The sequence below is a fragment of the Ursus arctos genome, unplaced genomic scaffold, assembly GCF_023065955.2.
Source record: "Ursus arctos isolate Adak ecotype North America unplaced genomic scaffold, UrsArc2.0 scaffold_28, whole genome shotgun sequence".
Lineage (NCBI taxonomy): Eukaryota > Metazoa > Chordata > Mammalia > Carnivora > Ursidae > Ursus > Ursus arctos.
Window position 1 is genome coordinate 27,952,916 of NW_026622963.1, and position 71,854 is coordinate 28,024,769.

General features: G+C 45.8%; 1 pseudogene; it reads right to left on the reverse strand.

Moving 5' to 3' along the window:
• Positions 1-17,167: 17,167 nt before the first annotated feature.
• LOC113263564 (protoheme IX farnesyltransferase, mitochondrial-like) lies at positions 17,168-24,743 on the reverse strand (annotated as a pseudogene).
• Between the last annotated feature and the right edge of the window lie 47,111 nt (positions 24,744-71,854).

A 71,854-nucleotide genomic window follows, 5' to 3' on the forward strand; every position in this document is an offset into this window, starting at 1 on the left:
AAGTGGCTTTTTACTTCTTGTGTCTCAGTTTCCCCACCTGTAACTCTCAGGGTTGAGATGAGGGTTAACTGAGTTTGTGGACAGCACTCGATGCCTGGAACTGCCCAGTAAAGGTTAGCAAGTGCGCAGTACATAATGAAAATTTTAATGGGAGAGAAGTTTTTAAATTTTTTTAAATTAAAAAAAATTTAAAAATATTTTATTTGTTTATTTGACAAAGAGAGAGAACGAGAGAGAGAGCACAAGCAGGGGGAGCGGCAAACATACAGGTTGCTAGGATGAGAACATGGACATCTTTGGAGACCATTATTCTGTCTGTCATGATACCTAAAGCAGTTAACAGTACTTTCTTAATATCATTTGATAGCAGCTCCATATTAAATTTTCCTCCTTTGCCTGAAAAATACTTTTTTTTTTTTTCCAATGGGGACTGAAATAAGGCCCACATGTTGTATTTGGATGTTGTTACTTAAATCTTTTTATCTAGAATAGTCTCTCCTCTCCCTCCCTGCCCTGGATTTCCCATGCCATTGGTTTGTTGAAGAAACTGAGCCAGCTGTCCTGTAAAATGTTCCACATCTGCGTCTTTATGGTGTCATTTCATTTGTTCCCCTATCCCCCATACTTCCTGAATATCAGATGTTTGATCTATAACTTGGCTTGATTCAGGTTCAACTTCTTTACAAGAATATTTCATATTGCATCACATCAGGGAAGCTCATAATATCTGGCAAAGCCAAAATTGTGACTTCCCTATCTTTCCCTTTGTATAATTACCTATCTTTTTCTTTTCTTTTCTTCTTTTTTTTTTTTTAAAGATTTTATTTATTTATTTGAGAGAGAGAGGGAGCTCGAGCAGTGGGGAGGGGATGAGGGAGAGGGAGAAGCAGACTCTCTGCTGAGCAGGGAGCCTGCTGCAGGGCTCGATCCCAGAACCCTGGGATTATGACTTGAGCTGAAGGCAGATGCTTAACCATCTGAGCAACCCAGGTACCCCTCTTTTCCTTAATGATCTTAGTATTATTATGTCCAAAATCAGTTATTTTATTAGGACTTGCAAATGGTGATTTTTGAATTCTCTCATTCCTTTTATATTCATTAGTTGAAAATCTTCCATAAGGAGAGACTTTTTCTTATTAGTGAGGACTACTTGTTTACCTGATGTATAGTTTTATAAGGTAGACATGATAAATTTTCAGAGTAAGGAGTTACTGCTTAAGCTCCTTCCAATTGTGAACAGAGAAATTATTTATTTTAGTTTTCTTTTCTCTGTTTTTTGATATTGATGTGAACTTGAAAAATTAAAAAAAAAAATTTTTTTTTTTTTTTTTTTTTGGAAAGAGAGGGAGGAGGCAGAGGGAGAGAAGGAATTTTTTTTTTTAAATGATTTTTTATTGTATTATGTTAGTCACCATACAGTACATCCCCGGTTTCCGATGTAAGGCTCGATGATTCATTAGTTGTGTATAACACCCAGTGCACCATGCAATACGTGCCCTCCTTAATACCCATCACCAGTCTATCCCATTCCCCCACTCCCCTCCCCTCTGAGGCCCTCAGTTTGTTTCTCATAGTCCATAGTCTCTCATGCTTCATTCCCCCTTCTGATTACCCCCTTTTCTTTATCCCTTTCTTCCCCTACCGATCATCCTAGTTCTTATGTTCCATAGATGAGAGAAATCATATGATAGTTGTCTTTCTCTGCTTGACTTATTTCACTTAGCATTATCTCCTCCAGTGCCGTCCATGTTGTAGCAAATGTTGAGAACTCGTTCTTTCTGATAGCTGAGTAATATTCCATTGTATATATGGACCACAAGTTCTTTTTTTTTTTTTTTTAAAGATTTTATTTATTTATTTGACAGAGATAGAGACAGCCAGTGAGAGAGGGAACACAAGCAGGGAGAGTGGGAGAGGAAGAAGCAGGCTCATAGCGGAGGAGCCTGATGTGGGGCTCGATCCCAGAACGCCGGGATCACGCCCTGAGCCGAAGGCAGATGCTTAACCGCTGTGCCGCCCAGGCGCCCCTGGACCACAAGTTCTTAATCCAGTCATCTGTTGAAGGGCATCTCGGCTCCTTCCACGATTTAGCTATTGTGGACATTGCTGCTATGAACACTGGGGTGCATATGGCCCTGAGAGAAGGAATTTTAAACAGGCTCTACACCCAGTGGAGAGCCCAATGTGGTCATGACCCTGAGATGATGACCTGAGCTGAAATCAAGAGTCAAATGCTTAACTGACTGAGCCACCCAGGTGCCCCAGAACTCATGGATTTTTTTTATTTGTTCCATATGTTTTAATCAGTGCAGTATTTTTTTCTTTTTGATACTGACATTGTACCATTTACAGCCAATGAAGATCCTTTTAAATTGGCTTTTGTTTCCTTTTGAAGTGACCCTGTCAATTTTAGGTAGCTTCCTTGCTTTTCCCGCAGGGTCCCAGACATTTCCTTCCTCAGATCCAGTTCTAGCTATTTTTGCATGATGTCTGATTACTTTTGTGGGGAATGGTGTCTGGAAGCCACAGTCTAGTGTGATGAATACTCTGTGTTACTGTTCCGACTTTTCCATAGATTTTAGACTTCATCAGTGGCCCAAAGAAAAATAAATAATGCATCGCCACGGATACTTACAATTCAAATTTATCCTTCCAAGGCTTTTACATAACTTAGATTTTATCCTTGTATCTCTTTTCTTTAATAATGGAAAGTTTGGTTTCTAATCTCATTACCATAACTACTTATTTATTTCTCCTGCTAGTGTCAAAATGACAATTTAAATAGTAGTGAGAATTCTCAATGAAGTTTAAAGTTTCTTTGTATTCCTTTTTGTCCTTAGAATATATCTTACTAAGTTTGTACCGTCAAATCTGTGTTTTAAAATTGCCTCAGTAGTTTCTCTGTATGGTTTTACCCACAAGTTAATCTTCAGATAGGTTCATCTGGTTTGTTTTTAGGTTTGCTTTTCCCTTTTTTTCTCATCTCTACTCTATTTTGTTTAAATATTATTTTTTGAATAAGTACAATGAAGGACTCTAAAGTCAAAAGTATATAATCCAATGTATAAAAAAAATCTTGCATTTATCACTGCCTCTTCACCTTTTTTCTTTTACCCATAGGGTAATATTGGATTTTGGTTTATTTTTCCAGTGTTTTGTTTTGATTTACAGATATACCAAAATTTTTTTCTGTGTGTGTATTTATATTCCCTCTCTCTCTCTCTTTTTTTAAAGTTTTATTTTATTTTAAGATTTTATTTATTTGAGAGAGAGTGAGAGAGAGCACAAGCAGGGGGAGCAGCAGGCAGAGGGAGAGGGGGAAGCAGGCTCCCCACTGAGCAGGGAGCCTGATGTGGGGCTCAATCCCAGAACCCTGAGATCATGACCTGAGCTGAAGGCAGATGCTTAACTGACTGAGCCACCCAGGAGCCCCTATATTCCCTCTCTTTTATACATCAAAGGCAGCCTTTATCAGTTAATGTATATACTGGAAAGTATTTTCACATTGGCACATAAAGATTTTTCTCACTTCTTAGCGAATCACTTCTCAGTGGATATTTGAATTGTCCTTAATTTTTTCTAGTTTTTTATTTTTACAAATAATGCGATGATAGAAACCTTGTCAGTTTATTATTTTGTGTTTTTACTAGTTTATCTTTTGCCCCACTTGATAGTTTAAAAATAAACTTTATTTTTTAGGATAACATTAGATTTACTAATTACAAAAATAATTCAGTTTCCATAAACCTCACATCCAGTTTCTCTTATTATTAACATCTTGCATTAGTATGTTGGTATTATTCATTACAATAAATGAACCAATATCGATACATTATTATTATTATTTTTAAACTTAAAAAAAAGATTTTATTTATTTGAGAGAGCAAGAGAGAGAGAGTGAGAGACAGCATGAGCTGGGGGAGGGGCAGAGGGAGAGGGAGAAACAGACTCCCCACTGAGTGGGAGCCCGGTGCGGGACTTGATCCCAGGATCCTGGGATCATGACCTGACCCGAAGGCAGACGCTTAACAGACTGAGCCACCCAGGTGCCCCTCAACTTGACTTTTGATAGTTGGTGAATGTCATCATTTTTAGTTCTGCTACATGTGAGCCTTCTAACTTCAAGGCATGTACTTAAACACTTATCTCATATTCTATTGCTACTTGGCAGTGTTCTTGCTCCTTACCTTGTACCAAGATGGTACCAGTACCTCTATTCTTCCCTTCGCTCATCTGTTTTCCCTTCTGCCATCTAAATTTTTCAGTTGTAAATTCATTTTTAAATACTAGGATTAATGTTTAAATTATTTTCAGTAGCCAAAGTTAAGTCTTTGTGCTATGTCGGTGGATCGATCATAAAAGAGTGAAATCAAAGAACAGCATTTACTAACTACCTAAATATTAATCATCGAAGAATCTGGTGTGTGTAGGATTGTTTCTTTCCATATGGTTAGAAGGACTTAGCAGATTTAATTGGAAGATTTGGAGCTAGGTTGGCCCTGCATAATCGCCAAATTGAGGCTGAAGACAACCACTTCACGCAAAACATATATGCTTATTCGTCAAGCTCCCTTTGTCGTGCATCCTAAGTGTCTTGCGACACATCGGAACTGGGTTTGTCTGGACATCTTGGCACGTAGGTCCATGTTTTAAGTCTAGTAGCAAAGATCAACTATTCAGTTACAGGGAATGTAGATATCATTTAATGACAAAGTGAAAATCCTTTTAAGACTTTTTCATTGTGTGGCTCTCTTTAATAGATGATGAGGCCCAGATAATCTAGACTATTCTCAAAGCAGACTGCCGCAGAGCTAAACATTGCATTACACCGAAGCAGCCAAGACTCCAGATCCACAGGTCTGAGTTAGGTTGCCCAGAACTCCCACCTCATTCCCACTGAAGTTATCCTGACATCTTTCTCATGAGGCTAATTTGAAGATTAAATGAACTAATTCTTAGAAAATGCTGTATGCTGCCTAGCACATAAGCATGTGATAAATGTTAACTATTATTATTATGGCTAATATTTACATCCTTAGATTATTTTTTCTTTGCAGTTTGTACATAATGGAAGCATATTGCGTGCACTTATTTATTTTATTTTATTATTATTTTTTTAAATGTATGTTTTTTTAAGATTTTATGTATTTATGTGACAGAGAGACAGCCAGCGAGAGAGGGAACACAGCAGGGGAGTGGGAGAGGAAGAAGCAGGCTCCCAGCGGAGGAGCCCGATGTGGGACTCCATCCCAGAACGCCGGGATCACACCCTGAGCCCAAGGCAGACACTTAACGACTGTGCTACCCAGGCGCCCCCTGCATGCACGTACTTTAAAGCAAAGTTAACATGGGGTGATAAGGTCTTAGATGAAAGACAATACAGGCATGCAGGGTGCCATGAACTTCGCCCATATAGGATGACAAACTTAATTGTTAAATGTTGTGTGTGTTCTGACTGCTCCACTGATTGGCTGTTCCCTTGTCTCTCTCCCTCTCTTTGAGCCTCCTTATTATTCCCTGAGACACAATAATATCGAAATAAGGCCATTTAATAACCCTATGATGGCCTCTAAGTGTTGACATGAAAGAAAGATTTACATGCCTCTCACTTAAAATCAAAAGCTAGAAATGATTAAGTTTAGTGAGGAAGACATGTCAAAAGCTGAGATAGACCAAAAGATTGGCCTCCTGCCCCAAACGGTTAGCCAAGTTGTGAATGCAAAGGAAAGTTTCTTGAAGGAAATTACAAAGTGCTACTCCAGTGAACACATGAATGGTAAGAAAGTGAAACAGCCTTATTGGCTGAAATGGAGAAAGTCTGAGTGGTCTGGATAGAAGATCAAATAGCCACAACCTTCCCTTTAGCCAAAGCCTAATCCGGAGCAAGGCCCTCACTCTCTTCAATTCTGTGAAGGCGGAGGGAGGGGATGTGAAGCTAGCAGAGGCTGGTTCAGGAGGTTTAAGGAAGGCAGCCAGCCCCACAACATCACACTGCAAGGTGAAGCAGCAAGGGCTGATGCAGAAGCTGCCGTGAGCTCTCCAGAAGATCGAGCTGAGATCATTCACGAAGGTGGCTCCACTGAACCACAGGTTTTCAGTGTAGATGAAACAGCCGTATAGCGGAAGATGCCATCTAGGACCTTCATAGCTGGCGAGGAGAAGTCAGTGCCTGGCTTCAAAGGCTCAGAGGACGGGCTAATGCAGCTGCTGACTTTCAGTTGAAGCCAGTGCTCATTTACCATTCCGAAAATCCTGGAGCCTTTAAGAACTAGGATGAATCTACTCTGCCTGCGCTCTGTCAGTGGAACAACAAAGCCTGGACGATAGTTCATCTCTTTACAATTTGGTTTCCTAAATGTTGTAAGCCCATTCTTGAGACCTACTGCTCAGAAACAGATTCCTTTCAAAACAGTACTGCTCACTGACAATGCACCTGGTCACCCTAGAACTCTGACCGAGATTGACGAGGAGATCCATGTTGTTTCCATGCCTGCTAACACAGCATCCATTCTGCAGCCCATGGATCAAGGAGTCATCTTGACTTTCAAGTCTTATTATTGAAGAAATACACTTTGTAAGGCTACAGCTGCCACATCTCTCTGATGGATCTGGGCAAGTAAATTGAAAACCTTCCGGAAAGGATTCACAATTCTGGATGCCAATTGCGAGCATTTGTGATTCATAGGATGAGGTCAAAATATCTACATTAACCAGAGTTTGGAAAAAGTTGATTCCAACCCTTGTGGATGACTTCAAGGGGTTCAAGACTCTGGGGAGGGAGGTCACTGCGGATGTGGTGGAAACAGCAAGAGAACTAGAATTAGAAATGGGGCCTGAACATGGGGCTGAACTGCTGTGATCTCTTGATCAAACTTTGGTGCAAGAGGAGTTCTTTATTATAGATGAGCAAAGAAAGTGGTTTCTTGAGATGGCATCTACTCCTGGTGAGGATGCTGTGCGGATAGTTGAAACGATAACAAAGGATTTAGAACATGATCTACACTTAGTTGGTTAAGTGTCTGCCTTGGGTTCAGATCATGATCCTAGGGGGCAGCTGGGTGGCTCAGTCGTTAAGCGTCTGCCTTCGGCTCAGGTCATGATCCCAGGGTCGTGGGATCGAGCCCTGCCTTGGGCTCCCTGCTCAGTGGGGAATCTGCTTCTTTCTCTCCCTCTGCCTGCTGCTCCCTTTGCTTGTGCTCTCTCTTTCTCTGTGTCAAATAAATAAAAATAGCATCTTAAAAAAAAGATTATGACTCTTTTTAGCAATAAAATTTTTAAATTAAGGTACATACATTTTTCTTAAACATAATGCTGTTGCACATCGAATACACTACAGTGTAGTATAAACATAGCTGTTACCTAAACTGGGAAACAAAAAAATTTATTTGACTTGCTTTGTTGCAATATTCTTTTATTGCTGTGGTCCAGAGCCAAACCTGCAATATCTCTGAGGTGTGCCTGTAAACGGTGAGACTTGATGACAGGTAATTTCTACTACTGGTGGATAATTTCTCTTCCACAGTTAACAAAAACTAATAATTTAAGTCCTTAAAAATAGTATTTTCAGTTTTATTTCAAAATTTAAATTATGAAAATGGATAAACATATATGAAGATAAGGAGAATAATTCAATGAACCCCATATATCCTTCACCCAGATTTAATAATTGTCAAATTTCCCCACATAAGTATCTATTTCTTTTTTTTTGAAACTATTTTTAAAGTTTATTTATTTATTTTTTCAGTAATCTCTATGCCCAGTGTGAGGCTTGGACTCATGACTGTGAGATCAAGGGTCTTATGTTGTTCCAACTGAGCCAGCCAGGAACCCCTCTTTTGTCTCTTAAAAGCAAATTCCAGTAATCATATCATTGCCCCCCCACATACTTTGGCATGCATCTCTAATAATATGGGCCTTATTTACATAGCCACGGTACCATAATCATGTCTGACACAATTTGGTATCATCCAGATCACACTAAAATTTTCCTTATTATCTAAAAAATATCATATTTTAGAGGATTTGTTTAAATCAGGATATGAACAAGGCCCATGCATCATATTTGCTTGTTGTCCCTTAATTCTTTTATTTTTTAATTTTTTTAAAAAGATTTTATTTATTTATTTGGCAGAGAGAGACAGCCAGCGAGAGAGGGAACACAAGCAGGGGGAGTGGGAGAGGAAGAAGCAGGCTCCCAGCAGAGGAGCCTGATGTGGGGCTCGATCCCAGAACTCCAGGATCACGCCCTGAGCCTAAGGCAGACACTTAACCACTGCGCCACCCAGGCGCCCCTATTCAGTGATTCTTTGCACGGTTTCCCAATCCTGTAAAAAATCTAGCCATTGTTAGAAAGTGTTGGGGCAGGACAACATGGTTATTGTTTTAAGTTAATCAGACAGAGAATATTTTGTGCGTATTGTGGGGTGAAGAATGCAGCACTGAGGAAGGAGCAGATAAAGAATGGGAACAGTGAGTAAAGCATGAGGGGTCAAACCTTACCTTAAGCTCCACACGCAATCAGATCCGACATGATCTAATGGGATCAGTGAGTTTGGTGCCCAATAGTGGAAGAAAAGACCTTTTAGTCTGGTACCTTAGTAACTAGGATGGTTTCTTCAACCGTCTGTTTCAGTGGAGATTCTGAGCCTCCCATTCTCTCCTCTTGTGCTAGGAGTGGATTCTTGGTGGAATGCATACCATAATTTCTTTTAGTGCTTGTCAAGTATAAATGAAAAAAAAAAAAGAACATATCACTCTAATTTGCATACCCTCCATTGCCCAAATTGAAGCGTTACACAAAATCTTTTACTACAAATTCCCTGTTTTCGAGTTCTTAATATTTTCACTTTTCTTTCACTTTGCCTTAGTATGTCTTCAAATAATTTTTTAAAAAAGTTTTATTTATTCATTTGACAGAGAGACAGCCAGCGAGAGAGGGAACACAAGCAGGGGGAGTGGGAGAGGAAGAAGCAGGCTCCAAGCGGAGGAGCCTGATGCGGGGCTCGATCCCAGAACTCCAGGATCACGCCCTGAGCCGAAGGCAGACGCTTAACTGCTGTGCCACCCAGGCGCCCCGGGAAGCTTACAAATCTATCTCCTTCTGTTGTATCCGATCCACTCTTATGCTATGATTTTTGTTTTGTTTTTTTTTCAATTTCATATATTCTATTTTTCAGCTCTAGAGATTCTTTTTGGTCATTTTTTAGGTTTTTAATTTCTTTACTAATATTTTAGTCTGTTTATTCATTATGACTGTGTTGTCCTTTAAGTCCCTGAATATATTTAAAATAGATATTTTAAAGTTCTTGTCTGCTAATTCCAACTTCTGAGTCATCTTTTTTTTCTTATATGGGTCTCATTTTCCTTTGCTTTCTCATATCTAGTAATTTTTTATTACATACTGGATATTGTGGGAAATGTGCTTTAAAAGGATCTCAAATCTGTTTTCTATCTTTAGAGATATTGAATTTTGTTCTAGAATGTAGTTAAATTACTTTATATCACCTCAATCTTGTGAGTCTTGATTTTATGCATTGCTAAGGCAAGATATATTTTGGTTTTACTGTTGCTCTTAAGGTGAGTACATTAGTCCTGGGAGGTGGTCTTTACTCCTAAGTGTGGCCTTTATGGAGTTTTAATGGAAAGCCTGTGTTTTTTTTCCCCCCGAGCTCCTTTAACTAGGATTTGCTCTCCAAACTCCGTCTTCCCTGTGGTGGGCGTGTGCTAAAATCTAGTTTAGCTGTTTGTCCTTCCAGCTGTTTTTCCCCTGGGCTCTTTGTTGTCTTACCCTAGAGATGTGCACTTCAGGGGTCAGCCAGTGATGTGAGGGGATTTTCTGTGGAGATTTTGAGTTTACTTCCTCAGTGGCTTCCTCCATTTCCCATCAGTAACCAGCTGCTTTGACATGCTTCAATTCTTTTTTCTGACTCCAGAGAGCAGTAAGATTCCAGACTTTGCCTGACTCTCTCTGCCATGTCCCCCCCCCCTTTTTAAAAAGATTTTATTTATTTATTTGACAGAGAGAGAGAGACAGTGAAAGAGGGAACACAAGCAGGGGCAGAGGGAGAGGGAGAAGCAGGCTTCCCGCTGAGCAGGGAGCCTGATGTGGGGCTCGATCCCAGAACCCTGGGATCACGCCCTGAGCCGAAGGCAGACGCTTAGCAACTGAGCCACCCAGGCGCCCTATATTCCCCTTTTTTGAAAGTCAGCTCCTCTTCTGTTTCTGTCTGCTTTCGGTCACTCTGCAGTGTCTTCAGACAGCTGTCTTTTATAAAGCTCCAGAGTTTATAATTGTGATCATCAGGGAGAATAGTCTGATGTAAGTTATTAGGCTATAACCAAGCCATTATTGTTTTTGGACTTTATTTTTGTAATACGCTTATGTTCCCTTGCCCTGTACAGCCTAGTCTCATCTTAGTAGCCAGAGTAATCCTATTAGAACATTAAGTCTGAGGATGCTTTCTTTTCTTTATAAGCCACCACGGGGGGTCCATCTCCCTCAGAATGAAAACCCAGATCCTGGCAATCAGCAGTATCATCCTCCAGTTGAACCCCCCACCCTCCACTCTACCTTTTCTCCCTGACTTGATGTCCTGTTATTTTCCATTTTAATCACTCTGTTCTTGCCAAAGTTACTTTCTTCCTACTCCTTGTACTTGCCTCAGTGCCTTTCCCCTTTCCGTTCTCTTTTCTTGGAATTGGCATCTACCACCCTATTTAAAATGATAAATCCCGGGGCGCCTGGGTGGCACAGTGGTTAAGCATCTGCCTTCGGCTCAGGGCGTGATCCCGGCATTCTGGGATCGAGCCCCACATCAGGCTCCTCCGCTGTGAGCCTGCTTCTTCCTCTCCCACTCCCCCTGCTTGTGTTCCCTCTCTCGCTGGCTGTCTCTTTTTCTGTTGAATAAATAAATAAAATCTTAAAAAAAAATGATAAATCCCTACACCCCTACTCTTTCTTAGAGGCTTTTTCCTGCTTCCCTGGTTTACTTCATCTCCACAGTGCTCACAACCAGCTTGTTCATTGACTGCTTCTCCTTACAAGGATTTAAGTTCCGTGAAGGCAGGGATTTTTGTTTGTTTTGTTCATTTGTATCGTCTCCGACCCCAGAACAGAGAAATGCTGTATGAATCAGAGTCTTTTTCTCCGTGCGGACTCATGTTGGCTCGGTTCCTTAATTTTGAAAAATATATGTCCAGGGCAGCTCCCAGCCATATTGTGAAACTGACCTATTTTATCTTGGGCCCATTTCTCTTCAGTCCTGTGTAGTCTTTCCTCTGTCTCTCCTCCCTTGCAGTGCAGATCTTCTGGGCCACAACGCCGTCGTGTTTGATAAAATGTCAGTGGATTAGGTGCCTGTGGAGTTTGGTATTTTTATGAGAAATAACTTCAGGAAAACATGGTATCCTTTAAATTTGTTACAACCACATAAGATATACCAGGGTTCTAGTGTTGATAGAGTTAATAGGAGAGGGATAGGAAAAAGACGGGGATGTTGGTTTAATCATCATTTATTGAATACATTTTATGAGCCTACATAAATTATGCATCATTGACCTTTAAATGAATTTAGACTTAATGAGATCGTTTCATTATGTTTAAAGATGTAACATAATTACTTTATTATGTTTTTTATTATTTCCTGAGCTTATGTATGCTCCTCCTCCCTCATCAAGGCCCAAGTGTATTGCCTTCTTATCTAATATTTTTAGGCTCTTTTCTGGTTTGAAATTTGTAGACATCTGATCTCACTGAATTAGTGTTACTTAATTGTTTAATTTTCCAGGGCACTCTACAACAACTTTTGCTTTAACAGAGACCTATGTTTCCAAAAGAGTTGAACTTTGTGATCTGAAAATGGATTCTTTAAAAATGTGGTTTGCAACAGGGGTCTTTATCATCCCGGACACAAATAGAATAATGAATCTAGAGCTCAGCTTAGGCCCAGCGTTCTGCCCTCTAGTGTTGGATCTTGGAAATGCAGGTTAATTTTAAAACAACCTTGTGTCTGTCCTACGAAGTCCTAGGGTCCCTGCAGAATCCCAAGAAATCTGAAGGGAGGGAGGGGGAGGCCAAACAGGCTGGACTTCGGCCTTATTTCTTTCAGATGCAGAAGCTCCACTCTTAGATATTTTCCTCATTTGGGGGGACTACTTAGTTCTTACTTGTTAAAATAGCTGTTTTGGTGCTTCAAAAATAAAAATTTAAAAACTATAGTACTAGAGGAGTGCCTGGGTGGCTCATTTGGTTCAGCGTCAGACTCTTGATTTCAGCTCAGGGTCAGGAGATCGAGCCCTGCCTTGGTCTCCCCGCTCAGTGGGGAGTCTGCTGGAGATTGTCTCCCTCTCCCTCTGCCCCTCCCCCTGCCTTTGCACTCTCCCTGTCTCTCTAAAACAAACAAATCTTTAAAAAACACCCCAAAACTATAGTTCTAGAGTATAAGGTTATGAGACCTAAGAGTTGATTGTGGTTTACGTGTTCATTTATATCACTGAAGTTTAGAGTTTGGGCTATATTTCCTCATATAAAACATATAAATGCTTGAACTAGCCCCAAATAACTATTTAACGTATGGTGGAATTTAACATCTATATATTTAATTTAATTAATTATTTTATTATTACTATTTTTTAAAGATTTTATTTATTTATTTGACAGAGACACCCAGCGAGAGAGGAAACACAAGCAGGGGGAGTGGGAGAGGAAGAAGCAGGCTCCCAGCGGAGGAGCCTGACGTGGGGCTCGATCCCAGAACTCTGGGATCATGCCGTGAGCTGAAGGCAGCCGCTTAACGACTATATATATTTTTTATATATATTTTAAATATATATATATTTTACATATATTTTAAATATATATATTTATATTTTAAATATATTTTAAATATATATATATATTTATATTTTAAATATATTTTAAATAAAAAATACACAACAGAAAATAATGTTTATGTGCTCAGGTTTCATGAACTTATAGTCAGACAGCCAGGCTTGGGGACTCATTGCAGTCCTGTATTTATTGTTGATAATCAAGAGGTCTTTGATCTTACTGCAGGGAGGTCCTGTTGGCGGCATCCTGAAAGCAATCCTGATGTTTCTGTGCTGTGACTTGTAGTAAAATGTTCTCCTTAATATTTCACTGAAACAGTACTGTTTCTCTTTTCTGGGTGGGAGTCGAAGCACATGGGGGTGGGAAATGGATTTTACTGGGCTTTGAAAGGGCCCTGCAGTCCATCTGGAAGGGAAGGGGAGATGGGATTGAGGGGATCGAGCCTTTTCCAACCTTCCCAGGAAAGGATTCAGATATCCCTGGTCGTTTTCTCCTCAGGCTCTGCTTGTCCTCCTAATTTCTGGGACTCTAGTCTGATTCTCCTAGTTCAGAATTCGGGTTCGTGGTTGCTTGCTTCCCCCTTTGACTGTGTGGAGTTTTCATAACCTCCAAGGATTCTGAGCTTTTGTTTCCTGCTCCTAAGCCTACTTTAACAGGAAAGCAGAGACTTGGGGAGAGCAAGAAAAAGAAGGGATGGGGCAGTGGAGCAGCCTTTAAGGATGTGAGCATTTCCTGGGGTCCACTGTGGAGGAAGACTGTGTGTCCTGGGCCTTCTGGAGGAAGGTACATCTAGGAAATTGGTGTTGATTTTCTCAATCTTGTCATAGTGACCAGGAGTATGCTGGGGTACTTCCAAGCTACTTGGGAGTAGGTAGGCAGGAGTTTCTAGAGGTGTGGAGGGGCCCAAGAGGATAAAATATCTTCTCAGCCCAACAGTGTAAAAGGGAGTAATTCCTTAAGAATGTAATGGTTTTCTTCAATGAGCTGGAGAGACAGGAAAATGTGTCTGTGGAAGGCAGCCTCCAAGATGGCTTCCAGTGATTCTTCCGCTTCTTAGTATTGATGCTCGTGTGTGATCCCTTTGAGTGTGGGCTGGACCTAGTGACTCTAATAAATAGATTGCGGCAGAAATGAAGAGATGTCACTTCTGAGATTAGGTTCCAAAGAGACTGTGGGTTCCATTTTGCTTGCACTCGCTCACTCTGGCTCTTCTTGCTCACTCGCCCTGATGAAGCCAACCGCCATTTTTGTTAGCTGCTCCGTGGAGAGGCCCATGTAGCAAGGAACTCAGGGTGCCTCTAGCCAATAGCCAGTGAGTGGGTTTGAAAGCAGGTCCTTCCCAAGTCAAGTCTTCACATGAGATCCCAGCCTTGGCTGGCACCTTGATTACAGCCTTATGAGAGAGTCTGAGCTGGAGGACACAGGTAAGCCATGCCCAGGTTCCTTACCCACAGTAACCGAGAGAATACATATTTGTTGTTTTAAGCTGATACATTTTGGGGTAATTTGCTCTGCACCAATGGATAACAATACAGTGTCCTTGGAGAAGGAGTGTTGGAGGCCCTTGTTTTATGTAGGTGATTGTAATGAGTGGCTTCTTTTACCCTACCTTTTCTTGTGATTCCTGAGTCAAGGGAGTTGAGGAGTGTGTGGAAGAGTTGAGCCAGGGTCGGGGTCATGTCATTGAACTGTGCAGTACCCTTTCCCCCAACAAACAGCTCCTGCATCACTCCATAAGAGAGTCAGAGTTAGCCTTTGAAGACTTGTCTTGCAGACATCAGGAGAGCCTACTTAGGGCTGGTCAGAGAAGCTAATGTCAACCAATACAGGAACTGTGACCAAATCTAGTCAAGTAAGGAGACATTTGTCTTTTATCCCTTCTCTAAGTCCTCAACACTAAGTAGCCAGAGCTTAGAAGAAGGGATGGGTGAGGGTATGAAGGGGTAGGACTCTTTTTTTTCTTTTTCTTTTTTTTAAGATTTTATTTGAGAGAGAGGGCACGAGCGCACATGAGCTTGGGGATGGCAGAGGGAGAGGGAGAAGCAGACTCCCTGCTGAGCAGGGAGCCCAATGTGGGGCTCAATCCCAGGACCTGGGATCATGACTTGAGCGCAAGGCAGACACTTAGCCAGCTGAGCCACCCAGGCACCCCTGAAGGGGTAGAACTCTTGAGCACCTCAAAATGATAGGTTTTCTGTGTACTAGGGCACAGCCTGTCACCCTCCAAGAGTGACCTGGCAGTCAGCAGAGGCAGGGGAGACCTTGTGACATTCAGTAGGGGAAAGAAAGGTGGCCCCTAGAGTCATAAGTTAGCATACTTCAAGGGGGCTATGTATATAGAAGATGCTAAGAACAAGCATTTGAAAGCATTCTCTGTTTTTGTCTAGTAAAGCATTAAGGTTCTACCATTTTCTTGAAAATTTTACTTTCCTTCTCTAATCACAGGAAGCACTATCTTATTATGGAGGAATTGCTTTCTCCATCAGAGGGTCCGAGAGATATGAAAGAGTTGGATCCACAGGACCTAGGATCCCTGGAGATGTCAGGATCTTTACTGGGTGACTAAAGGGCCTATTTAGTGGAAGCGGAAGTGCATTCTTTTTTTTTTTTTTTTTTTTAAAGATTTTATTTATTTATTTGACAGAGAGAGACAGCCAGCGAGAGAGGGAACACAAGCAGGGGGAGTGGGAGAGGAAGAAGCAGGCTCCCAGCAGAGAAGCCCGATATGGGGCTCGATCCCAGAACTCCAGGATCACGCCCCGAGCCGAAGGCAGATGCTCAATGACTGCGCCACCCAGGCACCCCCGGAAGTGCATTCTTTGGTGAATTATTTACTGTTTCTTTTCTTTTCTTTAAAAAAGATTTTCTTTATTTGAGAGAAAGCACGGGTGGGGTAAAGAGCAGAGGGAGAAGCAGACTTGAGCAGGGTGAGGAACAGAGGGAGGAGGAGAAGCAGACTCTTCTGCTGAGCAGGGAGCCCAATGTGGGGCTCGATCCTGGGACTCCAGGATCGTGACCTGAGCTGAAGGCAGACGCTTAACTGACTGAGCCACCCAGGTGCCCCTATTTACTGTTTCTTTAGGAAAATCTTTTTGAATTGCTCTCAGTACTCTTAAAAAATATTCACCGTAGGAGAGTAGAAAGAAGAAAATAACCATGATCCCAGTGCTTAGCAGAATCATCAATGAACATCTCAGTGTATATTCTTCCAGTCTTTTCTAAGCTGTTCATGTTGTGTTTTACACAGTTGACTCATACTGCAGAAACACTTTTGCCAACATCTTTTGAAATTTACCATAATAATAACTTGAGCATTTTTTCATGTTTCCAAGTATATGACCATATTTTTTTTTTTAAGATTTTATTTATTTATTCGACAGAGATAGAGACAGCTAGCGAGAGAGGGAACACAAGCAGGGGGAGTGGGAGAGGAAGAAGCAGGCTCATAGCAGAGGAGCCTGATGTGGGGCTCGATCCCATAACGCCGGGATCACGCCCTGAGCTGAAGGCAGACGCTTAACTGCTGTGCCACCCAGGCGCCCCAATATATGACCATATTTTTAAAAAATATTTTATTGTTAAATAATCTCTACACCCAATGTGGGACTTGAACTCACAACCCTGAAACCAAGAGTCCCATCCTCCACCAACTGAGCCAGCCAGGCGCCCTGACCATAACATTATTTTTGAGGGTTCCATAGTACTCCATTTAAAAGATGCAACATAATTTAGGGTATTTAATGTCCTCTTGGTGGGCATTCAGAAAGGTTCTAGTTTTTGATATTGAGAGATGACTATTACTTCTCCTTACTTGGTGTAACCAAGTGAGATCAAGTTGAGAAAGGGGCATAGACTTGGTGCAGTGAGACCAGGGAGAGACATAGAACATCCAGGGCTCTGGAGAACTCTTGGCGACACTTCTCCATGCACTTTCGTGTCCATGTGAGAGTCAGACCATGTGCAGCCTGTGGTCATCCTGTCTGTAAGGTGAGGGGGTTGGTCCCATGATTTCTTTGGTCATTTCCATGTTTGTGAATTGTTGACCAGTTGACCGATCTTCAAGTTCTCATCTAGTGTGCCTTAACCTACCCCAGCGTGCTTCCTCCTCTGTGAAATGGGAATAGAAATGCCCTTCTCAGGGGACATTACCATTAAAAACAGTGGTCGGGTGATCATTGAACACCAGATTATTTTACAGGCTTGTACCAAACCCAGCAATCTCTCTTGTCGAGCTCCAGAGTTACCAAAATATTCTTGTCTAACAGCAAAGGGATGGCAAAAATTGTGCGCCTCCCTGTATGTTTTGTTTCTGTTTTTTTCCCACATGCCCATGTGATTTCAACTCTGAGGCTCTTCCCTGGCACCGTTCCCCTGGGGGCCACTTAGCGCCAGTGAGCAGGAGCAGCGGGACCAAGGCAGGTGCAAGAGGCTGCGGAAGAGCAGCTTCCGGAGCTCTTCCGGTCTGCATCCGTGTAGAACTGAAAGTCGAGGTAGGAAATACAGAGGTTGATGGGGAGGCAGATGACGGGGAAGGTCCATGTGCTGACATCCAGGACGGGCCACCATGGACAGTCCGATCCAGGCCAGGCTGTGGTGCAGGGCAGTGCACCTGCACAGGGCCGGGTGGGTGACCGACATCATGTGACAGCCTCCAGAGTAGTCTGTGTAGAGTCCTTAGCTCAGGGCGTTGAAATGGGGGAAACTGGCAAGAGAAGAGGACTTTTCCCGCCTCGAGGCTGCCGGTAGCTGCTGTCCCGCCCATGCCAGGTGGGATGGCCCCAACCATGGCTCTGAGCCACGTGCTGGCAACGCTGATCCTCTTCGACGGGGTATAGCATCAGGTATGCAGCAAAATGTGGGACACCCTCAGGGCTCCCAGGAGTGGGTTCACCCCCCCAGGTTGGAAGGGCAGCTCCTGGAACAGCACAGCAAGTGGCCAAGGACACTGCCGGCCACAGGCTGCTCTGTCCACGAACCAGAGGTCTGTTTTTTTGTCCTATTCATGTTTAAGTTCAGTGGCGCCTCAAAAGACTGATGGATGGAGTTGGTGGCACAGGAAGCAAGGCCTGTTCCGACAAAAGGAAGGAGGAAGCGGGGCCAGTCAAATCCGGCTGAGAGCTGTGAGTTCGGTTTTGGTCAGCGGAGCCAAAATTCCTGGCAAATCATCCAGCTGCAGCTTCAGGTCTCCCCACTGCTTTCTGGAAGCTGGTTCCAGTTCTAGCAGTTCTCTTCCCTTTAGTTTTCTTTCCTTTTTTTTTTGTTTTTAAAGATTTTATTTATTTATTTGACAGAGAGAGAGACAGCCAGCGAGAGAGGGAACACAAGCAGGGGGAGTGGCAGAGGAAGAAGCAGGCTCATAGAGGAGGAGCCTGATGTGGGGCTCGATCCCAGAACGCCGGGATCACGCCCTGAGCCGAAGGCAGACGCTTAACCGCTGTGCCACCCTTTAGTTTTCTGGACAGAGGCCGGCTGGGGGGCGGAAGAGGTCTCCTGTCCTAGATGTCTGCTGTGGCCTGACCCGAAGGGTGTTTTTTCCAGGAAGGGAAATGGTGCTGGTTCTGGCTTCCGTTTTACTTGCTGGTTGAGGCTTTTGTCCAGTTGTGTGACATGCAGGTGCTTGAAGAAGGTCAAGTGCTGAAGTGTCACCTGCGGCTTGTGGACGATCCTGAAAAGACACAGCGTGTGAGGGGATTCCTGCATTGCCCTTTTTTCTGGAAACCCAACACATCCTCTGACCCAGCCTGTTAGGAGGCGTGAGGAGAGAATGGGGGGGGGATACAGCCGTAGCACCCGAGTCTGGCTGCTCCCTGGGGTCCCCGTGCCCTCTCTCCTTGTGGCTGCCGGACACTGCCATCTTCCTTTTCCTGAACTTTCACTTCTATGGCTAATCTTCTGTGCCCGGCAAGGGCACACCACGTAGGGGAGACAGCATGAGCCACGGTCCAAAGGCAGGCAGCATCCCGGTCTCTTCGGCAACATTTTCACAAACCATCTCTAGGGCCTGATTTACTCACAGTCCCAGCCCCCTTCCTGGGGGTCTTTTCGCGTGCGCAGGTGGGGCTGACCCAGGTCCCTGCTCGTCCTCGCAGAAGCTGGCTTAGTGCTTCAAAGAGGACAGAGGTGGCGGCTAGTGCCACTGATGGTTCCTGGAGCACGGATCGAGGAGGGCCTCTGGGATCTGCATAGCCACCCAGCTTTCCCACGTCGACCAAGGACAAAGTCAAGGGACAAGATCACACAGGGGTCAGTGGGCTTTAGTGATTGAGCAGAGGGTATGTCATTAAAACATTTTTTTTCCTGATAATGAGTTATAAATTTTTATTGTGGAAAATTTTTTATTACGGGGAAAAAGATCAAATGGTAGAAGAACAAAAATAAAAAGGACGGTATAAAGAGATTCTGGGGGCTCCTGGGTCGCTCAGTCAGTTAAGCGTCTGCCTTCGACTCAGGTCATGATCCCGGGGTCCTGGGGTTGGAACCCTTCTCCCTCTTCTCCTCTGTGGCTCCCCCTGCTTGTGCTCTTTCACTCACTCTCTCCTCTCTCTCAAATAAATAGATACATACATAAATAAATAAATATTAAAAAAAAGAGAGAGATTCTGAAAGCTTTCCCCCCTAGAAGTAATAGGATCTGTTTGACTGTTTGACATGAAATTCCTTATTTAAAAGATTTTATTAATTTGAGAGAGCACAAGCAGAGGGTGGGAAGGGCAGAGGGAGAAGCAGACTCCCCACTGAGTTGGGAGCCTGACTGGGAATGACTTGACTGTTGAGGGTTGGAATCATCTGGAAGTGTCTTCATTCACACATCCAGTGGGTGATTCTAGATGATGGCTGGGACTTCTCCTTGGCTGTTAGCTGGAACTAATACAGGTAATCTCTCCATATAGACTAGCTTGGGCTTCCTCAAAACAGGGCCGCTGGATTCCAAGAGAGAGTATCCCAAGAGATAGGAAGTAGAAACTTGCCGGTGTCTTAGGAGACTGGACATGGTCATAGTGTCATTTTGCTGTATTCTGTTGGTCAAGGACTAATAGAACCCGGATTCAACATGGACCCTACATCTTGATTGGAACAATGGGAAAGAATCTGTAGCTCAGTGATTAAGAGGTGAGGGTCTGGGTTCATAGCTCCCTTCCATTGTCATTGGCTGTGTGATCTTAGCCAAGTTCATTGTGATAGAAACTACTGTTCAGCAGTATCTGCTTCTCTTCTTCTCTTTCTGGGAGCACGAATAGGCTATTCCCCAGCCCCTTGCATCTAGGTGGGCCTGAGAGACTAGTTTTGACTAGTGGACTGTGAGCAGAAGTGTCACCGGTCACACTGAGTTCAGGGGAGGAAGAGCCACGGGTTTTCTCGCTCTCTCCCTGTTGCTTGCTGTCTCACTGCAGGGGATCAAGTGGCGGCTCAGTGTAGGAGGTGGGGGAGTCACAATACAGAAGGAGCCTGGGTCCCTGAGTGATGGCCAGAGTAAGTCCTTTGTTTCATGCCCTCTGCCAGCAGGGATGTGGGGGAGACGTAGGCTTTGACTGTGTTAAGTCACTGAGGTTTTGGGTTTTTTTTTGTGATAGTGGTTAGCCTACCCTGACCAACACATTACCCAACCTCTCTGAGCCTGTTTCCTTGCCTGTAAAGTGTCGTATTAGCTGTAGCTATCTTTGGGTGCCCTGCAAATGAAGTGAAATAATTTATTGTACAGCACCCCGCCCATCGTAGGTGCCCAGTGGGTGTTAGCTCTGGTTATTGAGTGTGACTGCCAGGTTGAAGAGGGGCAGGTGTGTGTGTGGAGGGGTGGGGTCTAGCAGGAATGGGACAGTAGGACTGCTGTCATCGCCGTCATCATCATCATCGTTGTCATCACAGTCATCATCGTCAACATGGCGCCCACTGTTTACTGAACACCTGCTTGGGCCAGGCTCTATCCTAGGGATGCTTTACCTGTATTCATTTCAGTTCCCCGAGGCAGATATTCTTCATCTTGCTGTGGAGATGGGGACCCTGGGGCCCCAGGGCTGCCACGGAAGCTGTTTGAAGTCACCAGCAGGCTTTTAAACTCAGGGCTCCCCGACCTCAAAGCCTGACTTGTTTTACTGCAGGGATGACACCTCATGCATTTTTGGGAAATGTGACATGTATTTAAAGAAAAAAAATGAGGCCTCCACCCACCTGCCGTCTCATCGGGGAAGTGGCGTGTTTTCCCTTTGAGATTTTCTCTACTTCTAGCTGCAAGGGTTTGCTTTTGTCCATTAATCTTTTAGCAGATAGCTTGCCTGCAAATGTGGACGGCCCCTGCTTCTTTCCCTTCCCCAGGGTCCTCTTGCTTTTCTGTTTTGTTTGAACTCTGTAGGCTCTGTGTGGACTCGGTCAGTGGAGAAGGGGACTGGATCTCCAGAACAAAGCCCATGTCTGAGTCCTGAAAGTCTCTCTTCGGCTGGAGGCCTCCTGTGAGTGGAGCAGATGTTTTAAAGCCCTCTCAGTGACACTGATAACTCAGGGTGGGATTATAACACCAAAGTGGCTTTCTTTCTTTCTTTTTTCTCTGTGTCACTTGCCGAAAGCAACTTGCATTTCCACAAGAATAAGAGAGGCTTGGTGAAGCTTTGTGCTGGGTGCTTAAAATCCTCCTACTAGATTTATTCCACGAACCAGTGATTAATGCCTCTAAGCAACTACGTTTTCCCTCTTCCTTCTCTTTGAGATAGCAGTTTTGGCTTTAGCAACATACCCTGCTGCATAGACCAGTAGATCTGCAGGTGTGGATTCGGTCACTGGCATCGTGGGGGTGTCCCTGGACCCCGTTTGCGTTTTCATTAGGAAGACAGCTCTAATGGCCACCGTGAGGTTGCCCCCACTTGCAGTGTGCTGAGCCCAGACAGGCAAAGACAACGGTTTATGACATAGTTCACCTACGCTGCTCCTCTTCTGGCTCGGACAGAACTTTCAACACCAGCTGCTTCTTTCTTCATTTTTATCTCATGGGTAGTTTTTCTACTGAAAGCCATACAAAGGGCAAGGGGGATAAAACCGGCTTCTACCCTTCTGATTATCTTTGAAATATCTATGAATGTGTTGGGGGGAATTAAACCTTGATCACTTGGTGCTGGAACAGTGGGTAAAGTTGATTTTCTTCTACATTATTATTATTATTAATAATATTATATTGTTGTAGTTATTATAGGATATTGTAAGAATTCTGGGGCAATGAAACTTTGAGAACTATTCTGTTCTTTAACAATGCTTCTCAAGATGAAGACAAAAAGAAGTTGTGTGGCTGTTTAGGAAGTCACACAAGATGGCGCCAGAGAGCCAGAGAGGAGATGGGTTTGCTTCCAGGGACAGGAAAGGTGGGAGTGGAAGGGACAGCCAGTGGGTGACAGACACTGTTCCTGAGAGATGGCATCTTGGATGCGGTGAAGCAAGGGCGCTAACCGTCGCCTCTGCACATTCTCACAGCCCAGTCTGTCTTCACAAAGCCTTTTCACGAGCTTTTCAGCCCGGGTGCCATCTTCTAGCTGAAATATGTGGACGAGGCCGGTTGGCCCTGAGCTGTGGAGGGAGAGCCAGGGAAAAGGCAGCAGGAGCAGAGGCTCAGGAATGAGCACGTGCCCAGTAGTGCCTCTGCGGGGTGCACGGCCATCGCCAGAGACGGAGAGCAGGAACAGCCACAAGGGAGGGTGGAGAGGAGAAGGCCTCCTTCTCCTCCCCGGGCCCCCAATTTTTCAACTAGAGAATGGAGGACTTGATTTTTAAGAAATTGGGGCCAAAAAAAAATTGTGGCAAAATAGGGCGCCTGGCTGGCTCAGTCAGTAGAGCATGCGACTCTTGATCTCTGGTTCATGAGTTCGAGCCCCGTGTTGGGTGTACAGATTACTCAAAAAGATAAATAAAAACTTAAAAAAAAAAAAAAAAGAAATGGCGGTGAAATATACATAACATGAAACTTAGCATTGTAAGTTTCTCATTATGGTAAAATATATAACATAACATTTAGCATCCTGTTTTTAAGTGTAGAGTTCAGTGAGATTAGCTGCATTTGCATTGCTGTGGGGCCGGCACCACCATTCCTCTCTGCCCCCATTTGATACTAACTCCGGCCTCCCCCTCCCCGGCCCCTGGCAGCCGCCGCTCTGCCCTCCGTGTCTGCGAGTTTGACTGCTTCGATGTACACAGATCTCTTTGAGTCTCTGCTCTCAGTCCTCTTGGGTAGATAGCCAGAAGTGGCAGTGGGGGATTGAACGGTAATGCTATCTTTATTTTTTTGAGGAACTGCCATACTCTTGGCCACAAGGGTTCCAAATTCCCCACATCCTCACAACACCTGTCACTTTCTGTTCTTATTTTTGATCTTTGATGATAGCCATTCGAATGGTGTGAAGCGGTTTTGATGAGCATTTCCTGGAGAACTTAGTTGTAATTAATTATAATTTTTTTTTAAGCCGCAGGAACTTTCTGCAGTCCAGAGCTTGTGCGGTGTGGCCTGGTGGGTCAGGGCACGGGAGCCGGTGTGTGACGGCCTGAGGGAGAATCCCAGCGCCCTCATGAGTGGGCTGTATGATGCTGGCGAGTCACAGCCGCTCTGAGCCTCAGTGTCTTTACCTGTTGGGTGGGGTTCATCATTCCTCCTTCCGCAGAGGTTGGCTGGAAGAATATACCAGGTGAGATGTGAAAAGCTCTCAACACAATTCCTGGTATGCAGGAAGTGCTCAGAAATGGTAGCCGTGTATACAGAAGCCCAGTGCATGAAGCGGTTAACTAGGGTTGATGTAGCCTTCCAGCCCCTTTCCTTAACACCTGCTCTCCCCCACATAGCTGACATCCTGCTCCCATGTGCGGCATCTCCAGCAGAGAGGAGCCCGCTTTGAGCCCTGCACCGAGTAGTTTCTAGGGTTCCTCTCCGTGCTGGAGTCCAAGTCAATCACTGGAACTCAGTCGCTTCTCGAGTCTTGGTGAGAAGAAATAATGTCATTAGCATCACTGTCGGCCCTTGGGAGCCCGGGGTCCAGCCCTGGAGGCTCAGTTAGGAGAAGACCGAGTAGGACACCTGGGTGAGCCTGGAGCTTCTGTCTGCCCAGCTCAACTTCTTCTGGAAGAGACTCCTCCGTGGAGGTAAGAAGGTCTGCTGCCTCTGGGAATTTGAGCCAGTGGGCTTCATGACGATGCAGAGTGTTATCATTACTGAGAACATGGAAGGATGTTTGGAGGAAAGGGGATGTCTTGAACTTTCTTAAGTGTGCTCGCCCTTTGTAATTTGAACAGTGCAAGAAGTATTTTGTACTAGAGAGCAACAAGTTCACCAATAAGTCAGGAAACTTAGGAGGAGAGAGAGGCCGGGGCAGGACACGGGTCCCTGTTTTTCCCCAAGGAGCCGGTGGTAACTTTGCAGGATGACTGGGTTTTGGCTCCCCGCCAGGAGTTTCTGTTTCTGCGCAGGAACAAGCCTTACAGAAAGGCTTGGTAGATCTGCACAGGGCTGGTGCAGAGCTGCTGAAACAGGCAGGCTCTCCGAGGAGGCTTGCGCTGGGGAGGCCGGGCTATGGGGCAGGAGCAGAGAGGTGAAGGGAAGGCCTGGCTCAGAAGGAGGGGCCGAGACTAGGTCTGAGCTGGTGAGATTTCAGAGGGTACCAGAGCTGCCCGAGGTGGCGATGCTGCAAAGAAATTCTTCCTGGGGAAAGAGTTGCGGCAGAAATTTCCTCAGTTATCTGCTGAGGAGTAGGGCCTGGGAGACACTTTCTGGCATACAACAGCTATTTACGGAGCACTGCTTTTCGTCCTGGAAGGCCCAGTAGTGAAGCAGTCAACTTAGACTCAAGTCAGGGTCATGGGGACTCACGCCGGGCTGGTCAGGGAGTACAGCCTGGAGGAGGTGATGTGTGAGCTGGGCCTTGAGGGATGCATAGAGGTTTAGATGAACCATGGAGCGAGGGGCAGAGTTGGGACAGAGGGCAGCTAGGTGTGTAGGTCGAGGCAGAGGAAATAGTATGTGCAAAGCTCTAATGGTGACTGTGGTGTGGGACGATCTGAGAACCTCGCAGGGCTGCAGTGGAAGGTTTCCTGTGGCGGTTGTGTAGGTCTAAGTTGAAGTTGAAGGAGGAAACAGAGCAAGGTTGTGCTAAGCCTTTTAGTCTCATAAGCCTCGTGAGGGAGTTTGAGCTTATCCAGAGGACAGTGGGGAGCCAATGGAGGGTGTGAAGCAGAGGGGCGACATGGATAGGATGTGCCTTTTTGATAAAGGACTCTGTGGAGACTGGACGGGTGAGGGCAAGACGTGAGTCAGGTGCCCATATTGCCCTCCTCCACTCCAGGCTGACTCTATTCCAGAGTAGAAGGGGAGGTCGGAGCTAAGGTGATGGAAGTAGAAAGGAGAGGAATGTAAAGTGCTTTTTTGCACTGCACAACTCCAGGGGGCACCATTCTCACAGACTACAGCATTAATTTGGACAGTGCACATCCCATACAACCCTCTGCGGCATCCCTGAGCGAACAGATTGAGGACTGAAGAGGATCAAAAGACAAATGACGGTGGTTGATTGAACATGTGGGAAGGAAGAGAGAAGAGTCAGAGGTGACTCCCAGGCTTCTGACTTCCATAAGGGATTAGGGGATATTGGTGCCATCAGTGAGTCTGAGGACACCACAAAGGAGCAGGTTTGGGAGAAGTGACTAGGAGAAACTGGGCAAGCAGTGGGAAGCAAGGACCTTGAGGGTGTGGGCACAAAGCCCTGGAGAGCAGGGACTCTTCCCACCTTGTGGCTCCTAGCTGGGCATATGGTGGCCTCCCCTAACTCCCCAGGGGCTGATCCAGGCTCCTGAAGACAGTTAGTATTAGTGTTCGACATGGTGGGTAGCTTTGGGGTCAAGAACCAGCAGCAGGGCGAAAAATGCTGCACCAGAGCCCTCAAGGGACATCCTACATTGTCTCCATGGTGACCCCAAACAAACAGAGAACCCAAGAGGGTATCGGGTCATTATAAGGCCACTCACACTACTGCCAGGACAGATGCTTAAAAGGAAAACCCAAAAAACCTGGTGGTGGAACTGAACTCGTCTTTCTTTCTTTCTTTCTTTCTTTCTTTCTTTCTTTCTTTCTTTCTTCCTTCCTTCCTTCCTTCCTTCCTTCCTTCCTTCCTTCCTTCCTTCTTCCTTCCTTCCTTCCTTCCTTCCTTCCTTCCTTCCTTCCTCCTTCCTTCCTTCCTTCCTTCCTTCCTTCCTTCCTTCCTTCCTTCCTTCCTCCTTCCTCCTTCCTTCCTTCCTTCCTTCCTTCCTTCCTTCCTTCCTTCCTTCCTCCTTCCTTCCTTCCTTCCTCCTTCCTCCTTCCTTCCTTCCTTCCTTCCTTCCTTCCTTCCTTCCTTCCTCCTTCCTCCTTCCTTCCTTCCTTCCTTCCTTCCTTCCTTCCTTCCTTCCTCCTTCCTCCTTCCTTCCTTCCTTCCTTCCTTCCTTCCTTCCTCCTTCCTTCCTTCCTTCCTCCTTCCTTCCTTCCTTCCTTCCTTCCTTCCTTCCTTCCTTCCTTCCTCCTTCTTCCTTCCTTCCTTCCTTCCTTCCTTCCTTCCTCCTTCCTTCCTTCCTTCCTTCCTCCTTCCTCCTTCCTTCCTCCTTCCTTCCTTCCTTCCTTCCTTCCTTCCTTCCTTCCTCCTTCCTTCCTTCCTTCCTTCCTTCCTTCCTTCCTTCCTCCTTCCTTCCTTCCTTCCTTCCTCCTTCCTTCCTTCCTTCCTTCCTCCTTCCTCCTTCCTTCCTCCTTCCTTCCTTCCTTCCTTCCTTCCTTCCTTCCTTCTTCCTTCCTTCCTTCCTTCCTTCCTTCCTTCCTTCCTCCTTCTTCCTTCCTTCCTTCCTTCCTTCCTTCCTTCCTCCTTCCTTCCTCCTTCCTCCTTCCTTCCTTCCTTCCTTCCTCCTTCCTTCCTTCCTTCCTTCCTTCCTTCCTTCCTTCCTTCCTTCCTCCTTCCTCCTTCCTTCCTTCCTTCCTTCCTCCTTCCTTCCTTCCTTCCTTCCTTCCTTCCTCCTTCCTTCCTTCCTTCCTTCCTTCCTTCCTTCCTTCCTCCTTCCTTCCTTCCTTCCTTCCTTCCTTCCTTCCTTCCTTCCTCCTTCCTTCCTTCCTTCCTTCCTTCCTTCCTTCCTTCCTCCTTCCTCCTTCCTTCCTTCCTTCCTTCCTTCCTCCTTCCTTCCTTCCTTCCTTCCTTCCTTCCTTCCTTCCTTCCTCCTTCCTTCCTTCCTTCCTTCCTTCCTTCCTTCCTTCCTCCTTCCTTCCTTCCTTCCTTCCTTCCTTCCTCCTTCCTTCCTTCCTTCCTTCCTTCCTTCCTTCCTTCCTTCCCCCTTCCTTCCTTCCTTCCTTCCTTCCTTCCTTCCTTCTCCTTCTTCCTTCCTTCCTTCCTTCCTTCCTTCCTTCCTTCCTTTCTTCCTTTCTTCCTTTCGTTCCTCTTTCTTCCCCAAATGTCATCAGTCTCATTTTGTGTGTAGCTAGGCATCTTGAGACCATTCCAGGTGGCCAAGGAGCATGGGGTTTGGCTTACCAGCCTGGGAACGGGTCCCCCGACTGGGGGATCTGTTTTTATTCAGGAAGTTGCTCAACCCCACACTTTCTGTGGGGTCACCCACTCACCGCTCTGCAGAGAACATTAAAAGCATCCATGAAAGAGACATTGCAGATTTTGTTGGCCATGAACCTCAAAGATGAATTTTCCTATCACATTTTATGAGTGTGGGTTTTAAAGCCTCCATAATGCAGGGCTGTCCCTCTCCAGTGCCCGTGAACTTCCTCTTAAGGTGATGATTTGTGTTGTTAATTCAGCCAGGAGAAGACCTTGGACCATACTGGATCACTTAGCATATGGAACTGATAGAGGTGATTATCTTTTGTTTCCATGGATGGCAAAGGGGAGATTTTGTTGTCTTCCTTCAACTTCTTAGCTCACAGATGGGATTCTCTGTGGGGAACTTGGGTGGGGATCCCAGGCAAGTGGGAGATGCTATGGTCCCCAACAGTACCCAAAGACCCTAAGGGTTTTGAAGGGACCTCTGAGAGGGATAGGTGGTAAGATGAACAAAACCGTAGATTGTTGGGACTGGACAAAGCCATTGGGATCATTTGCCCCCGTTCGTTAAATTTGTAGATTAAGCACCAAAGCCTGAGGTTTTACTCAAGGTTATCCAGCGACCTCTAACGCTTAAAAATAATTCTTTAATTTACAAAACGGAAGGCTTTTTTTGGTTAAGTGGGGCAGTGAAATGAAACACGAGCCTCCATTTGTGGCCTAATAATAACCCAAAAGTTTTCTCCTGCCCTAAATTAAGAATCCTCATTAACGAAGAGGGCTTTTGTTTGCAAGAAGCCACAAAGCATGGCCTGTTTTTCCCCCTGCTTACAAGGACAGCAGCAATTACAGCTCCTGGCTTAGGCAATGATTTTTTCTGTGTGTGCCTTCTCTGTGCTTGTAAGAGATTAGAGTCACTAATGAGACACTAATGATCCCACTCCCAAACTTAACTAGAGCTCACTCCTGCCTTTCCTGGGAGAGGTGAAGAGACTTTTTCCCCCCTTCCCCTAACCGGTGGTGGTGCAAGGAGCAGATTGACAAAAGCCGGGTGGACTAAAGCCCAGCCACTAGGGGGAAATGACATCTCCAGGCAAGGCGCACAACCCCAGACAACGGGTTTGCATTCGATAGGCTTTGGACACGTGGTTCTCCCTCTGTTGGCCGTGTGTTTTTTTCTGCTGGAGGATGCATGACCTGAAAAAGATCTGCTCCGTCATTCTGTTCACCTGCCTTGGCCTCAGAGTAAGAGCGCTCTTCCCTGTGTCCTCATGGACATTTGCTTTGAAACAAAGGCCCGTCCTTTCCCTGGATGCACCGACAGTGTTGCTTGTTTTCCTTTCTCGGCAGAAGCTGTTCCAGATCTGTGTATATGTTCCAGAACGTATAAAATCTCTAGCTCTGTGTTTGGCGGACAGCAGGTGCCCAGGTGCTTTAGTCCGGTCCCCCCAGAAGCAAATCCTGAGACGCACTGTAGGGAGCTGGCAGAAATGAGATGGAGCCGGTGGGGGGGGCGGTGCAGGCAGCCAGTAAAGGGGTGTTAGGAAGCCAGCTCCTAACAGGCAGCTGGAGCTCCATCCTGTGGAAAACGTGGGATGTAGGGGAGGTTTAGCCCATCCAAGGGGCAAGGGAGCCGGGGTGTTTATACTCCAGCTTGTCAGTGGCTGGTCAAGGGCTGGGGGGTGTTGGGTCCTTGAATGGCTACCAGTGTTCTGCAGTGTTGAGAAAGCCCTCAAGTGAAGACAGGGCGCTGACATTGGCGTTGGCCGGAGCTCCGGCCCACGGCAGATGGGCAGGGAATGGACAGGAGCTGTCCCATCATTCATTATTGTATTAGCTGTTTATTTTATCTATTGTTTTCCTCCCACTTCTCCCTTATTTTTTGCCTTGCTGTTAAATTAAAAGTTCTGCAAACTTTGACTCCTTTCCAGCCACTGTATCTTCCCTTAATTTGCCAGGGATGCCGTGACACCTGGCGGTGCCCTGTGGTTTTAAGGGTCTTGCAAGAATGGGCTAGAATGTAGAAGTGGGTTGCTGTGGGTCTCGCACAATTCCCCTGTGAAGAGGATGGAAGCTGGGAGTGGATCGTATTGATACTGTAAGAAATGGTCTCCTGGCTGTCGCTCCTGCACCCTGAGGATCTCTATGCCTCAGTGGCTTGGAAGAGGAAAGTCAGAAAACACAGCTGGGCTGTCCTCTGGGCTTCCCAGTATCCTTAAGCCAGTTACAGAACCTTCTGGAAAACACCCTGGGACTTGCTGCCCACCTCAGGCATGTCTTCAGGAGCTCGGTGGGCTTCTGCTTGAAGAGTCGAGTCCTGCCCCGTCCAGGGTGGGTGGCTCCGGGGAGAGTGGGATCTCACAGAGGCTTAGCAGGCTCTCCCTTAGCCGTGGCCAAACATCCATGACCAACGTGTGAGAAGATGGTTCTGGAACCCGAGCGCCACAAACTCGGGCCTGGGTGGTGGCTGCCTCATCTCCACATCTCACTGCTGACTGCTGTCCCTCCTCATTTGTCCGTCTAGCCTCTGCTCAGTGATGACACCTGTCTTAGGTTGGGCTCCCTCAGAGGTGGACTCTGAGAGGGATTTGAGTGCACGCGGTTTATTTGAGGAGGAGGGAGTCTTAGGAAGTGTGCGAGACAGAAGGGAAGTGAGTCCCTTCAGGGCAGGCTGAAGAGCTGTTGTTGCCGTGGGCAGTTGGGGCGCAGTCCTCCCAGACAACCTCTGGGAGATTGTGCCAGACACGCTACAGAGCCCCCAGCCCCTCCGGGGCAGAGAAGCTGGGGTCTCTGTCCCCAGCTCCTGTCCTGCATTGGTTGAGGGCTGTCCCACCATCAAGGGTGGAGTGGGTTCCTCACCCCAGGCAAAGAGCCCCAGCAGTCATGGGCGAGAAGTGCTTATGTGTTCTGGAATGCTGGGTGTAGGGCACCTGGGTCTACCCTGGGGACCACGATGGGGGTTTGAGCCTCTGCTGTGTGCCAGGTTCTCTTCTCCCAGAGGAGGAAGGAAGAGAGCAGCTTGCTCAAGGTCCCACAGCTCACGGGTGGCTGACTGCAGAGCGTACGCAGATGGTGTTTTTTGCTGGTGTCTTCTTTGAGGCGTCCTGTCTGGCCTCTGGCTCAGGGCGGTTGGCCCCCTTTGGCACTGGCCCTGGGGCCGTCTCATGTGAGCTGCTTCCCTGGGGAGCTGCAGTACTTCTCACCTGGGCTCCATGGGGCTCTGTGTTAGACACAAGGCAGGGTCACTACGAAGCCCATGCTCATGATGAGGTCCTTGAGGTTGAGAGGTTGAGAAGTCTGCCCAAAGCCCATGGTCGGCGAGGTGTGGAACAAGCTCCCGGGTCACCCGATTCTGCGGCGTGTCTTCCCTGTGTTGGGGTGTGGTCATATGGACGCTGCGTCCACCGCTGGGTGAGTGTAAATTGGGGACATCTCAGTGGTGGATAGTATGGTGAATGTCTATCAAAATTACAAATGCATGTGGCCATAGACCCAGGAATTCCACTTCTGGGAGGTTATCATGCAGAGACACCCGCCTGCGTGTGAAACGGTTTATGTATTTAGTGGGTCCCCGAAGCATTGTTTGTGCTTGTAAAAGATTGGAAATTGCCTAAATGACCATCAGTAGGAGCCTGGCTAAAGCAGGTGTGGGACATCCGTGCAATGAAATCCCCGGCAGCCGTAAGAAAATGAGGAAGTGGGCTGCATATTTGTTTGTTAGAGAAAAAACCCGAGGGGCAGAACAGTGCATGCAGTGTGCTGTAACTTGTGTCAAGAAGGAAAGTGTGTGTGTGTTTGATTGCTGTTGTGTGTCTCTGGCAGGAGACCCACGAAACAGGAGACCCAACACTGATTGCTTCTGGGAGGGGAACTGGGAGGCTGGAGTCAGGCGGGAATACCCTTTAGTATCTTTTGAATGTCAAATCATGTGGGTATTGGGTACCTACTCAAAAATAAATGATAAAAAAAAAAAAGATCAGTGTGTTCTTTTTGTTATATCGCATTTCGCACTGAAATCCCGGTTCCCTATCTGTTAAATGAGGATAGTGTTTGCTTTAGAGAGCGATGACTCTTCCGTCTGTTCCTTTGTAGCACTTACCGCTGCCCTTATATGTTTAATTTTGGGAGCGGTTGACTTGATCTGTCTCCTCTGCTCGAGGAGAAGAACCACAAGGGCAGGAACTGGGTATCACTTGTCTACCATTCTATCTCTGGGACCTGCATTTGGTGGGTGCTAGACGAAAAGATTTTTTGGAATAATAAATGAATGAAAGCACTCTGTTCACGAGAAACATGCTCTTTGTCTTTGTTTTTACTATTTGTGGCATCAAAGTGCAAGAGGCAGCTGTGCACAGAGGCTCTGATGGTCTAGGTTCAAATCCCAGCTCTGCCCTTATTAGCTGTGTGACCATGGGCAAGTCACTTAACCTCTCTGTGCTTCAGTTTCCTCATTAGCAAATTGGGAGCGTGCAAGTACCAACCACATAGGATTGCTGCGAGGGTACAAAGAGTTCATACATATAAACACGTAAAATAGCACCTGGTAATCTGTAAATACAAGATATTATTTGCCCTGATTTTGATACTTTTCTCTTTATAAATACTCATCTCTGTGATTCTGGCAAACTTCTCGTAGGATTTGGGGAGACCTTTAGGTGAGCAGGAATACTTCTTTGCTTGTTCCTCCTTCCAGTTCTTCCTTTCCTGGTACATTAGAGTGGCTCGTTCTCTGTGTGGTATCTCTTATTTTTCTAGAGAAGAATAAAGGTTCCCTAATTCAGAGGACAGTCGGCCTCCAGGTTATGCGGGGATTGTGTGTGTGTGTGTGTGTGTGTGTGTGTGTGTGTGTGTGTGGTGGCTCTTTTGTTCTTTTCTTTCTCAACACCTGAGTCTGCACACATTCCCTGCGAACCCCCTGGGCTCCCTGCTAGCCTTTCCCGTGAAGCCACGCGCTTCTCATTTCCCCCAGGGGCAGCTGGGCGGGGGCTGGTGACAGGCCCAGCTCCTGGTCAGCCTCTCCCTCCACGGGCCTGGGCCTGGAGAGCCACAGGGTGCCTAGGAAACCCTCTGCTTTCTGTTTGAGCAGGTGTGAAAAGAGACACTTTGGCTGCCAGCTTACTGATTGTTACTGGGGAAATTGTGGCTTGAGTGGCCTTGATGGAAGTGCACGAAGGACGTGGACAACTGGGCCCTGAACTGCTTAGGGCAGCTCCATGGGGAGCTGGGCCAAGCTGATCAAAGAGCACTGGGAGAGTGGCTCTGAGGACATGTTCACAGCAGCCGCCTGCATTCTGATGGGCTCCTGCTGCTGCCCTTACCCCGTCTCTTTCCTGAGTGTTCACCCGCCTCTCTGACAGCCGGGAGGAGGTAGGGACGGCCTGCTGCCCTCGCCCTCCCGAGCCCCTTTCATCCCACGGCTTACATAGCAGCCACCGTGCTTCAGAGTGAGTGATGCTGGAAAGTTCTCTTGCTGCTGGGAGGCTGGGTGCTGGTGCGAGATGGCTCATTAGTGCCTGGCATCCTCCACCCAGTCGTCTGCCTGTTTGAAGTGTCTCCTTGAGACGGTGCGGCTGCCTTGGGTTGGCTCATTGGAACTTGAACAGGTGGTCGTGACAGGCAAACTTGGAAGACGGCAGGAGCTGAGCACTCTGGGGCCTGGGCTCAGAGGCTGAAATTCATCTCCTTTCTTCTCAGGACTCTCGAGGCACACGTCCATTTCATCTTGTGTCCTGACACGGAAGAGCGTCTTATCACCGTAAAATGAACCCTCGGGGTTCAGCCAACCCCCATGTTGCTCAGCCATATGAAAACAGCAGTAAACAAAATCACCACCGGGCTTCAAAAACTGAGGACAGGGACAGTACGTTGACAGTAGCCCAAAGGGGAGAGAAGAAACCCACCTCTTCAAATCTTAGGATTTAGCTCCTTATCTGCTGGATCCTGGGGTCAGAATGAGGAAGAACTAGAATGTCTGACCGTGGCTGTTTCCTTTTGTTTTGAAGTTCCCTGTACTGCAGGGGTCAGAAGAAAGAAAGAAGATTTCCAGAACTTGATCTTCCACCTTTTTAAAATAGGAAACAAAACAAACAAAGACCCCTGCCAATCCCTCCTCTCTGCACCTCCCCTCTGAAAAGCAAACCAGAAGTAAAGGCCCCACACTGCTACATTGTAGGCTGTATCTGGCTCGCCGATGTGTTTTATTTGGCCCACACAATATATGTTATTATTATTATTAATTTGAGCCAACATTTAAACACTGAGGGATTTCAGATCACTATCCAGGAAATCTGGAGTCCGTGACCACGCTCAAGCTGCAAAACCAGATGGAGCCATGAAGTTCTAAGGGGCTCATCGGCCTCTTACCATCTCATTCTCTGTTGTCTTGGCTAGTCTCTCAGCCCCGTAGGCATCTGAGTTTGCCATTTCTGATGTAAAAGTCCTGGAAACCAGCTGTCGTCACAGGACTTTTCTGGATTAAACTTTCTGGAGCAGTGGGAACATGGCGCTAGTATTCTTAGATTCTTCTCCTCCAGATTTGTCTTACCCACTCAGCTTTTCTTGACTGGCTTTACTAATCCTTTTTCTGTATTCATGTTAAGCCTGGCAAACGAGCTTCCTCTTCAGTCTCCCTGGCTTAAAGAAGGTTGCTATTTGATTTTAAATTATGAGGCTTTGTAAATTTATGAATTCTGATTTGAATGCTTTTGAGTAAGTGGGAAACTCTGAGTTTCAGATTTGTCCTACAGCCTTGGGCCATGTTGACTTAGTAATTTTTTCCAGGAACATGTCTGTTTCATCCAGTTGTATTTATTGACTAACTGTTGCCCTAATATTTCCTTGTTATCCTTTCACTGTCTGCAGGATCTGTAATGATGTCCCCTCTCTCATTTCTGATACTGGAATTTGTGCTTTTTCTCTTTTTCAATGTTCAAACTAACTCAGTGGTTCTTAATATAGCTACGCTTTGATGATGTCTATGTATTCTATGCCTATCTGTACCATCTTACATTTCCTTAGTTGCGTCCTCTTTTCTGAAGGCACCAACCACCTTCTGGACCATCCTGCAGCCACCACTGGGGCCAACCAGTCACCTGCCTTGAGAGCGCTGGGCCCTCCCCCTTCCCTGTGCCATGCAGCTGGGCCAACCAGCCAAACGTCTCAGTTTTCTGGTTCTTCTTGCCACTTTGGATTTAGAAAAACAGAAGCACCACTGTAGTTATGGAATCTGGCATCTGCAAGTTCAGGGGAGGGTCACCCTGTGGGGTAAATATTGCCTAATGGGAGATAGGAGACAGGGGTGAGCTTGCCAGGGCCAGAACAAGGGGGACGTGAGTGAAGCCTGGAATTGGCAGATAAAACTTCCCCATCCTTCTTTCCTCCCACAGCGTGCTCCCTGAGGGTCAGTTTCTCCTTGTAGCACACCTGTGTCTCCGTATGTGGGGTGAATCCACCTGCCTGGTGTCCTGTTGGATCTCTTTGTGGTCTGTAGTAAACAGAGGCAGCACTCTGTAACGCTCCTCCTCTTTCTTTGTCCTTTCCCCTTTTCCTTACTCTTAAAGTCTAGGGATAATATGCCCCCCCAATAAAGTGTAAATGTCTTAATCCTTGCCTCAGGCTCTGTTTCTTAGTGGATAGGGGCTAAGGTGGTATGAAAGTCTAAAGAGAAAATGCTAGGTGAATTTGACTTTTATTTTGAATTTTCACCTTCAATGAAATAGTGTAATAGAAAAAAAATCACTTAATTCTGTGTTTTTTTTTTTTTTTTGAGAGAAAAGTATGGGCCATTAATTTTGATGTTCATAGGCATAGAGTGTGTTATGTTTTCTTTGGTAAAGATATACCAAGAGACATTGAAAAATTGAGTGACCATTTAAGAATCAGGCCATTTTTACATAAAAATCCAGATTCTTTACTTCTTTTGGAGCTGGGGAAGAGCTGTCGTATAGGCCAACAGTCAGCTGGTTTGGGCATCGGCTGCTCCCTTCAGATGGAGTGGGCACGGACACGCCAGCTGGGTGCGGTCCCAGCACTCCACAGTGACAAATAGGCTCCCGCCCATGGCCCCTCTCTCCTCATTGATGGAATGTGCCCACCTCCTCATAGGCATTTGAGTTTAAAATCTCCAGGGTAAAGGGAAATTCAGCTAGAAGTCTCGTTGGGATAGGAATTGCTTCTCAGAAGACTTCTCTACGCTGTGGCTAGTGGCTTATAGATTGCTGAATCCTCTGGCTCAGTTAGAAGGGTTCTTTGATTGACGGTGGGAATCAGATCAAATAATATGGAACACGTGCCAAGATCCCTTCTGCATATGCTGGGAGGGTGCTGTCTCTAACAAATGACAGTGTTTTTGAGAGCTCCTGAAGCAGAGAGAGGAAACTGTCAGCACCAGTAACACTATGAAGACATTTGGCAACCAAGCCTCTGAGAATTAGAGTGTGTGTATGTGGGGGTGGGAGGGAGTGTGTGCACATACACGTCTATACACATGCTATAGACCAGCATCTATATAATATTGTCCTACACGTTATATAGTATATACTAGTGTATATATATATATATATATATACTATATATTATATATAGTGTCATATATGTCTGTGTGTGTATACAAATAGTATTGTGTGGATTTCGTGATGCCTCTCGGAGTAACGCACTGAGCACTGGTTCTCGGCGGGTGTGCATCATTGGCCCATGAAGTGATGCTTGTTTCAGGATGGGCTGCACGTGCCTTGTTGTCAGTCTCCTTCACTTTCTTCCTCTTCTTGGTTTCACTCCCTGGCTTCTGGCTGTCTTCCGCCCCTACCCCCTCTCCAGGCAACCCAGCTGAGTTGCAGAGAAACAGCGCGTGGAAACTCGCAGGTTATTAGGTCACTTCTTCCTTCTCAACGACTGACACCGCCCCCTCGGAGTTGAGAGTGGTACTTTAATATTTTCAAAGCACTTGCACATCTTTCCTCTCATTAGATCCCTCGAGTGGACCCGTGAGGGTCGAGCAGGCAGAACCTCGATTTCAGATGGGAAGTGAGTCACCGCGAGGCTAAGTGACTCGTCCTCTCTGGTCAGTAAGGCAGGAGAAGGGCAGGGATTCGCCTCAGGCCTCCAGTGGTTCCCCACTTGACTCCCAGCCTGTCAACTGGTGATATTATCTGACTTTAATTCTCCGGCCAGACTGATGGAAGCAGTATTTTTACAAACTGTGGGATGCAACCCAGTTGTAAAATCAGTTTAATGGGTGAAACCAGTTTTTACAAGGGAAATGGAACAGAAGAGTTATCAAAGCACCTCGCCTACAGAGATAAGGATTGTTTCATACAACTTTAGGTGTATGTCCGCTGCTATTTTGATTACCTGGGCTCTGGCTGGTGCTTGGTCAAGAACAGATTCACGTGCCTTTCCGTGTGGATTTTTGGTTTCTGTTGAAGCCTCATCACATGCTTCTGCCTGAGTTTCAAGGAGGTTAGATTTTAGTGACAGGTTGTTGGGACATGCTGTTTTTGCATATCTGATAATCCAGGGCAGGAATGCACCTCACAGATGACAGAACTTCCAATCTATCTATAATATTGGACTAAAAAAACCCACAACAACCCCCCCAAACAACCCCACACCCAAAACCGGAAGACTGTATTCCTGCTTAGAAAGGCTAGAACCAAAAAGATCACGAACTACTAGCTACTAGCACCGTGCTAACATATGGTTTTAAAGAAAGAGTAATTTTGGAATATTCTGCTGTGAACATTGGAGAAATAAATGCGTGGACCTCAGAGTGAACAGGTGGGAGATGCTGTGTGGGGCAGAAGCTCAGGGCAGGAGTAGATATAATTCAGGGAGTAAATGGGACTTACAGCTAAGGAGGAGGCCAAGGTCAGTCCTTAGAGGGCTGTCTCACGAGCAGTGGAGGACAGGTCAGGACACAGAGACCACGAACAAGGGGGGAGGGTACTGAGGAGCTGTTCCTCATAGATGTTGCCCAGTGGGCTTACAGGCAGTTTCCATTGAATGTCTGGACCAGTGATTACAAGTGTGACTGATTTAAGGAGTCAGTTTACATTGGGTCATTGAGAAAAACCAATAAAATGGAAGCCAATCAATCAAGAAAGGTGATTAATAAATAATAAATACACTTTTAACATGGAGCGCTCTAATTGATTGCCTGTTTGCCTCACTTTTCTGGCAGATGTCTGGGGGGAGAATCACATAGTCATAAATCATACTCAGTCAAAGGCAGAATATTCTTTTAAGGATATAGTAGCTTCCTTCTGTGGTTTTTACTGCATATGCCCAGGTATTTTCCTCTGTGGGATCATACTTATGAAATGGCAGGGGAAGTCAATGGGAAAATGTGATGATTTCCAAACATTTGTTTTACATAAAAAATTTTCACCTGGCAACCTAAGAAACCAGTGATGATGAAGTCCATAACAATGGCGGAGTGGTGATGGATTGCTTGTGTGTTTGAAGGAAAAGGAACGGTAGAGGAAGAGACAGAATGACTGGGACCCATAGAGAAGTAGGGGCTGGGGGTGTGGAGGTAGGAGCAGACAGAGACAGACTCCTACAGACCAGAGAAGGGGCGTGATTTCCTAGCAACCTCAACCTTCTTCAATCTCCTGGCCACTTTCCGCCCTCCAGCGTTGAACCCGCCTACTTGAAACCCAGGGGCTCCCCACCAAAAACTTGATTTCTTCATCCAGTCTCACTTATTAAACTCAGATTCACATAAATAACACTAAGTATTTCTATATACATAAAATATATTAAAATATATACATAAATATGTAAATAATTATAAATATATAAAATACGCATATATTCTACAGACCCCAAACAAGCCCAGGTCTCTTACCGAAAGGACAGTAGTGGTGTTACTGGCCACATGTGCACACATGGCCGGTGATACCCTCCTCTTCTGCTTTCAGTTGTATTTTCCTTCCCCTGTTGACCCTGGCTGGCTTCGCTCCCTTTGGCTACACTGAGCCCTCAAGATGATGACGGTGGAGCTGACTAGGAGAGGGCCAGGGTCATATTTGGACTGAGGAGAGGGTTGGGAGATGGGGGGGATGGCAGTGTTGAGGTGAAAGCAACAGCAATGCTAACTGGTGCAGTGGTTATCCTAAGGAATGGATTTTTAAAAATGAGATCTTTGGCCTTGGGTTGCGCTTCATCATGGCGTTCGAAGACAAGGTCGCTGAGCACGGAGACAGCCAGATTCATGGTCTGGGTCATGCGTCCATACTAGGTGTCCCCAGTTCCCTCAGCATTCACTTCTCTAAAGACAATGCCCCAAACAAGATTCCAAGCCTCTTTTAGCTAACCGTGAGCCCCTGGTGCATAAAAAATGCCTAAGTTAATTTTCGTAACCTCTACCTTCGGCTTTCTCATACTGAAAAAAACATTCCCTGCTGTACAGTTCCTTTGGCTAAATTCAGATTTTAGCTTTTATTTTGTTTGCTTCCACCCTTTTCTGGTCAGTTTGGTTAGGTAACTCAATCACTTAGGCTGAAAGCCCTCATTTGCTTGCTCAGGAGGCTTGGAACGAGGGGAGAGAAGAATGAGTCCGGGAACCGTTTGTGACAGATATTAGACCTCTGAGCTCTGCGATTCTGACATTGTACCCAACAATACGAATGTGGCTCAGTGGTCCAGACACAGCACAGTCTAATCCTAGCCTGTCGGTGGGGGGATTAATGACTCGGGATGTCGTCCGTGTTCAGTGGTTGAAGGCATTTCTTGCCCGTGCTCCGGGATGGTTTTGTCAGGTATGTGTTCCCATCAGTGCTCCTGATAATGTTCACAGGGCATCTGCTCAAACGAACACTGGATTTAAGAAGCAAGGAGCTGGTGGGGGGAATTCATCCAGTTCCTACCCCAATGTGGAGATGGCCTCGGAAGACACCTTGACTCCTCTTCTTCCTCTCTAAAACAGGAGGAATTGGCTGAGATAGGGCTGGGTCCTACTGTTGAGCTCCAAAGGGCAGGAGGCCCGGTGAGTCTGGGGCTCCCAGGCCCTTGCCTCTGAGGGGTAGTGCCAGAAAAGTGAGTGCCACGAAAAGTGACCAGAAGAGGATTCTGTGTAGGCAGTGGCGTTGGGAACTTGTAGAATTCAGGCCTACCAATAAAGGTGGGAAAAGTCATTCCAGACAGAGATGGATGCCTGGTAGTTTCATGGTTATTTAGGTGTACCGTCTCACATTGTTCTTACTTTCTATATTGTATCTCTCACAAGATTATCACAATTTTGAAAGCAGAGGTCTCTTAGAGCGAGTGACTCTTACTGTTTCCTAGTGTGGTGATGGGCACATGGAATGTGCTAGATAAAGATGTGTACACTGATTGGTGAGTCTTTATTCAGATGGTGAAATGTCCTTCCCTCTGATTATAACCGACCTGAATTTTGACCTGTTGGGGCCAAGCTGCAGTCAGGAATACTGCTAATTGATTGCTTTTCACTCCAGTGGCTCCTGTGAGATGGACCAGGAGCATTTATCTATTCTAACCCAATGTAGAATTCTGCTGCTTTTCACCTTCCGCTGCTGAGCAGTTGTCAGGCGCCACTGACTCCAAGTCAATTGCTGGGCCTCAAATTTATTGGCTGAGTCATTGGCAACCTCTGGATGATTCCCAGTGAGCCAGTCACCCAGAACATGATTTTGAATTACAAGTTTATATATTGCTTGGAAGGAACATGGCAGTCATGGCCTTAGAGGCAGGGAGGGAGAAATGGTAGAGGTTTGCTTCCGGTGGCGACTGGGGTGGGGCATGCAATAGAAATCTTTCCAGTGAGATGGAAGAGCAAAGCTCAGCAAATAAATATTTCACTCTGATGCTCATCTAAGATCAAGCTGCTACCTGGAGTTCTCTGATTCCTGGGATGAACTAGCGGGTGGTGTGCTTTTTAGTGTTGATATGTTCGATTTAGAAGACGGGGGATGGCAACCAACCCAGAATGCCTCTCTGAAGAGTTATGGGCTGGTCGGGCAGATCTGAGCCTTCCTGAAATCACCCTTGCAATGGACACTGTTGGCCCTCTTGTTTTAGGGTTCGGCACTAAGTAAATGGAAATTTCTGGAAATTTCATGCAGGAATTTCACTTAGTGGAGATTAATTTCTTTTCTTTCTTTTTTTTTTTTTTTAGATTTATTTATTTATTTATTTGACAGAGAGAGAGAGAGCCAGCGAGAGAGGGAACACAAGCAGGGGAGTGGGAGAGGAAGAAGCAGGCTCCCAGCAGAGGAGCCCGATGTGGGGCTCGATCCCAGAACGCCGGGATCACACCCTGAGCTAAAGGCAGACGCTTAACGACTGAGCCACCCAGGCGCCCCTGGAGATTAATTTCTTCAGTAATTGCCCAGTGTGGAAAACCTCTGCTGAGGAGACATGAAGTTGTTACCAGTGCTTAGTATCTCAAAGAGAATTAGCTTATATGATCCCTTTTATTCCTTGGCAGGGCAAGGAGTTGGTTGGAGGTGGAGGGAACAGAGGGAAATTAATATTTATTATGGACCTCTGGTGTGTCAAGCACTGTGCCAGCAATAGTAACCACATACCTCATTGAATCCTCACAAATGTGTGAAAGAACTCTCTCTGACCTCAGAGGCAGAGGGTTGAGTTAATGACACCTTGTTGGTCAGTGCAATGTCCCTTTCTGGTTCAGTTATTTTTATACCCTTTTATCTTATCCTCTGTGTCCATTTCCCAATCCTCCTAATGGCAACCATTTTAATATGTTTGACATATGTCCTTTTATTTGTATTATTTTTTTGGTGTTTATATTTTATTTTATTTATTTTTTATTTTTAAGATTTTATTTATTTCAGAGAGAGAGCATGAACAGGGAGAGGGGCAGAGGGAGAGGGAGAAGCAGACTCCCTGCTGAGCCTGGAGTCCAGTGTGGGGCTCGATCACAGGACCCCGGGATCATGACCTGAGTTGAAGGCAGACACTTAACCGACTGAGCCACAGAGGCACCCCGGTGTTTATATTTTAAATTTATGTTAATGGTGTGGTAGATAACCTGTTTCATTCTTCTTCTCACCATTATTTAAAAATGCACCTTTTATTTTATTTTATTTGCACCTTTTATTGTGCAAAAATTTCAAACAGCGTCAAAAGTAGAAGAGTGTGATGAACTTCATTGTCCCCATCACTCAAAGTGAAGTATACGACTTGTGCACAAAGTCAAGTTCAGCTCGTGGCCATTTTTGTTTCATCTGTACCACCATCCATTCCCAGTGTTCACAGATAACTTTGAAGTTAAGTCCCAGCATCATACTATTCCATTGATGAATATTTTGTATGTGCCTCTAAAATATAATCATTGAATTATATGATCAATATATTATTATACCTAAAAATTAGGAATAATCACTTAGTATCCTCAACTATTCATTGGTCAAATTTTCCCAAGTGTCCCGTAATTTTTAAAAATTCAAATAAGATTTATACATTGTGATTGGTTGATATGTTTCTTGTGTCTTTTAATCTATGGTTGGTTTTTTTTTTTGAAGATTTTATTTATTTATTTGTCAGAGAAAGAGAGGGAGAGAGCACAAGCAAGGGGAGCGGCAGGCAGAGGGAGAAGCTCAGTCGACTGAGCCACGCAGACATTGCTTAATCTATGGTTCTGCCCTCTGCCCTCTGTTCCTAAATAGTTATTTATTGAAGATCAGAGTGTGTATCTTCATGAAGTTTTCCAAAGTCTGGTGATTGCATCCTTTGGTGTTGTGTCATGTGTTCCTCTGTCCTCTGTATTTCCTGTAAATTGGTAGTGAGATCTAGAAACTTGATCAGATTCAGGGTACACTTCTTCTTCTTTTTTTTTTTTTAAAGATTTTATTTATTTATTTGACAGAGATAGAGACAGCCAGTGAGAGAGGGAACACAAGCAGGGGGAGTGGGAGAGGAAGAAGCAGGCTTCCAGAGGAGGAGCCCGATGTGGGGCTCGATCCCATAACGCCGGGATCACGCCCTGAGCCGAAGGCAGACGCCTAACGACTGCGCTACCCAGGCGCCCCAGGGTACACTTCTTTTTGACAAGAAATACTTCATAGGTGAAGTTATGGATTTCTATCAAGAGGCACCTAGTGTCTGGTCATCTCGGTGATGTTGGTGATGTTGGTGAACAATGCGTAGGTCTGGGATTTCCTTAGGGGTTTCAAAATAATGATAATCGAATTCCATCATTCCTTCTTTATTTATTAGCTGGACTATTTCTATAAAGAGACACTTAGCTACCTTGAGATACAATATAGGAAAAGCAAGACAGAGCTTGATCCTTTCCTTTATTTATCAGTTTTCAAAATAATGAGCTAGTTCTCCTAAAGATAAATCAATAAAGTTTTAAAAATAAGATTATAAACTCATGTATTTAGACATATTTGATTATTTCAGTTGTTTGCAATTACTCATACTGATGTTCAAATTGTCCCATCTCTGGCCAATGGGAGCCTCTACAAGATTTTATTGTTTAGTCATTGTTGACACTACCACATGAGTCTTTGGTAGCTTCCTTGCGGCCTGGTATGATAAGCTATTCCTGGATCATCTTATATATTTATTGCCCCAGACCTGGCGTTTGCCGTTTCTTCAAGGAGCCCTGGTTCTGATTAGTGGGAGATTGTATTTAGAGCCCACAGCCTGGGTGCCAGGCACACTACATTTCTACACTTTATCCATATTGCTGTGCACATCCAGTCTGCTTTTTCCAAGTGCTGCACCATATTCCATAGTGTGTATTCTCTGCATGGCACAAACCCATTTCTTCACTGCTGAATGGCTGCTGACGTCCTGCTACCACGAGAAAAACCCTGCAGTGAGTGTCTTTGAACATGTCCCCTCATTCACCTGTGTGAGAATTTTTTTTTTTAAGGCCAATGTAATGATCCCTATTAATTGGGGAGGTCACCAAGCAACGAGGAGTGAGAAAGAAGCTGGGGAAAGAGGGAGGGTGCCGAAAGGGGAGATGAGGCCTAGAGCAGAGTGGGACAGCTTAGAGACCATATTCCCCTGTGTGACTCTTGAGTGGAGGCTTCTCATTCTCCCATGGTCCTGGTATCATGGGCTCTGGAGGAAGGACAGGGCATGGGGTGGCTGAGCCTTCTCCTGGCTCCTCATGGCTGCTCTCCCACCTCCCTTCATGAGGGAAAAACTCTCAGTGCTCTAAGGCTCATGTCATCGGAATATCTTACAGCTCTATGGCCGTGTTTGTTGTCTATACTTTGGGGTTTCTGCTGCACAGCCACTGAGGCCTTAGGCAGGTGACCCGAGTCTCCTCCATTCCCCTTCTTGCCATTATCCTGGTCAACTTCACTATCCATATGGATGACCCACTCTGCACCATACCCTCTCAGCAACTTGGTCTCCTCTGTCCCAACTTTCTTCACTCTATTCCACTTCAGGGGCCTGTTCTCGCTGCCACCCCAGGGGCAGCGAGAACAGGAAAGATTTGGTGACCAAAAAGAAGGCCCTTACGGGTACAGCATGGAATGTAGAGCCCACAGTGCTAGATGAGGCCCCAGAGTTAGGCAGGACCCCATCATTTAGCTTTGTAGGTTATATCGCAGGTTCTGGCCTCTGTCCTAGGAGAAATAAGAAGCTACTGAAAGATTTTAAATGCAGCAGACCAGGGTATTAGGAGCTGGTGATGGTGACATGATCAAATTTGTAGATTGAAGAGATCTCCATGGCTACTGTCAAAAGCAAAAGAGCCGGTTATTTTACCAGTAAATGGGTTTATTCAGGAATAGCTGAGGAATGAAGTTCAGGATAAGCAAGCTATAGCCAAAGCCATAGGCAAGGCCAGAGATCAAAGGAGAGGAATGTTACTTTATAGAGAAAAGGAAGAAGTTGGAGGGGCTACTTTGAATAAAAGTCCATTGGAGGAAAGCAGGAATTCAGGGTGGTGACTGTTCCTCATTGGTTGAGTTTGTTCCTGGGCAAGGAGAAACTCTTCCTTCCTCCTGCTGGAGTAGTGAATTAGGCTTCTTCCTGCTCCTTGAGAGCTCCCCCTTCTGGCCTCCTGATTCCATTTTATTATTTGCAAAATTATTTATTTATTTATTTATTTATTTATTTATTTATTTATTTTTAAAGATTTTATTTATTTATTCGACAGAGATAGAGACAGCCAGCGAGAGAGGGAACACAAGCAGGGGGAATGGGAGAGGGAGAAGCAGGCTCATAGCAGAGGAGCCTGATATGGGGCTCGATCCCAGAACTCCGGGATCACGCCCTGAGGTGAAGGCAGATGCTTAACTGCTGTGCCACCCAGGCGCCCGTATTTATTTATTTTTTTAATGTTTATTTATTTGAGAGCGAGAGAGGGAGGGAGGGGCAGAGGGAGAGGGAGAGAGAGATTCTCAAGCAGACTCCCCATTGAGCAGGGAGCCTGACACAGTGCTTGATCTCAGGACCCTGAGATCATGACCTGAGTCGAAATCAAGAGTTGGACGCTTAACCTGAGCCACCCAGGTGCCCCTTTTTCATTATTTTTAAAATAGTTTCATTCCAGCATAATTAACATATGGTGTTATATTAGTTTCAGGTGTACAATATAGTGATTCAGCAGATCCCTACATTACTCAGTGCTCATGATGATAAATGTACTCTTAATCCCCTTCACCTGTGTCACCCATCCCCCAGCCACCTCTCCTCTGGGAACCAGCAGTTTGTTCTCTGTAGTTAAGAGTCCGCTTCTTGGGGCGCCTGGGTGGCACAGCGGTTAAGCGTCTGCCTTTGGCTCAGGGCGTGATCCCGGCATGATGGGATCGAGCCCCACATCAGGCTCCTCCGCTATGAGCCTGCTTCTTCCTCTCCCACTCCCCCTGCTTATGTTCCCTCTCTCGCTGGCTGTCTCTATCTCTGTCAAATAAATAAATAAAATCTTAAAAAAAAAAAAAGAGTCTGCTTCTTGAATTCTCTTTCTTTTTTTCCTTTTACTCATTTGTTTCTTAAATTCCACATATGAATGAAATCATACGTATTTGTCTTCCTGACTTGTTTCACTTAGCATTAGACTCACTAGATCCATTCATGTTGTTGTGAATGACAAGATTTCATTATTTTTTATGGCTGAGTAATATTCCATTGTATCTATATCATCACATTTATCCACTCATCCATCAGCAGACACTAGGGCTGCTTCCATAGTTGGTCTGTTGTAGATACTGCTGCAATAAATGCAGGGGTGCATGTATCTCTTTGAATTAGTGTTTTTGTAGTCCTTGGGCAAATACCCAGTAGTGTGATTACCGGATCATGGGTATTTCTATTTTTAATTTTTTGAGGAACTTCCATACTGTTTTCCAGAGTGGCTGCACCGTTTGCATTCCCACCAGCAGTACACGAGGGTTCCTTTGCTCCACATCCTTGCCAGCACTTGTTTCTTGTGTTTTTGACTCTAGCCATTCTGATAGTTGTGAGTTGGTATCTCATTGTAGTTTTGATTTGGATTTCCCAGATAATGAGTGATGTTGACCCTCTTGTGTCTGTATGTCTTCTTTGGAAAAATGTCCATTCATATCTTCTGCCCATTTTTAATTGGATTATTTGTTTTTTTGGTATTGAGTTTTAGAAGTTCTTTATATATTTTGGTTACTAATCCTTTATGGGATATGCTCCTGACTCCATTTTATTTTATTTTTTTTAATTTTTTTTTAAAAGATTTTATTTATTTATTTGACAGAGATAGAGACAGCCAGCGAGAGAGGGAACACAAGCAGGGGGAGTGGGAGAGGAAGAAGTAGGCTCATAGCGGAGGAGCCTGATGTGGGGCTCGATCCCAGAACGCCAGGATCACGCCCTGAGCCGAAGGCAGACGCTTAACCGCTGTACCACCCAGGCGCCCCTCCTGACTCCATTTTAAATGAGGTTTCCTTTGTTCAGTTTCATACCACCAGGTAGAGAATAGACTGCAACAAGACAGACAGACACAAGCTAGCCAGTGAGGACAATATTGTCTTATACCAGTGAGAGATGAGGGTGGCTTGGAGCAGGACAGAAGTTGGTGAACTTGTGGGATTTTTTAGGAGAAAAAAAGTCCCCAGGGTCTTTTGCTGGTTTGGATATGGAGAGAAAGAATGACAGAGTAGTCAAGGATGATTCCCAGGTTTTTAGCTTGCCTGACTGGATAGCCCTGGGCCATTCCCTGGGCAGGGGACCACAGGGAGTGAGCCAGGCTTGAAGTGTGGTGGTGATGGAGAGGAGTGTTTAGGGCCTAGAGGACCGCAGGCACTCTCTGGGATATTTTGAGTACAAGAAGCCTTTGGAACAGGCCATGAAGATTTGGGCAGGGCATGGATGCTCAGGTCTGGAGCCAGAGGACAGGTCTGGGCTGCAGAGGGGAAGTTGGACATCGGAGCGTGTTGGTGGAAATTAAGCTTCGGGTGTGGCTGAGGCGGCCTAAGGAGAGAGAGCAGGTGAGTCAGCAGAGGGTCCGGGCCCAGTCTGAGGACGTCTGCACTTTGGGGTTGGGTTGAGGAGAAGGAATATGTTCAGGGACAGAAGGAGCCGCCAGAGAGGCAGGAAGAGGGGCAGAGAGCGCCGTGCCATGGAGGCCACGAGAAGAATGTATTTCAAGGAGGGAACCTCGGTCTGCTGAGAGAGAGGAAGAGGTCAGGAAAGATGAGGAATGAAAAATGTCTGCTAAATTTAGCCATGGAGTTGTGAGTAAGCTGAGAAAGAGCTGTGTCAGCGAGGGGATGGGCTGGAGCCATGGCGGAGGCCGAGGAGAGAGTGGGAGGTGAAGAGCCCAGACACGGAGAAGATTCTGGAAAGGTGCTTGGAGGGTGGGTGACTGGGGAGAGCCAGGTCCTTTTGTCCTGCCTTAGCCCAACTTTACTTCCTGCTGAGGCCTGACCATGATAGCTGGACAGCAGCAGTGGCCCCCGGGGACCTCAGCTAAGGAGCTGGTGCCAGGTAGCGCCCCCCTCTGGGCTTTTCTTAAGGCAAGTACAACCTCATGGGTTGTTCCAGCCGGAGACTATTTGTCACCCATGGAGAGTGTCACCTGCATCATCTCATTTCATCTCCACAAGGGCCTTTTGAGGTAGCGCTCTTCTTACTCCTGTTTACAGACAAGGAGACCAGAGCACAGAGAGGCCGAGGAACCGGGGGGACACACTCCAGTGGCAGAGCTGAGACTGAAGATAGGGTTTCTGACTCCAGACCGTGCTCTCAACTGTGTGCTTTCTCAATAGCCGTTATCGGTGATTTTGTCATGGTGAGCGCTGTTAGCCATCTGCAGGGTCACTGGGAGATGTCCTGGGAGACCCCGTCCTCCTGTGTGTGTCTCCTGCGCTCTCACACACGGCCATACTCACAGCACTTCTGACCCACTAAGCAGGTCTGTGTCACCCCAGCGGGGTGTCCTACAACTTTAACTCAATCCTGACGCTACCCCCCTGGAAACAGATCCTAGGGGTTAAGGGTTCAGTCCCACAAGACTGCCCCCCCCACTTCAGATGCCAGTCACAAGCAGTGGGTCCAGAGCACAGGAGCTCTGTCTGTCCCTGTGGATGTGGGGCGCACCTCCCTCCCGTGTGGATGTGTTCGCCAATCTGGAAGCTCTCTGAACCTTGTACTTTGGGATTTTACGGTGGCTTTATCACGTGGACATGATTGATCATTGACTCCCGTTTTCAGCCCCTGTCCCTTCTCAAGAGAGTGAAAATTCCAAGCTTCTAATCATGGCTGGGTCTTTCCATTGACCCCCCCCCCCCCGGTGCTACCCAGGAGCCCATCCAAAGTTACCTCGTGAGAACAAAAGACACTCCTATCCCCCAGCAAGTCACAAGGGTTTTAGGAGCTCTGTGCCAGGAACCAGGGGCAGAGACCAATATAGCCCACAAGATATTTTCTCACAACAGTGTTAATGATACCGTAACGCTAAATCTCCTTTCAGTGTGATAGGCATGCAGTAGGTACTTAATACAAGCTTTAAAATCCCTGACAATTCTTTGTATACCTCATCCGATCCATGTTTTGTGGAGATGGTGTAGGTGGTGGGGACGTCGATGGTTGATAGGAAAGGTAGTTTCTAAAACTGTAATTCTGCGGTTCCACTCGAAATGTACGTGGTAGTTCATATGCAGAAACAATTTTCCAGCTTTGGATCACGGAGAAGTGCTGAGATCTGAGAATCAGAACAGTCAGCATAGGGGAATCAAGCTCCATTTCCCCAGCCGTAACCACCCGTCAGCCGCAGTGAGCAATGAGCACACTGGGAGTGAATTGTATGTATTGCTGTTCTGTTCAGCGTGATGTCGCTAAGGGGGATTGCGAAATCACCCAGTTCCAAGCAGAATAGAAAATCTGTCCAAGTTGTGCAAATGTTATTTAAAATCCTCGTCATCAGCGGTGAGGAAAGTCCCTACAGTCACATCAAAGAATAGAATGGTTTTCAAAGATGGTTTTTATTGCTAAGTTGTTACTACAAACATGCTTTCACCCAAAGAGAGCAAAAACTATGCAATTTTCTGAAAATCAGAGCTTTGAAATCACATCCCCAGAATATTTATAATTACTGTTAGCGATCCATTTATCAGCAGTTCAGTACGCATCTTCAGGGGGAAAGACCAACCCGCCAGCACAAGGATGTATCGACAATTCGTGGCGCTACTACTTTTTCTTAATTTAATTAAAAAATCTAATTTAATAAGGAAAATTGCCTAATGGCTTATACCATTTTTTTAAAGAATTGAATAAAACTTAGAATTTTTTTTTAAATGATTTTTTATTATATTGTGTTAGTCACGATACAGTACATCCCTGGTTTTTGATGTAAAGTTCGATGATTCATTAGTTGCGTATAACACCCAGTGCACCATGCAATACGTGCCCTCCTCACTATCCATCACCGGTCTATCCCATTCCCCCACCCCCCTCCCCTCTGAGGCCCTCGGTTTGTAAAACTTAGAATTTATTTATGCATTTACATTATCCTATTTTAAGCACTGATCTACTATATAAAGATTAAAACTTTACCTATGATAAATAACGGATGATTGTGTTTTCCTCACCAAAATATTTGGGTTAAATGAAGAAATTAACACTTAGACTGTTATGATTATTACTTTTTAATCATTGCCCGTCAGTTTAGAACATAGGAAATTCAATTTATTCCAGGGTCTCTCCCACCATCACTGATCATGAGAGCTTATTTTAAAATGTGTTGATAATGAGTTTGCTGACACATACATTATGAAATCAGAGAGAAAAGTTGGGGTGATCTATCCCCCTGGCTGCTATTGCTAATTTATTCCATTGTACTCAGTTAATACTGTCAGTGAACAACTCTGCAGTGGGTAGGGGGCTGAAATCCTTTCCACCAGTCTTATAAAACACTCATTTTAGATGCAAATAAAAACAACCATCTCTCTACATAGATACATAGATATCCTATGTATTTTATGTTTTTTATTTCTTTCTTTATTTTTAAAAAGATTTTATTTATTTGGGAGAGACACAGAGAGAGCACAAATGCGGGGGGGCAGAGGGAGAGGGACAAGCAGACTCCCCTCTGAGCACAGAGCCCATCGCAGGGCTTGATCCTGGGGCTTGATCCTGGGACTCGATCCTGGGGCTCAATCCCAGGACCCTGAGATCATGACCCATCTGAGGTCAGACACTTAACTGACTGAGCCACCCAGGTGCCCCTAGATATCCTATGTATTTTAAATGGTACAACTCCCTGTAACAGTGGGAATGGCATACAAAGGAGTGGATGGCTCATGTCTTTATTAGGGGGATTAGTAAAGCTACACTCTATTCTTTAGCACCCATTGGGTCCTACGAACTTTGGGTTTGTTATCATGATTGTAACAACTCCATGAGGAAGGTTTATCAGCTGTGGAAACTGAGAGTCAGGCTGGGTGAGGAAATCTGCCCAAGAGTTCACCACTGAAGTAATCAGAGACATTACTATGAGATACTCCTACTCTGCGGCTGTTTAACACAGAACAGAGGGGCGCCTGGGTGGCTCAGTTGGTTAAGCATCTGTCTCGGCTCAGGTCATGATCCCGGGGTCCCAGGATCGAGCCCCACATGGGGCTCCCAGCTCAGCAGGGAGTCTGCTTCTCCCTCTCCTTCTGCACCCCCACCCCCCCGCCTCGTGCTCTCTGTGTCTCAAAAAAAAAATCTTAAAACACAGAATGGAGCTACTGGTCAAGGTGATAAGAAAATAAGAGAAGCAAGAATCGGAAAGGAAGAAATAAAACTTTGTGTATGATAGAAGTATTTACTTGGATAATCTAGCGGTATCAACCAGTGGAACTAATAAGTAGACTCAGCAAGATTTTGCTGGATCGGAGATCACTTAAAAAAAACAACAACCCAATGGTATTTCTCCATACCAGTCATGCCCCTTAGAAATTTCAGTAAGAATAAGATACTCACAACATCAACAAGTATCTAGGTACTAGCATATCTGAAAAATACAAATGATGTTTCTGGGAAAAAAAAAGTAAACTCTGAAAATCATAGAGGGTCATCTATGGAGACATAGTCTGTGCTCTTGATGTGATAATTTAATATTATAGAGATGTTAAATTTCTCTTAATTAATCTGTAAACTCAGCACAACCCCAACAAGATTCCAGTTGGATTTTTTTGATGAATTCAATAATCTATACATATAAACTTTTTTTTTTAAAGATTTTATTTATTTATTTGACAGAGACAGGAACAGCCAGCGAGAGAGGGAACACAAGCAGGGGGAGTGGGAGAGGAAGAAGCAGGCTCATAGCAGAGGAGCCTGATGTGGGGCTCGATCCCATCATGCCGGGATCACGCCCTGAGCTGAAGGCAGATGCTTAACCGCTGTGCCACCCAGGCGCCCCTATACATATAAACTTTTTAAACCAATATAAACTATAAAAATATAAGGAAGAATAAGGTCCACAAAAAAGTGAACAAGCTCTGAAAAAGAGCAAAGAATGGGGAGAAGGTGTGCCCACCATATGTTGGGACAACCTCAAAGCCATAATAATAAAGACAATATGGAATGGGCTTATGGAAGAATGGATAGACCACCAGAACAGAGAAGAAAGCGCTAGAGGAACCCAGGTGTATCTGGGAACTTAATCCATGAAATCAAGGGGAAAAGGAGGGGCTGTCTGATAAAAGATATTGGGAAAAGTGGCTCATTACATAGAGAAAAAGAAAACTGGATCCCACATCACATCACGTACAAAGGTAGACTCCAGATGAATGAAATATATACAATTTAAAGGTAAAATGACAAAAATTTTTAAAAAAGATTTTGTTTATTTATTTGAGCGAGAGAGAGCAGGAGTGGGGGTCAGAGGGAGAGGGAGAGGGAGAAGCAGACTCCTTGCTGAGCAGGGAGCCTGATGTGGGGCTTGATCCCAGGACCTCGGGATCATGACCTAAGCCGAAGGCAGACAGTTAACCTACTGAGCCACCCAGGTGCCCTGTAAAATGACAAAGTTAATAGAAATTGATGTTGGAGAATATTTTCATGATTTAGGGATAGAGAAGGCCCTTTTCGTTCAACCTTTCCAGCTTAAGACATAGCTGATCATATCAGAATAAAAGACATCCCTGTAAAGTTAATAGATATCAGGGCAGAGGGAGATATTTGCGGTGCCTATGGGTGACAAGGGATTAATATCTAAAATATCCAAGGAATTCCTACAAAACAATAAGAAAAACACAGGAATTTCTATAAAAAAATGGGCAAAGGATTCAAATGGGCAATTTATAGACGTGGAAGCCAAAAACGGCTACTATGAAAAGATGCTCCGATCATTAGCTATAAGGGAAATGCAAACTAGCACAAGAAAGTGGAAGTGGAAGAAGGGGGGACCCTCTGACACTGCTGCTGGGAATGCAAGCTGGTACAGCGACTCTGGAAAACAGTATGGAGGTTCCTCAAAAAGGTAAAAATAGAGCCACCCTATGACCCAGCAATTACTCTACTGGGTATTTATCCAAGGGATACAAACATAGTGATTCAAAGGGGCACCTGCACCCCAGTGTTTATAGCAGCAATGTCCACAATAGCCAAACTATGGAAAGAGCCCAGATGTCCATCAACAGATGATGGGTAAAGAAGATGTGGTATGTATACACAATGGAATACTACTCAGCCATCGAAAAGAATGAAATCTTGCCTTTGCAATGATGTGGATGGAATTAGAGGGTATTATGCTAATAAGTCGGTAAGAGAAAGGCAAATATCATACGATTTCACTCATATGTGGAAATTAAGAAACAAAACAGATGAACATAGGGGAAGGGGAGGAAAAATAAGATGAAAACAGAGAGGGAGACAGACTATAAGAGACTCTTAACTCTAGGAAATAAACTGAGGGTTGCTAGAGGGGAGGGACGTGGGGTTGGGGTAACAGGGTGACGGGCGTTAAGGAGGGCACTTGATGAAATGAGCACTGGGTGTTGTATGCAACCAATGAATCACTAAACTCTACCTCTGAAACTAAGAATACACTATGTGTTAATTAAATTGATTTTAAATTAAAAAAAGCTGAAAATGGACATCTATTCAAGGCAAGGTTAGACAGCTAGGTTATGCCACCACTTAGGAGTGGGGACACAGGGACTCATGCCTTGCTGGTGGGGGCGTTGACCTGACTGTCTCCACCAAAGTAAGAAATTGCAGACCATATGTATGTAAATGATCCCACAAGTCCACATGGGGACAGGGACAGCAGAGTTCATGGTGGCATTGTTTGTGGTAGTGGGGGAGCTGGAGGCAACATCCACGGGGGCGTGGTTGAGGAAAAGTGGAACACAGTCACGGAGTTCTATGTTGCAGCCAGAACAAACCGACTAGATGCACATACAGCAACATGGATGGTTCAGCTGAGATCTGAATGAAATAAAAAATGAATTGAAATCTGTAGCATCATATTGTTTTTAAAAAATTTTATTTGAGAGCGTGAGAGAGAGAGAGCATGAGCTGGGGGGAGGGGCACAGGCAGAGAGAGAAGCAGACTCCCTGTTGAGCAGGAAGCCTGCCACGGGGCTCCATCCCAGGACCCGGAGTTCATGACCTGAGTGGAGAGCAGATGCTTAACCGCTGAGCCACCCAGGTGCCCCTCTAGCATCATATTTATCGAAGAGTATACATTTTACATAGGGTTTCTAGATTTAACAAAAAATAAAACAACAAAAAACCGAAACAGAATGTCCAGTTAAATTTGGCTTTTCAGATAAACAATGGAAGAGTACATGAACATTATTACTCATACTAAAAATTATTTCTTGTTTATCTGAACTCAAATTTAACTGGATGTTCTGTATTTTATTTGGCAGTCCTAAGTTTACAAAAAGAAACTTTTTGAAGAATTCGCATAAAAGGGCATTGGAGTCGTTAAGAGTGGTGGAGGTGTGTGTGCAAGTGTGTGTAAGTAGGGAAAGGGATAAAAAATGAAAAAAAATGAAAGGGTTTTGTACTAATCCACGATGATAGTGCATTGTAACTAAGGGGTGTGATTAATTCAACATGACATCTGAGGTCCAACTTCTTCAAACTGTAGCGCAAGAAACTAGAGGCATTCCTCTAGCTACAGGCTTGTATCTTTGAGACCAAACGGAGAAGGGTCTTTGACTCAGAGGAGCAGGGAACCAACTACTCTGGAAAGGAGAAGCTTATGAGTGTAATTTCTGAGATGAGGAAGGTCCCACCAAGCAACCAATTAATCAATTGAAGAGTACTTAGAATTTAAAGGAGCCAGAGGGACTGGCCATAGGAAATGGAATGAAATTTCTTGATTGTTTTCTGTGTGTCAGACACTAGGAGACATTATTCCATTTGATTCTCATACTAACTGCACAAGATGCCCATGTTTACTCCTATTTTACAGATGAGAAAGTTGAGTTTGGGAGTGTCTTTTTTAGTTAGGGTTGATTTTAGCTATTTGTACCAGTAGCTTGGACCGATAGGACATTTCAAATTTCATTAGCAAGAATTCTAGAAGTAGGTGGTCACGAGATTGTTCAGAGGCCCAACAGTATCATCAAAGACACTATCTCTGTCTTTCCTCTGCTGTCCTCACTGTAAGGGCTCCTAGGGGTGTCCCGGGCTAGTCTCCTGTTATCGCTTCACATGTCCCATTCTCACCCGAGAGCCTCCCAAAGCAGGAAGGCAGAGAAGGAAGATTTGTTGTAAGGAATTGGCTCATGAGATTGTGGTGGCTGAGAAATCTGGAATTTGCAGGGAGGGCAAGCTGAAAGGCTGGAAATTGAGAGAGGAGGAGATGTTGCAACCTTGAGTCCAAGGCAGAATTTTTGTGTTGCACCCTGGAGGCAGAGTTCCTTTTTCTTTGGGGGAACCTCAGTCCGTGCTTAAGGTCTTCAGCTGATTGGATGAAGCCCACATTATGAAGGGTAATCTACTTTACTCAAAATCTACTGATTTAAATGGTAATCATAGCATCATCTCCGGTGACGTATGACTGAACCACTGGGCACCACAGCCTAGCTGAGTTGATGCATAAAATTCATCTTCACAGTCTAGGCTGTTCTAGGCTGAATTGTGTCCCTGCCCCCCCCCCCCCCACCTCTCAATTCCTGTGTTGAAGTCCTAACCTCCCATACCTCATTGTCTCCAACCATACTTGGAAATAATGTCTTTAAAGAGGTAATTAAATTAAAATGAGGTATTTAGGGTGGGTCCTCATCCATTATAACTGGTGTTCTTATAAGAGCATTTGGACGTGACATGTGCAGGCACAGAGGAAGGACCGCTCAGTAAATGCAAAGTGAGAAGGTGGCCGTCTGCCAGCCAAGGAGGGAGGCCTCAGGAGAAACCAAACCTGCTAACACCTTGATCTTGGACTTCCAGCCTCCAGACTGCGAGACAATAAATGTCTGTTTAAGCCACCTGCTCTGTGGTCCTGGGTTATAGCAGTACTGATGAACTAATACAGCAGCTTACAGAACGGAACAGAGCTGGCCTTTCATGTAGGATTTCTGGGAGCAGTTGGGTGGAGATGAGAAGAACAGGAAATGGGATTCACTGGGTCCTGTCAGGAGTCCAGGTGGCAGGAACTCTTTGCCAAGGAGGAGGGCTTACATTCGTGGGGTTCTATGAACCCTGGCTGAATGGGAAGCCCCTTCCTACCCAACTACTAGGTGCTGGGAACCTGGGCTCAGAAAAATCTGCGGTTTCTGGGCTTAGGGCTGGGCTAGCCTCTTGCTCTTCAGAGTAGTAGGAGTTACCTCTCTTCCCTGAGAGAAGGAGCAAGGGGCTTCTCCCCATCCCAAGGCTGACCTCACGTGGGGAGGGACCCAGTAAATAGTGCTGTCCCCACCCAGAATCACAATTGCTGACTTAATAATGGAAAGATGTAGCCTTGGGTCTAGTTCTATAATCTGTTTCTGTATTTTCACTTTAATAGTACCAATGCGAAGACTCTCTTCTCATAAAAGTAAGTCGCAAATGGTATCCATGACCTCAAGGCTGTATTTGCTGATGCTGGACAATCAGACATGCTGGACATGTTTCCTGGGTGGCCTTGAAGTCCACGAATTAGTTTTACACGGGTGAACAAGCAGGGCAGGTGTGTGCGTTTGGTCAGTCATTTACACCTTACTAAAATAAAAATGCAAATCTGGTTTGCTTAGTTACGAGTAGCTGAAAAGGGGGTGCCTGGGTAGGCTCAGTTGGTTAAGGGTCTGACTCTTGATTTCGGCTCAGATCACGATCTCAGGTTCTTGAGATCAAGTCCTGCGTTGGGCTCGGCTGTCAGCGTGGAGTCTGCTTGAGATTCTCTCTTTCTCCCTTTATCCCTCCCCAATTTGTGCTCTCTTTTCTCTCTCTCAAATCAATCAATAAATGAATCTTTAAACAAACTCTTAAAAACAAGTGGCTGAAAAGTACACAGGAAAGAGGGCCTCACTTCCAATGGCCTTGTGATGGGACAAGTCAAAACCTTCCCTATTCCTGTCGGGGGCTTGCTGTCTCCTGCTCTGTGCAGCTATAACAGGGCCAACCCTGGGCTCCATCACTCCCCAGCTTCAGCCTGACCACTCTCTCCCCATTCCCCGAGATTCCCCATCTCCCTTTGTGCGTCCTGTGGCTAAATATTCAGAAATCTAGAGAAGTTTCAGGATGACCTCATTTGGATAAAAGGAGGTTATGGGCTGAGGTTAAAAACCAAAAACATTCTCTTTCCTGGCAGGCCCAGAGCCCCCTGGAGATTAGTGGGAACTCTAATGGCAGCATGGAACGTTCCCTGAGCACCCCTTGGGAAGGGGCGTGTTCTGTGCCTCTCAGATATTTCTCTTCTCAGTCAGTCTACGTACCACCTCATGACAGTAGCATTTTTCTCTCTGTGTTATATTAAGGAACCTGAAGCTCAGAGAGGTTGTGTTCAAGGTAGGACAATGTCCGGATCAGAATTCTCACCCGGGTCTGACCCCAAGCCCTGCCGTGCTTTATCCTCTACCTAGAGTTGGTGTCATGCGAAGTGAGAGAATCACAGGGCCACTGAAAGGTGGAGTCAGAGAGATGTAGACCTCAGGGAGATGGGGAAACTGAGGTCTGGTGAGGTGGGGTGGGCTGGAGTGAGGGTGGGGTGAGAGTGAGAGGAGGGGGTATGGGTGGTGGTGAAATGGCTTGGCCACTAAGTGACAAAGTAATCTTCACCTGCGGTGACAAAGCAGACCTGGTGCCCAGGGAAGTGTCCTCCACTCCCAACTGCTGTCTCGGACCTCTGCTTGACGGGGGCAGAACCTGACCGTTCCCCAGATGATTCCGATCTATAGCCAGGACAGGTGTCCGAACCAGGAGACAAAAAATCATTGAGGACTGACAACAAAGACTAGAATTATTTTTGTCATCTCTTAATTAGGCATAAAATAAAACTAGATATAAACTGTTTATGTTTACAGCTCTTAGGCCCCCATAAAACCAAAAAAAATGATAAATTAAAAGCAAAAGAAAGTTCGTAGGCACAACATCTAAATCAACAGCATTGTTTTGATGGGATTTATGATAAGGCTCTACTAATAGTGAATCACAATTGCTGACTTAATAATGGAAAGATGTAGCCTTGGGTCTAGTTCTATAATCTGTTTCTGTATGTTCGCTTTAATAGTACCAATGCGAAGACTCTCTTCTCATAAAAGTAAGTCACAAATGGTATCCATGACCTCAAGGCTGTATTTGCTGATGCTGGACAATCAGACACGTTATCACCACCAGTGAGCCAGCGAGCAATCCCCAACGGCTGATTTTAATGAGTGTTACTTGGTAAATCTGTAGATTACTCACGTTCACTAAAAGTTATGGTCAGCCTTCTTAGAATCTACTTGAAATGGGATTTCTCTACCTATTGTTTCTGGAATAGGAAAAAAATATCTAACTGTATCTTTAGTGCTAATTAGCTGCTACCAACATGGAAAACGCAAACCTCAGATGTTTCTACAGCTGGGTCCACACGGAGGCGACTCGCTGGTCCCTTCGAGTCTGTTTTGCTACTTCTGCCTGGTGTCATGGGAGGACTCAGTTTCCCGCCATGGTCCCCCTGTTGGGTCTACTTCCAAACCTGTATGTGTGCACTGCCTTTATGTTCCAAAACACAGGCACGAGTCTCCAGTTCTTGCAGTAGGTCTCTTATGAAGGGGCAACGAGAGAAAGTACAATAGTCATATTTTAGATTATCAGCAGATGGAGAAGGCAGACAAAACTCTTCTCATGCAGAAGTAGCTGGTCCCTGGCAAGGTGTCTGAGGAGCCCCGTTTGAGAAGCGCTGGCTAGAAAATAAAGCCATCTGTACCCTTAGGGTAGACACAGATGAAATGACCTCTTTTTCACTTCTCTAAATTCCCGAGAGATTGAGAGGTGGTGCGGGGCTTTAGGAACTAGGGTACGAGCCTGGGCTGGGTAACAGGAGAAGCGATTGTCTGCTCCCCTCAGGTCGGCTGAGAATTCTCCATGTCTTGCCCTGAGGACAAGGGAAGGGGAGGAAGGGAATGGAGGACTTTTGACTGCTGACCACAGCTACGGTAGGGATAACTGTTTGGAAAGACCTAGCACAGCAATTAAGTTTTAAAGAGTGATGAACTCGGTGCCCTAAGGCAGAGGTTCTCAACCTGGGCGCCTATTAGATTCTCCAGCGGGGCCTCTAAAGGGGCTGATGTGTGGAGTCATCACTGGAGATTTGAATTAATTGGTCAAGGGTTGGGCATCAGTCTTCATAAAAGTTCCCTAGGGGGTTCTAATGCTCAGGCGAGGTGGCCGACCACTGTTTTAAGGGCTGCTTTTTCTGTGTTATAATGACATTTAAGGCCACCTGTATTAATTTGTTTAATGGGGGCTGGGGGAGGGGAAGGGAACAACCTTTATTGAATGCACTGTGTTAACTCTTTATATGATAATAAATGGGACAATAGTAATAGCAGCTCCCCTTTCCTGAAAGCTCCCGTGTGCCAGGAGTTATGTTAACCACTTCGTATCCATTTCATCTTTGCAGCTTCTCTAGGAAATGAATATTATCTTCATTGTACAGATGAGCAAACAGAGGCTCAGTGAGACCAAGGAAGTTGCCGTCAATCATTCAGGGACAAACAAATAAATACATAAGTAAAAGTAATAACCTGCCCAAGGTCATGCAGGAAGGGGGACAGGATTTGAGCTACGGCCTGTAGCTCTCCTGCTGCCCCAATTAACTGTTATCTCAATGAACACATTCAGCAAATATTTATTGAGTATGAACCATATAACGTGCCTGACACTGGGTTAGATGTTGGGGATATGAAGATAAGGAAGACAAAATTTGTGCTCTGCAATCTTATCAGAAAGACAGCTAATTCCCAAACAAGGTGATTGATGCTAGGAGGGTGACCAAATGCCCCCATTTGCCCAGGACTCTCTGGTTTTAGCACTAAAAGTCCTGCAACTCCTCAGTCCTGGGCGGACATGGACAGTTGGTCCCCCTAGCTGTCGTAGACGGATGGAAGTGGGCTGTAGTAGGTTTGCACGAGATGGTGGTGGGTATGGGTAAGAGATGAGGAAAAGCTTCACAAAGACTTTATGTCTTATTTGTAGAATGATTAGGAGGGAGCAGGGTAGAGAAGAGCACCCTGGTAGAACCAGGGAATAGCTCAGGCAATAGCTTGGAGGGGAAGGGACAGCAAGTAGATGAGTAGAGTTTGGGGTGCATGGGGTTGGGGGTAGATGAAGCTGGGGGTGGGGAAGCTGGGGCCAGACTATGGAATTTGGACTGGAGAGGCGGAGTTCACCTACAGGGTTACTCAGCAAGGGAGTATTATGCTCAGTTTTACATTCGTCAGGATCACTCTGGTTCTGAGAGTAGAATGGGAATCACTGGAGGGGCGAGTCTGGAGTGTGAGGGACCAGTTGGGAGGGTGTTCTGACACAGGTGGGATCCGAAGACAGGAAGGAATGAGGACAACAATTGTATCTAAATGCCCATTGAGGCCTTGATGTGTACCAGGCACTGCGATGAACTCTTTACCCGCGTTCCCGCATTTAATCCTGACAGTGAACTCTTGAGTCATCTGCTATTTTTATGCCCAATGATAGATCTGGAAGTTCAGACTCAGGTTAAGTTAATTTAGTTTAAAAAGTCATGCAAAGAGTAAATGGCAGAGGCGAGGTTGAAACTCTTACCTTTTGACTTTAAATAGGTATGCTTTTTTTTTTAACATTTAAAAAAAAAAGATTTTATTTATTCATTTGAGAGAGAGAGCACAAGCAGGGGGAGTGGCAGGCAGAGGGAGAAGCAGGATCCCCACTGAACAGGGAGCCCGATGCGGGACTCGAGTCCAGGACCCTGGGATCATGACCTGAGCTGAAGGCAGACACTCAACAGACTGAGCCACCCGGGCGTCCCTAAATAGGTATGCTTACCCACGATGTCACCTGCCACAAACTCAGTCTGCGCGTATTTGCTCATTCAGTTGAGTGACCTTTATCGAGCGCTCACTATGTGCCAGGCATACTTCTGGCTGGTGGGCATATAGCTTCAAACAAAACAGACACGATTCCTGATTTGATGGCTCTTGCATTCGTGTGTGTGTGTGTGTGTGTGTGTGTGTTAGGAAGACAGACAAGCAGATGAATGTCAATGGCTTTGGACTTAATTTTGAGGGCTTGGTGATGTGGCAGTGAGGAGGGGAAGAGCATGGGAGACCCCCCCAGGTTTTTGGCTCCAGGGAATCCGTGGAGACAGGGAGCTCAGGAATCAGGACAGGTTTGGGGGGGAAGTTGAGAGTCCGGTTTTGGACATGTTTGAGGTTTTTGGAATCAGAAGATCTTAAGAACAGTCATAGGGCAAATTGAGAGAGTCGTTTCATGCTGGGGCCATGGTTGAGGACCCAAGGAGAGGGTGCAGAATGAGGAGAGGTCTCGGGTGGAAACCTTGCAGACTGAGCTACCAGCAGGGGTGCCAGCTCCAGAGAAGGGGACGAAGGTCACAGGCGAGATAGGAAACCTGGAGAGAAGGAGGTCCCAGCCCTCTGGGGAGCAGAGACTTCCAAGACAGGAAGCCCTGGCATCCTCAAACGCCACCTAGAGGTTCAGGGAAGGAGCAGCAAGAGATACTGAAGAGCAAGGAGGGAGACATCCAAAATTCAGGGATTTATTTTATTTTATTTTATTTTATTTTATTTTATTTTATTTTGGAAGCAGGAGTATCTAGCAGGGGACTGACAATCCTGGAGAAAGGGGAGACAGTTGGTAGGACAAAGCTTTTGAGGACACAGAGGAGACCGGATCCAGAGTGAAGCTTGTGGGGGGTTCTTGAACGGGAGGGCACAGCCCTAGGACCCAGGGGGAGCCAGGAGAGGTGGGTAGGGATGCAGAGTAGTGCTTCTTGGGAAGCGGGTGTGGCAAGGTTGTTTTGGAGATGGAAGGGTCCAGAGGGGGGCTAGGAGGCATCCACGGAAGGCTGCAGGTGTGGCATTCGCAGTGTGGGGAATGGGAGAGATACCACCCGGGACGATCTCAAAATTCATCATTTCCCTGCCCCAGCCCTTCAAAGAGCTCTGCCTGGGAATGAAAACATGAACTTCTGCAAATGTGCAAGCTAATTCAGGCCTTCACTGCGAGGTCGCTGATGCCAGTTGTGGGAATCACAGTGGGACAGACATGGAGGGGTGTCTCTGGCTATGGGGGGTGACTCCCACTTGCAGACCCTGAAACACACAGAGACAATGGCTGGTGTGTTCTCATCAAGCACACTGGAGGCTGCCCCACGGTCGCTATTTATTTTACAAGCAGCCACCCAGAGGGCGAGCTGCCCCCCTCCTCACCCTCTGCTTTCCTGGAGAAAGAGATCTGTAGCTGGTTTTGTTCTGCTCAGCTGGCCTTCGCCTCTCAAAATCTTCATTTTGAGAAGAAAACGAATGAATGTGACCTTGATGTGTACGAGACAAATGCTGAACTGCCAAAGGAGCTGGGGACAGATGGTGTAGCCCAGGTTGGGGCCCTCCCCACATCATGCACCTCGAGACTTTGTGTCCTGTTGACGTCCCATGAAAAGTTTCTCTGTGGGTGGCACTCTGTGCTGCCATGCAATTGGCCGGGAGGGCTCCATCGGCCAATATTATGTCATCACGGGTGTTGGCGGGCTCTCCTAAGGGACACTTGAGAAACTTTGATAGGAATATTTCTCTCTGGCAATGGCCCACCGTTTCCATGGTTTGACAATACTAACCAGATGTAGGCCATCAAAGGAGAGGCCTGCCCCAGGGACAGAGGCCCGCACACACTCGTGTCCAACCCCGGGCAAGTTAGATGGCCTCGCTAGGCCGCCGTTCTCCAGTCTTTGAGTGGAACAACCCTGTCTGTGAGCCCCACTTACCTTCCGGTGTTGTGAGAAAGAGTATTTACAGAACTTTGCAAAAGTTTGAGTTCTTTCTTTCTTTTTTAAGAAGATTTTATTTCTTTATCTCAGAGAGAGAGAGACAGAGACAGCGAGAGAGAGAGCACGAGTGGGGAGGAGAGGGAGAGGCAGGCTCTCTGCGGAGCAGGGAGCCTGATGCAGGGGCTCAATCCCAGGACCCCGGGATCATGACTTGAGCTGAAGGCAGATGCTTAACTAACTGAGTCGCCCAGGCACCCCCAAAGTTTGAGTTCTTAAGGTGAATAATAGTCAAGTCATTTGGAGTATATATTTTAGGAACTGATGAAATCATAAACAAATGTAACGATGTTGATTTCTCCGGGGTCTCATACACTCTCGTTTGCCATTCTTGGAGATCTACTCATTTAAGTAAACAGCTCTCTCTCCTGATACTAACAGAACATTTTTTTTAATGCTATTAAAACATTTTTTTAAAGATTTTTTAAAATTATTTATTTATCTAACAGAGATAGCCAGCGAGAGAGGGAACACAAGCAGGGGGAGTGGGAGAGGAAGAAGCAGGCTCACAGCAGAGGAGCCTGATGTGGGGCTCGATCCCATAACGCCAGGATCACGCTCTGAGCCGAAGGCAGGCGCTTAACTGCTGTGCCACCCAGGCGCCCCTTTAAAAGATTTTTTTTATTTATTTGACAGAGAGAGAGACAGCCAGCGAGAGAGGGAACACAAGCAGGGGGAGTGGGAGAGGAAGAAGCAGGCTCCCAGTGGAGGAGCCTGATGTGGGGCTCGATCCCAGGACTCCGGGATCACGCCCTGAGCCGAAGGCAGACGCTTAACGACTGAGCCACCCAGGCACCCCACTATTAAAACATTTTTATCACATGTCATGATAGTGCAGACTGCTGTGTGGGGAAAAATTGGACATGAAATAACTATCAGTTCATTCATTTCCATAATTTAATAGATCCAGGCCCTATACTGTTTTCTTAATGAAAGTGGGATCAAAACATACCTATTTTGTAATTTGCTTTTAACATATTTATTATTTAACGTATCATGTAATGTATCAGGAACGCATTTCAGGACAGAAGAGTCTTCTACAGCATCACCTCAGTTGCCCGGCTGGCTCAGTCAGTAGAGCGTGCAACTCTGGATTGTGAGTTCGAGGTTGTGAGTTCGAGCCCCACGTTGGGGGTAGAGATGACAGAAAATATAAAGATCTTTAAAAACCTTTAAATTGTTACATATTAGGGGTGCCTGGGTGGCTCAGTCGGTTAAATGCCAGACTCTTGATTTTGGCGCAGGTCATGATCTCAGGGTTGTGAGATCGAGCCCCGTGTCGGGCTCCACATTGGGAGTGGATCCTGCTTGAGAGTCTCTCTCTCTCTCTCTCTCTCTCACTCTGTTCCCCTCCCCTCCCGCTCATACACCATGTGCTCTCTCTCTCTCTCTCTTAGAAAAAATTGTTACATATTATTCTGTCTGGCTATTCTATTATTTATTTTAGCCATCTGCTGCTGTTAGACATTTATGTTGTTTCTGTCTTTTTACAGTCACTGACAACACTGCCACAGATGTTTTGGTTGCTAATTATCTGTGCTCATTCTTACTTCCTTATCACAAATTCCAAGAGGTGCAATGATGTAACATGTGGATGTTTCACCCGGGGTCAGATTTAGAGACAATGGCTTCAGCAGGGGTCCCAGTGCAGTTGCTTTTTGTGGTATTGGGTTTTAGTCCTACCCAGTTGTGCAGATTAAACGTGATCAAAGGGCACGTACCACGGGCCGGAGCTCAGTGGTTTCCACTGCTGTGGCAGGGTGGAGGGTATCACCTCGACCTTGCTGCACAACACAGCATGGTCATTAGTTCTCAACAGAACATTTTTAACTCCCTTTTTTTGAACAGGTAATAAACTCACATGGGTCAATGTTCTCAACGTGTGAAAGGGGATAGTCACCATTTTCTCCCCTGCCCCTGTCCTAGCGATCCAGAGTCCCTCAGCATAGGCAGGGTGACCAACTGCTCCTGCTTTGCCTGCGACTTTCTGGTTTAAGACTGAGAGTCCCTAGGGGCGCCTGGGTGGCACAGCGGTTAAGCGTCTGCCTTTGGCTCCGGGCGTGATCCCGGCATTACGGGATCGAGCCCCACATCGGGCTCCTCTGCTATGAGCCTGCTTCTTCCTCTTCCACTCCCCCTGCTTGTGTTTCCTCTCTCTCTGGCTGTCTCTATCTCTGTCAAATAAATAAATAACATCTTAAAAAAAAAAAAAGACTTAAAAAAAAAAAAAGACTGAGAGTCCCTAGCAAACTGGTTGGTCATCCTATGTCACAGGCAACCAACATTTTGAGTCTTTGTGTGTTCTTCTGGAGATAATATGGCAAGAGTGATCTTAGTATTTTATTTTATTTTAAAAAATATTTTATTTATTCATTTGAGAGCGAGAGCGAGAGCGGGGAGGGGCAGGGGGAGAGGGAGAGAGAATCCCAAGCAGACTCTGCACTGAGCGCAGAGCCTGACGAGGGCCTCAGTCCCACAACTGCAAGATCATGACCTGAGCTGAAACCGAGAGTCACTTAACTGACCAAGCCACCCAGGTGCCCCGCATTTGTATTTTAAAGATCATCACAGGTGACAAAATAAAGACCTTGGAAAAAACTATTGTATGACTTTGAGGGGAAGGGAGAACCCTTCATAACCTGGAGGCCCAAATCTTAATCGTCTCGCAGTTGTTTCTAGGCATTTCCATCTCTGGAATTGCTGTCCCTCTGGAAAAGAAATCTCCCTGTCAGGCTTGGGAAAGAGACTCACGTAAACATTCACAATCTGTGGCCCCATTTTCCATAGCTGCGGTTGACCCTAGACTCCATTATCCTTTTGTTTATGATTTATTTATTTTTTTTTTGTGAGTTAAAAAAAGCATGTGTGTACTCGGGGCTTGGCTTTTATAAATATGCTATTTGCCAAGTGATCTTTTAGATTTCCCTCTGTGAATGTAACTGATTTGGGAAAGCCCACATTCAGAGAAAGCATAACACTGCCCTTATCAAGTGTGAACTGAGAAAGACATCGGAAGGCCTTTTCCAGGCTAAAAATAGACCCAGAACTCAGTGTATTTTAGCTTTGGGACTTTCACAAACTGTCTGGCAAACCAGCACATGATTATTTTATGAATAAGGCACCAACGTTCCCTTTACATGTTCTAGCTTCAGGCTGTTTTACTTTCTGTGCAAAAAAAAAAAAAAAAGATGAATTATTTATAAAAATAGGCACGAATATCATATGATAATACTGTCATTTCTAGTGGGGAGTAAAATGAGCTGCAGCTGTGCGCTGTCAGCTCCCCGGGAGAGTGGAGTGGGGAGCAAGTGGAGGATGGGGCTGCGTCCTTTGGAAGGGGTTGCCCAGATGGAGCCCCTTCTGCGGGAGGGTGGTCAAGTCTCCCCCGTCACGCATGCTCTCTCTCTCTCTCTCACCTTCCTTCCCTCTCTCCCTCTTTCTTCTGTCCCTTGTCCCCGCTTCCCTCCCTCTCTTCTTCCTTCCCTTCCTTCTGTCCTAACTTCCTTCCTTCTTCTTTGACTTCCTCCCGCCTTCCCTTTGTCACTCTGGCAAACTTCAGAAAGCAGAGTACAGAGCCCCTCTCTGAACTTGATCATGGGCAGAAGCTGTTTTATGTATACACGTCCTCTACCTGACTAAGCCTCAGTTTCCCCATCGGTGACAGGAGAGGATCATTGCAGTTCCTCCCTAGGCCTGTGCCGGGGATGAAATGAGACAACTGGTAAGTGCCTGACACCGAGGAAGCAGTAATGACAGTAGTAGCTGTTACCAAAGCCTACCCCCTGGGGACCACGCGGAGTGGGGCGTGCACGTGGCTGGGGAGGACAGGAGCAGCAGTTCACGTTAGCTGAACTTGGAGAGGTTGGGTCAGGCGAACAACTCTTTCTGGTTTGTCTGGGACAAGCAGGACTTTATTTTTATTTTCTAAAATTTTAATTAAGTTTGTGTGTGTGTGTGTGTGAGAGAGAGAGAGAGTGGGCGGAGTGGCAGAGGGAGAGACAGAATCTTCAGCAGGCTTCATGCCTAGCACGGAGCCCAATCTCACAACCCTGAGATCATGACCTGAGCCGAAATCAAGGGTCAGAAGCTCAACTGATTGAGCCACCCAGGCGCCCCTAGCTTGACTTTAAAATGCGGAGTCCTGCCTGCTGGGAGCCCTCTCAGAGGCAAGTGCACGGGAGAGCTACTCACCCTCCTGAGTTAGATTGGTTAGTGCCCACTTTTATTCTCCCTCCTTCTCCCCTGGGGACTGTGACAGTATGGGAGCTGCAGTATGCATGCGTCATCTATTCTCCTGGGGACCTTCCCTCCCGCTTTCGACGACACTAACTGACCTGCCATACAGAAGGGAAGGGGAGAGCCACCTTACGGCCACTTGGTGATGGGGTACTGTGACAGCATGGCTGTGAAGCCAGCCCCCTGCCCCCCAGCAGGGTTACTGCAAGTCTCCCCACCCACCGAAGGGGGAGGAAACTAGGCAAGGATGTCACAGGGGAGAAGTGTGATTCCTTTAATTACGTGGGTGACAGAAATGTGTATAAAAGAGCCCATTGTTGAATACGATTTGAACATGACATTTACTGGTATTCCAGGAGTACGTTGTATACCAGTGACTGAGGCCTGTGCAGAAGGCATTTTGAACAGGGTTCCAGAAGCTTCTCCCACTAAGCCAGCTTGCTCTTTTGCCCGCACTCGGATATTCACGCACCAAGGAGGCTCACGGGACATTTCTAGGTGAATAGCAGGCAATCTGCAGAGAGTTTCAGCCTTGATTAGGAACGGGATCAGACAGTCATCGGACCCCTCAGGGCTTCACGCCCCAGGGAGACCACAGACCACAGAGGTGGAGGACTGAGAGAGACTGTGGGTGAGGCGAGTCTGGCACCCAGTGGGCGCTCAAAAAATATTAGTTTCCTGGGGCGCCTGGGTGGCGCAGTCGTTAAGCGTCTGCCTTCGGCTCAGGGCGTGATCCCAGTGTTCTGGGATCGAGCCCCACATCAGGCTTCTCCACTAGGAGCCTGCTTCTTCCTCTCCCACTCCCCCTGCTTGTGTTCCCTCTCTCGCTGGCTGTCTCTCTCTGTCAAATTAATAAATAAAATCTTTAAAAAAAATATTAGTTTCCTGTCCAAACTTCTCTAGCTGTGATTGTCTAGTATGCTCGAAGCCTATTATCCTCTCTCCCTGACCCCTTTCTCTTAGGTCTGGAAACTTTATTCACTAGTGATTAGATTAGTGGCCAATAGGTCTCGTCTGCAAATCAGAATGGCTTTCATTAAGGCCAAAGGGCCACATGTCACATGTTTCCTCACTCCCTGCATTGCCAGCTCCTAACACAGCACACAAAAAAATCCATTGCTGTGGAAAGAAGGCTTCCAGATGACATGAGCTCTGCTGACAGAATAACGAGAAATAAAAGACTGGCCGAGACGGCGTGAGTGCTCCCCATGGCTTCTGGCCGAATTGGTTGGTCTTCCTCCAGTCCTGTGCAGTGCGTGCCCTTCGGGAAGATGGCTGGTCAGCTGCTTCTCCAACCAGGGGTAGAAATCTCTCCCCACGGCCTGCAGGGGACCCTCCCCAGGCCAGACCTTTCTCCCACTGCCCAGGCACACGGGCGCCTCTCAAGTCCCTAAATTGAGAAACTGAGCTGAGCCCCAGTTTCATCCTCTGTAAAATAGGGCAACCGATGCTTGTTTCCCCCTGGGGCTGGAAAGGGAGGTGCAGTTACACGTGTAAAGTGCAATGAACAGTGGCCATCATCTTGAACTTCTTTACCCTCCGTAAGTCTTTCCTTAAAAATTATTTTCACGAAAGAGCGTTGGGGGTGTGAGGAACAGCTGGAAGGGACAGTGTCAGCCCTGAGGTTCCGAAGCCTGCTTTTCACATTTTCCTTCCACACGCTCTGAGATTTCATCTCTGGTCATCTGTGTAAGTATTTTCCCAAAGTCGTATTAAAAAGAAGGGTTGTCATTCTCAGTTTTAGGCAACAAATGAGTTAAAATATATACTGTATATTTATATATAATAAACAATCTACGAATATGTAATGATATATTATTACATGTAAAAAGACAAAATTAATACACATTTATTTTGGAGACCAGAAAAGTTTGGTAAGGTGAGGAAGAAAATACAAATGCCCCATGAGCGCACACTTGGGGATAGTTACTGTTAGTATGTTGGTGTATTTTCCTTCCAATCTTTTTTCTCTGCTGTTCTTCCATGTGAAGTTAGCTGTCCTCAGCCAGAGGACAGAGACTGTCTTCCGAAGGGTTAGGTTACTAAGCCTGAGATCCGTTTCCTCTGGACTGACAGGAAATGGGTGAGACGTGTCCAAAGGTGGTTTCTGCTCTGAATTCAAAGGTGATATACACGCTTATTAACTAAGGTAACTAGTTTGGCTTCTCAGCTACTGCCCCTGGAGGTGCCCCCAGCTGGGAGTCAGAAACTCTCCCCCTTGGCTATTGGTGTGCCTTGAAGGTTGGAAAAACAATTTACAGTTAAATATTTTCTAGCACGTCAATATTCCTTCTTCATTGCTGTGATATTAATAATTAACATTTCTTAGGTATCGTGCTAAGCATATTACAAATACTTTAGTCTTTGCAATACTCTCATGAGGTAGGTTTTCTTATTATCCCTATAGTGCAGACAGCAAACGGAGGCTTGGCAGTTTTAAGCAAGGTCACACAGCTAGTAGACAGTGTACTGCAATTAAATGACTTCTCTTGTGTTTGCTATGAATAGATAAGTGAGCATCGATATGCATGTATATATAACAATCTCTGTTATCTATCTACCTATCCTTGTTTGATCTGAGTTCTTTTTTATTTTTTTAAGATTTTATTTATTTATTTTGAGAGAGAGAAAGCGCGTGTGTGCGAGAGAGCACAAGCAAGGAGGAGGGGCAGAGGGAGAAGCAGACTTCTCCCCCCCAGCAGGGAGCCTGACTCGGGGCTCGATCCCAGGACCCCGGGATCATGACCTGAGCCGAAGGCAGATGTTTAACCGACTGAGCCACCCAGGTGCCCCTGATTGAGTTATTTCTGAAGAATATTCATCTGTCTCAAGGGAGCGTTTGTCACTTTTGGCTAGCCTGCATCCAGAAGTCCTTATTTTGGTGGGCTTATTTGGTGGGCTATATTTGGTGGGTTGTGAGTCTTGGTGGGAGAGGACCCCACCTAGTAGGTGGAAGCTGAAGGCGGTGGGCTATGCCCTCTCCAGCTCCGGGAACAGCTAGGACAGTGATGTGCGGCTTAGGTAAATCGCTCAGAGGCTCCAGCCTGGGACTTGGAACAGCCAAGCTAGTGATACAATTCAAGGGCAGTTTAGAGGTCACATTTCCCGCGGTGGTAACAGCAGTGGCATCTACGGTCCAGGCACTAAGAAGACAGCAGTTGCGGTGGAGGCCGCAGAACATCTGGGCAGTGGCGCTGCTGAGCGGCTTGCTACCTGGATCCTTCCCGGGGTCTGACTTTGACTTTCACGCTGGGCGCCCAGCTTGACTCACTTCTCTGTTTCCTGCCCGTTGGAATGAGAGTTGCAGCCTATCCAGCATCTCCTTCTTCCCTCGCTCCTCTCTTAAGAAACTTCCTTCTTTAATTTTTCTCGGGGGCGTCCCCCGACCTCAGCCCCAAGGGGCAGCTCTGGCCCAGTCAGTGCACGGCATTCCCCTGATGGGCACTAACTCACCATGGGCCAGTCACACCGAGGGGAGGGTTTATATGGCCTGGGTGGGAGAAGGTTTTCTCTTTCTTCTTTCTTCTCTGCTGTATGTGGACAAGCGGACACGCCGCCTTGATTGCCACTGTAGCGATCTTGTGACCAGGAGACCACCTTCCAAGGGTTGAAGCCAAAGCTGTGGGCCACAGAGCAGGTGGGATGGAAAGGTCCAGGGTCCTTGACGTCGTGGAGCTGCTGAATCAGCGAGGCCTGGAGCATCTCCACCTGGGACTTCCTGTATGTGAGACAAGACATTTCCTTTTGGTTTAAATCCCTTCAGACTGAGTTTTCTGTTGCCCATAGCGGAAAGTATCCTAACCGATTTGCTGCTGCTTTTTTTTTTTTTCCCCCGCAGACGTGATTCTCTAAACTCAGGCTTGCTTTCTTTCTTTTTTTTTTTTTAAAGATTTTATTTATTTTTTCGACAGAGAGAGAGACAGCCAGCGAGAGAGGGAACACAGGCAGGGGGAGTGGGAGAGGAAGAAGCAGGCTCATAGTGGAAGAGCCTGATGTGGGGCTCGATCCCATAACGCTGGGATCACGCCCTGAGCCGAAGGCAGACGCTCAACCGCTGTGCCACCCAGGCGCCCCTAAGCTCAGCCTTTCTTAAACAACTTTTTAGTCTCAGAATGTTTTGGTTTCTTCTTGATTTCCAGTGTTAATAAAATTGACGGCTCTCAAAGAGCTTTTGTTATGTGGGTTGTAATTATTGATGTTTACTGCATTAGAAGTAAAAAAATTGTTTTAAATTCATTTTATGTTAAGTAATCTCTACTCCCCAATGTGGGGCTCAAACTCATGGCCCTGAGATCAAGAGTCATCTGCTCTACCGACTGAGCCAGCCAGGTGCTGCATTAGAACTTTAAAATGGGGGAAAACTGGGGCGTCTGGGTGGCTTAGTCAGTTAAGCGTCCGACTCTTGGTTTTGGCTCAGGTCATGATCTCAGGGTCATGAGATCGGGCCCTGCGCTGGGCTCTGGGCTCATCAGGGACTCAGCTTGAAATTTTCTCTGTCTCCCTCTGCCCCTCCCCCCTAAAATAAATAAATCAATCTTTAAAAAAATAAAATGGAGAAAACTTAAAAATACTTATTGATTCATTTAAAAACAAAATTACAAATATATTAACGTGTTAACACCAGTAACATTGTTATGAAAAATAACTATGTTTTCTCAAAAAAATAGAAGAGTGGCATTATTTCACTTTTTATTTGCAAAACTCTTTAATGTCTGGCTTAATAGTAGATAGCTGGGTTTTCATATCTGCTTTTGCTTTCTATCTGTTGCAATTTGTTGTTTTGATTGGACATTCTTCTTTGATACTACACCACAACTTGGAATTAGTAGTTTCTTTTTTTGAGAGAGAGAGAGAGCAAGTAAGCAGGAGCAGGGGGAAGGAGCAGAGGGAGAGGGAGAGAGAGAATCTTAAGCAGGCTCTATGCTGAGCGTGGAGCCCAATGTGGGGCTGATCTCATGACCCCGAGATCATGACCTGCACCCAAATTGAGTCAATGGTTAACTGACGGAGTCACCCAGGCAACCCACAACTAGTAGCTTCTTAAAGATCAGTTGCAATGTGAAATCTAAAACCATGACAATGAACTTCTGCACTTTGTGTCATCCAGATCCATTTGTTTACCTTGTCCTTTGAATGGATCTGAAACCCCCACACGATTTTGTAGCATTGCACATTGGCCATTTAAAATTGGTGTGTTGATTTATACAGATCTTCTGAAGTGTGATCTATTTCATTATATAATATCTAAATCAGAAAGCTAATCAGAAAAGCCTTGAAGGATTGGGAAGCAGCCTAGCTCACTGCAGAAAGCATCCTAATTGACAAGTCTTCCAGGAATTCAGATTTTCACTGGAAGGTTTGGATTTTCTCATTGGCTACGATACTGTCAGTTGTCAT